The sequence below is a fragment of the Oenanthe melanoleuca genome, chromosome 1, assembly GCF_029582105.1.
Source record: "Oenanthe melanoleuca isolate GR-GAL-2019-014 chromosome 1, OMel1.0, whole genome shotgun sequence".
In the NCBI taxonomy this organism is placed as follows: domain Eukaryota; kingdom Metazoa; phylum Chordata; class Aves; order Passeriformes; family Muscicapidae; genus Oenanthe; species Oenanthe melanoleuca.
In genome coordinates, this window is record NC_079333.1 from 76,997,484 (window position 1) to 77,069,572 (window position 72,089).

General features: G+C 40.1%; 2 protein-coding genes across 2 annotated transcripts; both read right to left on the minus strand.

Annotated features, from left to right (window-relative positions):
• Positions 1-2,079: 2,079 nt before the first annotated feature.
• EFNB2 (ephrin B2) lies at positions 2,080-45,934 on the minus strand. Its single transcript, XM_056497385.1, has 5 exons — positions 44,750-45,934; positions 23,396-23,679; positions 7,536-7,628; positions 6,667-6,780; positions 2,080-5,071 (listed from the first exon to the last, which is right to left on the minus strand). Exons 1-5 carry the CDS (start codon positions 44,875-44,877, stop codon positions 4,689-4,691), a joined length of 1,002 nt encoding a protein of 333 aa, XP_056353360.1. The 5' UTR covers positions 44,878-45,934; the 3' UTR covers positions 2,080-4,688.
• A 5,836-nt stretch (positions 45,935-51,770) lies between these two features.
• ARGLU1 (arginine and glutamate rich 1) lies at positions 51,771-62,296 on the minus strand. Its single transcript, XM_056486201.1, has 4 exons — positions 61,617-62,296; positions 57,517-57,742; positions 55,094-55,177; positions 51,771-53,801 (listed from the first exon to the last, which is right to left on the minus strand). The coding sequence occupies exons 1-4, from the start codon at positions 61,970-61,972 to the stop codon at positions 53,637-53,639; spliced, it is 831 nt and encodes a 276-aa protein (XP_056342176.1). The 5' UTR covers positions 61,973-62,296; the 3' UTR covers positions 51,771-53,636.
• Positions 62,297-72,089: the final 9,793 nt, after the last annotated feature.

Below are 72,089 nucleotides of genomic sequence, written 5' to 3' on the forward strand. Positions count from 1 at the left end.
GATGCTCACGTTTCACTCTTATGCCTTCTGCTGGACCAAATGTCCCAAAGTCATCTGTACCAGAGTCAGGAGGTGAAACTAAGTACCACTGTGTGACTTTCCCTTTAAGGTCAACTTGCAGGATATTCTGTAAACTGGATCTCTAAAATGAGCTCCAGCTGCAAGAAGTCATACTAGTTCAACCATGTCCCAGTCCAGGGGTTTCTGTACATCCCATTTCAGAGTACTTGTGCCATTGTGACACACTAAGTGTCTTGCTATAGTAGTTTTTCTCTGATTATTCAGAAAATAATCAATAATTTGACAAATGGTAATTGCATGACCCATACTAAGAACAGCTAACTGCCTTTCTTCAGTGACATTTCTGTGGCTAATTTGCATCTGTTGCTGAAGTGACACACACATATTTGCCCTCTGTAGACCTTCTCACCTGTTACTCCAAGGATCATCATACCACTTATGTGCAGCTAACAAACAGAAAGGTGCTTCACTTTCAGGGTGCTTGGTGATTTCTCAGAAAATGAAGGTATTGTTTATTAAATGAATTTGTTACCCTTGTGAAAAATTAGGGCAGCAGAACCACAGATCTTGTATTAAGGCTTGTGCTACCTGCACCTTGGGGCTCCCTTCTCCCCTAGGCTGCAGGAAGAGAGCCATGAAGAAATGTCTTTGCAGCACTTCCAGTCCTTCATCATCCTCCCAATGTCTCCCATCTCCCGTCCCTTCTTGCTCAGCCCTGTCACCTCAGGCTCACCACATCCCTTTCTGTGCCCAGAAGGCTTCAGGAATTTTTTCCCTCTGATTCTCTCCAAAGAGTACATCCACTGCATTAATGTCTTGGAATTACTTATGTGGTTATACTCTCAACTCCAAGATCATCCAGGAAACCTGGCTGCTGCATCTGAGTGAAGTTCACTAACTTCCAAGGGCATAAGATGTCCAGGTGTTTTCTGAAATCTGCTGATTTATGGAAGAGAGAATTTGAAAGAAGTAGGTTAACAGAAGTCAGTGTACCCTAAGGAGATTTCCCATAAACCACTAGCAATCAGTTTGGAGAGGGAGGAGAGGAGGAAGGGAGAGACAGGAGGGAGGGAGGCAGGCAGGCAAGCTTGGTGACTTTCTTATTTATTTTCATCTTTTAAAAAAGAAAAAAAATTGCAAAACTAAAGAAGAAAATAATTAGAAGGCAAGGTTTCCATAGGAAAAAAATATTTTATTTTTTTAAGAACAAATTCAGTTTGAAACAGACGTGGAATGTGATTTTCATAATTTTCATTTTCTGGGAACTAATTGCAATGTGGAACTAAAGCAGATTTCAAACTTATGACCGGCTAGTTTTAATACAGAATGAAACAAACAAACAAACAAAACAAAAAATAAAATTATAAAAAAAAAAGAAAAAGAAAGAAGAAATTATTTATAACTCAAGCATAATACTGTGTTACTTACAAACTGGACAAAGAAATTCTTAAATAAATATTCATGGTACACAATTTCAGCACAAATATGCGGCAATTTGGCAACCTTTTATATAATTTTTTCCTCAATACAGTGCAAAGGGGAATGACACTGCCTTTAAACAAGCTGTAGCTAAATACATTGCAAAATTCAAATTTTATACAAAACATCTTGCTCAGACTTTATAAAAAACCAACATTGCTCTATATACACAATCTGGTTAAGAAAAGCCTTTTTTATCTTGTTTTCATGTGGGTTTTTTAATTATTTAAAAATGTGAATAAGGCTACTGTAACACCCCAAATCCATATACAGTAAATCTGAACCTATTTACAGCATCTTCACTTAGACATGATGGTGCAAATTCCAATTTGGGTGACTAGGGATGATCATACAAGCAAGGCATTTACAGTAACTTTTCAAAGCTGGACCAACGTCAAAGAAAGGAACAGTTGGTAGATTGTCATAATTCTGCACCAGACACAAAACAGACGCACAGTACATTTTTTTTTTTTCAATTGGTTGCAGGTTGCTCTTGAGCAATTCGTCTGATTTTTCTTTCACAGTTTAGTATGTAACTAGAATGTAGCCAACTGATGAAGCATAGATATGATTTAATAAAAATAAGGATCAGTAAACCCATCTTTTCCCTTCCTCCCCCTCCCCCAAAATAAAATCTTAATGACTTACAAGAGAACCTTGTATGGATGGATTCATAGAAAAGAAGGGTTGTTGAAAAGAATTACATATGTACTGTAGTTAGTCACCATGGTAACCTTCCACAGAACCATGGGTTGGAATTTTTTTTGTTTTTTGTTTCTCTCTTTTGGACCAACATCCCAACATTATCTTCAGGTTCAGAAAACAAAGAGTGATAATTTCTATGACAGATCTTTTTCTTTTCTTTATTTTTTTTTCCTTTTTTGTTTTTTTTTTTTTTTTTTTTTTTCCTTGCAGGTGCTCACCGGAGGTCTGAGAACCCTAAAATGCTGTTGCTACATTTTCTTTCCAAATCAGAAAGCAAAGTGTTACCATAGTAACATGACTATGTTAGAAATGTCTATTTGCATAGCACATATAAAAGTAGAGTTTTTTTTTTTTTTTATTTCCTCCCTAGGGTGGGAGCTTTAGGGGAATAGCCATGCTAAAGAGAAAACTTTAACCTGAAACCCCTCTCTACGAACCTCAACAAAATCTACAGAACACATCAGCCTGTAAGGCAAGGGAAAACACAACACAGAAAATAAATGCCGGCACATCTTGTTGCTGCTAAATATGTGATGCAGTAACACTGAATTCCTGATATTTTTGGACCTTATATTTTCTACTTTTCTCTTACAAGATGCTTTGGAATTTTTTTTTTTAACTACGCTCCCACTGGTGGTGTTGGGATAGCTGATTTTTGTTTTCCAGAAGTATTTTATTTAAAAAAAAATAATGTGTGCATATGCATACATATATATACATACATATGCATATATAGACTTATATGTGTGTGTATATACACAGACACACACACACATATGTGGAAAATGATGACAAGTTAAGACTATGCAATTGCCGCAAATGAATTTCACATCTTCTGGTATAGATTCTGTGCAATCTCAAAATATATATTAGTAAAAAAATCCAAACCAAAAGTAAGAAAGAACGAACAAAAGAAAAACTCTCACTTTATATCCCTTGTGTTCTATACACCTATTATAAATAAGACATATTTTCCTTCTCCATCTCAGTGTCATAATTTATTTTACTCTTATGGACTGCCAGAGGTTTGCCATATGTGCTTTAACTTTGCAACAGAGCACCAATGAACTGCTGTGTCAGCCAGTACCTACACTCACTGTGCAGGGACAGCACTACAATAAGCCAAAGTGCCAAAAGGGTCAGTCACAAAGACATTCCGCCTTACTTTTAGAGATGATCAAGGTTCTGTGGTTTGTTGTTTTGGTTTTTTTTCCCCCACAACTTTATCAGTGATAGAATTATAGCTCACTTGACCCACTGGCTTATAATCATCTTGGTCACTTGGCCCTCAGCTGTTTTCTTAAATGCTTTCCCTGTGTTTAGTATAATGTGATAGTATAGCAGCTGAGTCTGCTTAAAAGGCATCCAAAGCAGACTACGTTTTTGCTACAGCTTCAAAGCTGTGTATTTTATTGCCAGTACCACAACAGCCCTGCCCTAATACATCCTCAGCGGCCTGCTATTGTCTTGTCTTCTCCAGGCTTGTTCACTTACTAACAATACCCCTTTGTTCTACTGTATTGAAGGTACTTTTTTATTCTGCACACTGGTACTTGATAACCATGAATTCCTTCAAATGCAGCCTTAATCCACTGCGCATGTTATTGTGTTTCCTATTTGCCTCTTAAAACTTAGCATACCAAAGTGCTGTGCTACCTAAATGCATTTTTTTTTCTTCCCAGCTTCTATTTTTGAGGCAGCAGTGTTCAACTGCAACTTCAATCAGCCCTTCCCTCTACCACCCAGTCCTGCTCTTGACTTTGTTGACAACCTAACTTTTTGGCTGGAAGGCTCCTTACTATCAAACACAATTTTTATAAATGCATTACCCATTCGAGTGAGGCTGCTGTAGCAGATGGATGGAGTGCGGATCTCCAAACATTAATGTTCCATTAGTGATTCAGGAGGTGGAGTGAAAGGAAATCTTATGTGAAGGATGGCAGAGCCCCGGATAACAGAAACAAATGGAACAGTGACGGACTAAAAGCAAGAGAACTTTAACAAGTCTTACTTAGACACCAAGGTCTGTGTGACAAATCCAGTACGCACTGAGAGAGACACACAAAAGTCAGAAGATTGCATTTCAAGCTTGATATATCCTAGAGCACCTTCCCAGGATGCCTAGAGCTATTAACATCCACGGATTGCTCCATCTTCCCTTGGCTTTTGTACATGCCTGAATGCCCACGGCACATGGCTTTGAGGATGATGAATGTAACAAGAGTACAGCAATCAGAATGGGCATCTTCTACATAAAAGTCTTCCAGCTTTTAGTGAATACTTATTCACCGAGATAGGAATTCTACAGACTAGGTAAGCTGTCCAGCTCGCGTCGGTTCCTGGAGAAAGAGCTGTTGCCTTCTCCCCCCTGTGCTTAAGTCAATGCTAGCACACAAGGCGTCATCACAAACCCCAACAGAAAGCATTTGACCAGTGAGTTTCCTCTACGACTCAACTGTACCACAGAGCTGGTTGTGTGTTTCTCAGACCTTGTAATAAATGTTTGCTGGACTCTGAGGAGGCATCTCTTGAACTATGTACACCGGATGTCCATAGTCGCCGCTGACCTTTTCATAGTGGGGGCAAAAGACACTGTCTGCAGTCCTTAGAGGAATGATAATGTCACTGGGCTCAGAACCATTGTTGTTGCCACTGCGTTTTGGGGTGGCTAATGTACTAAGTGACAGAGTTGTCGTGTGTTGCGGGGAATGCTTCCTGTGTCTTCTCCGGTACTTCAACAAAAGAACCACCAAAGTGATGATGATGACGATGAAAATGATGCACCCTGATGCAATCCCTGCAAATAAGGCCACCTCTGAACCCAGTATACTGGAATGCCCAGCCTTACTGCCATCTGTGCTAGATCCTGGAAAGAACGGAAATACAATAGACAAAAGTTATTGCCATCCTGTGACCCATTTACGTTGCTTAAAAATGTGTAGAGTAAGCAAGACTGGAAGAATTAACTGACAGCTAAACTTTGACAAACCAATTACCCTGTTAGATAGCTAAATGCAAACAGCCGAAGTCAGCAATCAATATAAAGCAAGACTTTGTGCCTGTTGGTCTCACTTTTGTGTTGCTCCCAAACCACCCTGTTTCATACATCATCATCCATCAGCGGTGAGAACTGTCACTGACAAGACAGCCTTTGATGCACACAGCATCTTTTAACAGATGCAGGCCAGCCCCAGGCACAAGAGAGGGTGGGATAGGAGACTGGAAGGGAAAATAACACAGGGAAACGACAATTCTCAGAACAACTGGTACTGTTCAGTGCCACACTGTTCCCTCTGCTGTTTTATCTTTCGCATATTGGTTTAAGCTAAACCATCCTTAGTGCCTCTTTACATGGACTCCTCTTGTTTGGAAATGAAACCAAGGAGCTTGAGGCAGCATGGGAGACAGGCAGAATGGCTATGGCATGTCTGTTAGCATTAACTTACATTCACTTAAAAGAAAACAATACCACGCATTTGGTAGTCAGGAAAAGATCACATGGTGAACAGCCTGTTGAATATTTACTGCTAATCAAATCACCATATTATTTGTCACAAAAATTACATGAATGTTCATTGACACTTTTTCATTTCTAAGTTTGAACCAATTTCCCTCTCTTGATGCTGACTCACAATGGAAAGCTGCTCCATGCACATAAGTGTTAACTCTTCCTACCAAAGCCTCTGCAGGGATCAGCTCAAGCCACTCCCTCTATCATAGATTCATTAGCCCACTAAGTAAAGACAGAGCTGGCAAGGAAAACTTGTGGCCTTTTTTGGGAAACCCAGAATCACCTGTCAGCAAAGATTTTGCTTTGCAGCATTACTAATTACTGAATTTTCTTCTGGACAGCTTGAGTCTTAAGAGTTAGATTTTCTCTTGTTCAACCTGAGTGAAATGAACCCTGAAGATACTTGTTTCAAATCATCTATTTATTTTGTTTAAATAATTACTTTATAAAAAAATAAAAACAAAACCCCAAAACTTTACACTTAGTAGAAGACCAGGCACACATGTCTGCACTTTATATGGTCAGCTAAAAGAGCAGGACATTAATTATAGATGCCTTGAAATAAACTTTATAAATGGCTGTCGAGAACCACTTGATAATGTATTATGCGGGAAAAGAAAGAGACTTGTTCATCTGCCAGAGTACTAAATGTAAGGCAGCACTGGACCAATGTAAAGCTGCTTAGCAAATGTCCTATCCAAAAATTTTCCTGTAAATGAGAGACACTGTCACAAGACGTAATTAACTTCCACAGCAGTGTGGAAGAGGGGAGAGCAGCTGCTGCCAAAACTTGCAGCTCCCACACACTATCCACCAGAGCAATCAGAACTGGCTTTTGCTTCATCTCACGATGAAAACATTTGCTTTTCTGGCATGTTAACGGTAAAATAAAACACATTTGGGGACAAAGGAGGGGAAGACATTCCAGGGCAAAGTCCCACCACACCTACCTGAGTGGTCCTTCACAAAGGGGCTGGTGGTGGAACTCTTCCCGTTGGTGCCAGCCTCCTGCTCGGGGCGCTTGGTGGGGTCCGTGTGCCGGGGCTGCCCTGCCGAGTTGGGATCTGGGGGAGACAAAGACGACTCATGCAGCTTTGGCACTTGGCGCTATGGAGCCTCACAAGCTGGCTCCAGGTACCTCGTGAGACACAAATGGTTTAACAGAAGAACCTTTATGCAAAGGACTGGGAGATATAAGAAAGTAATTTTCCTTTTAAAGCAAAATGGTTATATTAGTTATTTCAGGTTTAAATTGTGAGGCCATCTGCAGAAACTATAGGGTCTCCTGTAATTGGCAAGAAAAGCTTTGCAGATGACATTTCAGTTTAACTGAGGAAGTTGATTGACTACTAAACCAACTGGTACTTAGAAGAATAATTCTTTCTTCCTGCACAATAGGTTATCTATATGTGAAAAGAGACAATGAACAAAAACCTCTCTGTAATCAGAATTCATAACAAGCAAACTATAGAAATATTAGCTCCCCTCTTTTCATGTATTTTAAATAATTCTGAGCAGCAGAGTTGTGGCTTTTGTTTTTAAAATAAAAATAAAAATGACTGAAACACACTACTCCCAGGTGACCTTTCCTTCTAGGGACCTCTCCAATGAAGAGATCTTATTACACTAACCCTCCTTCTGTAGAAATCTGTCAGTAGCTGAGGAAGAGAAAATAGGCTTTGCTTTCAGACTATATGGGAGGAATGACCACACTAGACTCGACTGGCTCTCTGCTCTACACTGCTAAAAGAAGCCTAAAAACTAAAAAGGACATTGAGACCGATCAAAGTGATTTCATGAAACAGCAGATGGTCTTTACCTTGTCCAACTTTCATGAGGATCTTCATGGTTTTTGTCTGGCACACCCCTCCCTCCTGGTTATCCAGGCCCTCCAAAGACCCATTTGATGTTGCTGATTAAAAATAAAAGAAAAATAAATAAAAATAAAAATAAATAAAAATCAGGAAATCAACAGGCAAAGTGATGTGAACATGAGTGTCTGAAAGCAAGGATCTTTCAATCTACCAGGACCTGTTCTTGTTGCTCAGGCTGACCTATGGAAAGTTGTGAAATGTTGAAAGCCAAAGGAATGAATACACTGGTAAGCTGCACAATATACACAAATGGAGGAATGTGTTATCAAGGTTTCAAATTTACCCAGCAGCCTTTTATTTTCCTATGCACAATTGACTGACTGACTGACTTGGACAAAAACACACCATCTTGCTAAAAAGGTGATGGAGTCAGCTGAAAAGGAAGCTCTGGCAGGCTCAGAGGAGAAAAGCACTGAAAAATCACCCTTTTTTTCCCCTCCCAACATTATCTTTATAATCACCATGTTACACCTGCTTCCTCTATTACAAATCTCCTGCTGGAAGAAGTGAACGCATACAAAAGACTCAGGTGAAAGCTAAGATTCCGAACTGATTGGAAAACCATTTAATATTTTAAAGTACAATCTCACTTTTCTCAGCATTGAGCCTCTGCGGGGGTGGGTGGCAAAGGGGAACACGCTCTATTCCCAGGGAAACCTTTCAGCTCACACAAACACCAGGGTGCTTTCCCCTGTGCTGCTATTGTTCCTGCTTATCTGGGTGCCAGCTGGAGCTCGCTGTGCGAGCCGGGCACCACTCCCCTGGAGAATCCACAGCCCTGAATCACGCTGACGGCCCAGCCAGCTGCTGCTTGTGAAACAGCTGCTGGAAAGTGGTCTGGGAGCTCCTCAGCAGCAGGTACTGCAGCCACTGCACTGCGCTGGCCACCATGAGCAGGGCACAGCTGCTCGCACAATGGTGGGCTCTGCTCTCACTATGCAGGGGATGCACCGCGGGCTTTCCTGCCCTGGTCGTCTGAGGATGGAAATGCCACTGTCTTTCCTTGGGGCTGTTTATCTGAGGCCCAAAATGAACTTATGAGAGGGTGCACAGGCCCCAGCACTGGGCTACCAGCATGGAGAATGGGATGTCGGGGAGCTCACTGCTGGCCGTGGCGGCGCTGAGCTGCTGAAGCAGCACATGCCTCCCCCTGCCCCTCTCCTTTCAGCCTGTGGGCTTTACACTCCTCAGGTCTTTGTTTTTAATTCTCGCTCCTTCTCTTTCACCTTCCTCGGGGATTTTCTTTCAAATGCAGTCTATGTATATTTCCTTTTCCCTTCACAATGTCCTCCTACCCCCATGGAAGTATTTTTCTTGCTCTAATCTTCTCTCTAGCCGTAAAGATATAAACCCCATACTGCTGAACCCTGCTTCCTAGCCTTTGATCTGCGTCTTGTTTTTGTTCCACTTCTGACTCTTTTGTGACCAACTCGAATTACAGCTACCATACAAACTTCCCAAACTGTGCTTTCTTTTCCTAAAATTCCCTTCTCCTCATAAGTGGTCCCTCCCAGTTCCTCCTCTTGTTCCCTCCCCCCTGTAAAAAACATGACAATAGCTGTATGGCAAAAAGACTTTTCAAAACACAAAAGAGCACGTTGAGTAATTTAAGATAAAAGCTGATCTGAAATGTGTCACTGCATTGCCAGGCTTGGAAAATAATGGAGACATATAGTTTTGTTTTCTTTTGGTTTTTTTTTTCCAGAGGGGAAAAAAAAAATCAATACCAAGAACCCATCCTGGACATAAATCAAATGTGTCTTTGCTGAAAGTGTTTTTTATGATCTATTTGCCAATGTACCAGCACAAGGACACAGAGAAAAAATGCAGTAAATAGAAATACCAAAGCTGAGCACCAATTGAACGTAGAAATAATAAACACTGACTTTGTCTTGTGGTTTTGTTATTTGATTCTTTTTTTAATCAAGCCAAAAGGAATCACATCTCCTTAAACACCTTCTACTTGATTTTAATTGAACCGAATGCTGCTTCTTCTGAACATCAATGCCTTTTTATTCTTTAAAGGCCTATCCACTTAACCCACAGAGCAGGAGACCTCAACAGGATGCAGACGACGCAGTCTGACCTCAGTACAGAATAAGAAAGTAAGATGGCAAAAAAAGAATGCAGAATTACTTCAAATACAGTCTCCAAACGGGAAGACCCAGATGTACAATGAGTCTGGTGTGTGCCTACGCCAGCGCAATCTGCCTCGCTTGCTTCTAAAAGAATGCTTTCATAGCTTTGATGTCAGATGAATGAATTTGCAGAAGTATTCACTTTTTCCACAGTTCTTCAAGGGATTTTAGGAAAGCCTACGCTGTAGCTCAGAGTACAGACTGCTACGTCCTGAGGAATAGGGAATTTTCAAAGAGAAGCATTTCAGTGACAAAGCAAAGTTTCCTTCTCAGCTTTTCCTGTAATTAAACTGACAATTACCCAAGGCCACTGGAGGAAATTATTTTTTGAAATTCATTAAGACTATCGAAATACAACCTTGCATATCCCTAGTGTACCAGGAAGAAAGTGGGTAGCTTTAAACACATCGTTTTAAGCTTTGAAAAGCTGCACTGAGAAAAAGAAGTAATCTAGGACAGCAGAGAAAACAGTTTCATACTGCTAATGCCCCTTGACAGTGCAGTGTGCAGAAGTCAAACAAGGCAGCGAGTACAAAATATTCCTCAAACACTTGCTGAGGCCCTTCTATATTGATCTCCAAATGAAAATCACACCCACTGTCATTTTAGCTCCTCCACTGCACTCACACCTCTGTGGGAAAGTGACCCAGCACTTGCAGCTCTGCTCACACTGAAAGGATATTTTAAAAAACACAAAGGCATCCCAATAGGAGTTTGGATTTAAACACAAATGTAACACAAACTTCTGGTATCCAAAATGGAAATGTTATCCTCCAGTGTATTTATACCTTTCCATACAATTTATTCTTATATACATATACATATACAAAGAACAGGTTCTTTTACATTTAGGTCAAAATATGGATATATTTTAAAGACAATTACTTAGATGAGCTACCATACAAAGACCTCTGCTAAGAAGACTAAATTCTTAAATATTAACATTAATAAACATAACTAATGATTAATATGAAGTTTCTCATTAATATTTGTGTGTTCTCAGGAACTATACACTTTGTATTAATATAGCAATACACAGGAACCTAGAACTAAGTAAAATGTTGCTAAACAGGTAGAAAAATATTTTAAAATCTTTTGATTTTCTGAGACCTGTCCCGCTCTACTAGTGTAAATTGCAAAACTAATAATTACAGTCAAACCACATTAAATTATTCAACAGTTTGTCCACACCTAAAAATAAGCACATATAATTGTGCTGAAATATTTTAAGACTTTCTAACAAAACTGTATTAATTTTTAGGCCATTTTTACAGTAGTTTATCAGACACTGTCTGTCTGCATTCCTTGAATACAACAGCAGCTGCCATTTTATAAGGAATGCAAGTTTAGCTTTTCAACATTCAGAAAACACTTATCTGTTATGAAATTATGGTTAAGAGTCTTGCTGATCCATACTTACTTTAGAGGAGCTAGTATACATTTGCAGGTTCATAACACACCACTTCAACATATCCTCCTCCATACACAAGGGAGAAATTAAATTATTCAGTCCAAAGAACTCCATTCTGATCTGCCTCCCCCCTCTTTGAAACATATGAATTGTATTAAAAAAACCAAAACCCCCAACAAAACAAACAAACAAAAAAGGCTGGTACTCATGTAAATCAATGTATAATGTTTTACATTTATTTGCTTTTAAAACTCCACAAGTGCTGTTTATTGTACAAAGTGCATTAGTCATAAACGCAGAGGCAGGCAGTCAGTGAGCATAGCAGAGTCAGCTGACAAGAATAGTTCCTGGCTATGATTCTTATACAGTCCCCATGGAGAGGAAGTAATATTACATTTTAATATGTCTTCATTTGATTGTTATTACTCTGCCTCCCAGGAGGCTACGCCACTGCATGGATCATGGCTGTTTTCAGCCTACCAGGTTGGTAACATTGCTCTAATCAGATGGAGAATTAAGCTGCTGGATTTGTGCCTGTATATAGCTTTTCATTCACAAAGAGATTAGAAATGAAGGCACAGTCACAAAAATTCAACTTCCTTCACTCCTAAAAACACACGTTACAAAATGAAAAAAATGCCATCACTATTACTGAGAACACCAGCAGACAAAATCTCAGCTAATTTAATTCTGCTACACTTATTATCCACAGTTTCATGTTTTAGGATTATGAAAAACATTACCTATTTGCAAATTAAATGACATATGCTTTGAACCAACACAACTTTAAAGCACATCTATTTCTAGAGCTTGAGCATGAAATGGACTTCATAGCTGATGAGAGAAATTATGATCATCTTATTTAATTTTCCTGTGAAAACTAAATTGACCTTAAACCACAGACTGTAGGAATGAGTAGTGTCAACTGATAGGCAAGGGCAAAACTGATTTTGTCCCTCCTTAGTGTGCTGGACAATAAAATTCATTTGGCAATATATTAAAAACACATCATTGATGAGGTCATGAAGAATTAATTGCTGCTGAAGTGGATCAGTTAATAGCAAATTGTGAATTACACTTTTTTAGGGGCAGATCAGTACTACCCAACAGTAGTGATTTTCACATCTTTTATTCATTAAATACTGTTTGAATACTGCATAAGAAAATTAATTTCTCAAAACTGGAATAAAATAAAATCAAATAACACTTCCCATTTCCACTTTCCCCCTGCTGTGCTTAGAAAAAGAATGAAAAAACAGCAGCAAAAATCCACACAAGCTTTAGATCCAACAGTAGTAAGAAGTTACTCTTAAAGCAAAGCTGCACTTGATCTCACATGCACTGTCAGGATTACTATGCACATGTAAAGTTTTTGAGAGTTTTTTTATTTTTTTAAGTAATAGAAGGCTATTTTGGCCAGGCATCATTGTTTGTGCTCTGACTGCTTTCATCTGCTTTTGGTCCTTTCAGTGATTCTCTTAGTAAAGCACTGAATAAATAATTCTTCTTTTCCATCAACTTAGAGAATTTATGGGAGAGGTTTAAGAACACCAGAAATCACACACTGAAAAACCATAAATCAGTGTGAACAGGGAGATTGCTTCTAAACTAGCCATGGAAGAAAGAGCAAGATAGCTGAGATAATAGAAAGTGTGTTTTAATTAAATGAAATTAATCTGCCCCCCAATAACAATGCCAGATCTGCATGGAGACCTGAAACAACAACAAAAAAATTTTTCACCAAAGAACAGGTACTTTGGCACACATTACTCTGGGTGAGCTGAGCAATGTTTAGAGATAAGAGAAATACGCTAATTTCAAATACTAGCAACTCATGTTTTCCCTTTTCTTGCAGTGACAAAAAATAAGATTGATACTGAAACCTTCACTTAAAAAAAAAAAAAATTGAATTGTCTTCTGAAATTTAACCATCAGCAGTCCCAAACCTGGACTCTAAGTACCAAAATGTAAATGCATTATGAAGTTGAATGGAGTGCTATTATGTGTTGACTGTGTTTTTAATCAACAGGCAATAAAATCAAAACTTTCTACTGATCTTTTAGAGACAAAGAAATTATCCTACCAAAAAAAAAAAAAAAAAAAAAAACCACCAAAAAAAAAACCCAACAAAACAAACAAACAAAAAAAACCAACAAAACACTGCTGAATTCGCTCAATATAATTTAGGACACCAAGATTATAATAAAAAATGTAAAAAAGCAGCTTACCAATAATTTTGCTTTTTCCTAATGTCTGTTTTTTTATTTGCCCTACTTGCAAAGTCAAGTTGGCAGCAGAATTTTGAAGAGTTTCTCAGACTAAAAACGATTAAAAACATTCTCATTCTGCCTTATTGCACACATTGTTTCAAATTAAAATAGATTTTTTTCCCTAAACTAAGGCACATGGAATGTTTATAAATACTCCCAATGACAGTCTTTTTCCCCTCTATCCACATATAAGGCAGAACTTCAATAAGAAGGAAAGGACATTTTCTACTCTTCTTTTTCACTTTGCATTCTTGATCAAGTCCTATACTTCATGCCTCAGGATTTATATATAAACAGGATCCACAAATTATATTCTTTACAGCAAGTAAGCAGCAATGTCCTCTACCACTCAAGCTAAAACCAGAACAAAATAAAGTAAAATAAAGAACAGGCCTCTTTTTGCCATGAAGAAGCAAAGGCTCTGCAGTGCAACTTTCTAATTCACTTTTCTAACCACTGCTCTAAAATGTATCTTGTGCAACAGTGAACAGCATGACTTGTGGTACTTAGATGGGACTGATGATAAAGGGATATTTATATAATTCCCCATAAAAGTCTCCACTTGTATTCATATGTTAAGAGAGGGGCAGATTCTATTACTATTTCAATGGTTTTTTGAGGGTGCAATGTGGAGGATGCAATCAAGACACAGCCAATCAATTTTGTACTGTAATATACTTTGATATATACCAGCTGTGTGATTCCAGGGACATCTCTGGAAATCCACAGACTCCTTTTCCCCCATCTCTTGTCATCCAGCAGCACAAAATAGGGAAAGAGTTGTAAAGTTTCCTACATTCAGAATTATTTTATTAATTCCACAGAGGCATGGCACCAGGTAAGAAAAATAAACACGGTAAAAAAACAAAAACAAAAACAAAAGAGCCATTTATGTCAACAAAGTCTTTCCATAAAGGGAAAAAGAGACAATGAGAGAGCTGGAAAATATAAAAAACCCTGTGAATTCTGACTGGTTATTGCTGTCTATCATTTTAAAAACACCACTTTCTCACTAAGGAATACCATAGCTGAAGTGTACTGAACAGTAAACTATTTGCTGAATTATTATCCATTACTGAAGGTCACAGGTTCCACCCACCCACAACAAAATCCTACTTGCTTCACTGCTGTTAAGTGCAGTGTCCCTGTACAAAATTCCCTGGGAGTGATTTAGGGATTATATAAAAACAAAGCAGAAAAGCATCTCAATACTGTAACACTATGAACGACGAGTCTTTCATTACAGTTAAGCATTTCTAGAAGAATTTCAGTTCTATATTTCACATACTCTGAGAAATGTTGTCAGATAATGATCCACTGCACACATGGCTGCTTCTAGTTTACATAAACAAATTATATATTTGTGAGTGCTGAAGTAGCTGTGGCAGATGTAAGCCCACTAATTATGATGTATTTAGCGTATACCCAAAAGTATGCATCTAAAACAGATTACTAGTTAGCTGACTTCACCATTCACAAGCAGGTATTTTACACAAATTTATCCTCTCCCAGCACACTACTGACAAAAACCCCTCATGAATGGGGAGAAGAGTCTCCCTCCACCACAGCAAGCTTTGCTTAACAGTTCAGCTGAACAGAACTAATAGAATTAGTTAGCATTCAAGTTACACTGATTGTTGCTAATGACAAGAGGGCTTGCTGGAAACAAAAGCAGAAGCCTTACCATTAAATGAGGACCCACTTTCTGTATCATACAAATTCAGCTTCAGTCTACAAGGATGTTCACCTGCCTTGAAAATCTCTGTTTTTTGTCTGCAGCACTTGGATAAGAAAGGGTTATAGTGAAAGTTCATATTAAATAAAAAACAAACCTCTTGCTCATTCTAGTGTCACTAATTGCATGCAATGATATTAATGACCCAGTAATTGCTATACGAGTAGCACTGAAGTGGAAAACATCATTTTGAGGCAGAGTTCATCTCTAGGTAGTAGGACTTCACCAGTGACTGAGTTAATGCCTAGTGACAGTTTAGAATATAACACTATAGATGAGAAAATGTGCCAGTCTCATGGTTATAACAGCTTAGATGGACATGATGTTATTTGCTTTGACCACACAGAGTCTAGGAGTAACCCCAATAAAGTGCCACAGTCAGACTTTGCCCTGTAGATGAACCTCATTCCTTTCAGGGGAGATGCTCTGTACTATAACAATCTAGAGCAATTTTCCACATGTTTGCTTCAATAAAAGAATACCTTCATCTCCTGCTTTTACATGTAGCACAACAAAAGTGTGCTTTATTGCAAAACACAAAAAGCTATTTACATCATCTAACTATCCTTCAGCAACACAGAGTTTGGCACCTTAGCACTGAGATCAATTATGATACTATTGGATGACTGTACACTTGGCAAAGACGATCAGAAGTTAAGAACTGTTTTGACTGCAGTATGCTTATGTTTGTGTTTAGAGCTGTAAAATACCCACAGAGTAAACCTTAATGAGGGAACATTGCAGAAATAAAGCAATCTGAATTTCCACGGTTCTAGAGGACCTCCTGTTCAAACACTTGCCATTAAGAAATTAAGAGGTTTAGCTTCTTTAGAAATTATCACGTAGGCACATCTTGGTTGATTTTAAGAAACTCCAGTGGGATATGTTAATTTTAATTCCACCAGTGTTTGGAATTTTGAAAAGTCACAACTAGACAGGTGCACTGATACTTTAATACTTATATTCATAGAGTTTCAAAAAATTCACTGGGGTTTTAACAGCATAACATTATTTAGCTGGGTTTTTTTTTTTTCCTGTTGCAATGAAAACTATTTTGCTAATGTCTTCATTCTGCTACTGAACCTGCTGTAGCAGCCTCTGGATGGCATCAGATCAAAGCTGATGGAAACAACTTTCAGCACAGGCTGGGGCCAAACACGTGGAGACCAACTCTGCAGAAAAGCCCTGAGGGTCCTGGTGGACACCAAGCTGACCAGGAGGCATCTGTCAGAGCAGTGGCAGCTGGTTTGGGGAGGTGATCCTTCCACACCACTCTGAACCAGGGCAGCCACACCTGCAGAGCTGGGTGCACTCTCAGGCTCCTCAACACAAGACAGATGGGGACTTACAGGAGCAAGTGCAGTAAATGCTCATGGAGATGATGAAGGAACTGGAGCACTGCATAGGAGGAAGGGCTGTATCCCTGGGGATACTCAAAACTCAGCTGGACACAGTTCTGTGCAACTGGCTGCAGGTGGGAGTGCTTGAGCAAAGGTCTGAGCAGGGGACCAGATGAGCTCCAGAGGTGCCAGCCAAACCAATCCATTCTGGGATTCTGCAATCAGCTGGGCTGTTCTGGTCTAATGTGTTTATGTCCTAACACAAAATAACTGAAAAGCAAATAATTTTAAGTTTTCCTGGCAGGATTTGGATTTAGAACTCTGTTTTTCTCTCACAGCAGCCCAGTGAGCACATAAGGACTATTCTGCTGCTGTGGTTTAGTGATATTTGCTGTCTTCATCTACCAAACAGAAAATAGATAAATCACACTAACAAAGATCCAAACACGCTTTTAAAAACCAGCCTTATCAGCTTAATATGGACTCTTCTCCAAGAACAGCTAAGACTACCTTAAGCCTAATCCTGCTTTTACTTCCAGAAATATTTGCATGATTTCCTTGGGACTGAAAAAAAGGAACTGGAAGACTGCCATTAGGGCTTAGTTTTATAGTCTGATTTATCAGAAATAAACCCTGAAATATTCTTCATCCAAGGTTTCCAGGATTGACCAAAGTCAGGAAAGAAAATCCAACTGACATTTAACCCTGGTTTTCAACCATTTCAGCCTTTTGTTTTAGTTAATGCTGTTCTCAGACAAAAGTATATTTCCCTCCATTCCAGCTACGTAAAGACTTTAATGAGGCAAACAATTTTAAGTCTTTAAAATTAGTTTCATTAAAGTCTTTATAAATCTCATTTTTTTAAAATACTGAAGTATGTAGCACATATGATACAAGCAACTGTATAAAGACAAATCATTCCACCTGATGAGCTAAATGATCATCACTGAACTTATGTACAAAACAGAAGTTAAATGTGCTTCAGTGTGATAGTGCACTCTCAGTTTAGACAGATACTTTCTTCATACTTTCCTCATAGCATGGCATATCTTTCCAATACACACCCCCTTGATTTAAACAGTTACTCATATCCTGAATAAAAAGGATAAAATATACACTCAGAGCATTTTTCTGCATGTAGTCCTTTTAAGGATGTTTATGCAAATCTAAGAACATACAACTTTTGGAGAAGATCAAGGTTTAAGTTTGTTTTTTGTTTTTTGGTTTTTTTTTTAAAGCACTATGAATACTAGATACAGAAATACTTCTAAGGGAGAATACTGTATCTTTCTTTGTGAATGTATTCTATTTCCTGTACTCATAAACTGCTTCTGAGGAACTATGAAAGCAAGATATGAAAATACTGACTAAAACTATTAAATAGCTTCCTATGAAATTTTAAAACTGTCCAATTCATGAGTATTTCCTGAATTATTTTTTTCTTCCAGTCTGAACAATTATTCTTCATTTTCATCTGATTCTGTATCTCTTTGGAATACTTGTGAGGGTGTGGGGGAAGATAACTGTATTTTTTTCACAACATGCCATCAATTAACAAACTGAGCATTCCTATCTTTCATTTCCTTCCCTTAGGAATAGAGACATAATAACAGATTTCCTGCTGAACTATCTCTGTCTACTTTAAAGGAGATAAACGATTGGTATTGCCTAGGTAATGGCACCGAATATGAACAAAGTCTATCAATATAAAATAGCCTTATTCTCTTACAAGACCTGTGTGGTCTGGGACAAAACCCCAAAGGACCATGACTCCATTAATCCTGCAGGCCTTAGACTCTGTTAGAAATCTGAAGCTGCACAGACAGTGATTTTTCTCTCTAATAATATTATTTGTATAAGCTGTATTTATATTTCATTCAACAAGAGCTAAGTGGTATTGCTGATACATCCCTTAAAAGACTCTTCAGCAAAGTCAAAGACTGACCTCTGGATATCATTTTACACTAAGGAGGAATTATTTATCTAATTTTCTGAGGAAGGAGGAGGAGAAAGGGAAGGAAAAAAGCGATCTTTGTACAAATGGAATCAGAGTGACTATTACCGCACTGGCTTTCATTAACACCTTCACCACCACCACCACAAAAAGAAACCCAAACCAGTAGATTTCTGGACCACAGAGTCTTTAACAGAAACCACGAAAAATGCCTTTGTTGCAAAAGTAAAGGAATTGAATTTCTGATACAGTATTTATTTCCATTTTGGCTAGTCTGGCATTAACAAAGGAAAACCTGTTTACTGTTTCCTTTTGGGCAGCTTTCTCTAGGTGATTCGGAGGTTACAGGGGGCTGCAGGCTGAAATCTGCCTCAGAACACTTTCAGAATGCCCAGCCAGCCAGACTAGCCAGCGCTTAAACTGGTCAGAATACTAAAATAACATTTTAATGTAAATCTATTTGGCCATGCAAAGAGATTTATTCTTCCCAGCTGGGCCATATTTCAGGGCACAATCTATATTGTCCTTTAATATGTTCTTCCTCAGACAGTTATTGCCCTTTAATTGTAACAGAATGACAAAGTGAAAACATAAAAAGCCTTGTGATTTTTTTCAAACACAGCTAATGCTAAAGTTTCAGAATGACTGTTTTGATTTTAAAACCCACAATACTATTAAAGCAGTTATCCAAAATATAGTGCTACTAGCCAGTATAAACCTTTAAATCAGTCAGGGATCAAATATATATAAATATATGTTTTTTAATTTAAGCCAGAAGCCAATTATGTAAGTGGGTCACTTGAAAAAAGTTGACAAAAAATATTTAAGGAAAGCTGCATATTCAATTTTGCCAACGTCAAAGCCAATAAGCATCATTAGCTCAGCAAGTCTGGCTAATGAGGTCCAGGCAGAGCAAGCCTTATAGAGGAATCTTTCAGAGAACCATTCTGTAGCCCCTTCCCAAGTCACTCTATTACAAATTTGGAACAGGTGAAGATTTCATTGCAGGTGACTTACTTTTCAATGTTGATGATGTCAGCTCATAAACTTCACTTATGCAAAGGAAGAGATGGCGTGAAATATGTGCTTGCTTGGCCAAACTACCTAAGGAGCTTGACTGTGGCTTGGAGGAGGAGGCACTGCTCCCTTCCCTCTGGCACAGCTTCCCACAGGCTTCCCCCAGAGCTCCCTCAGCACTAACCCAGTGTATCACCAGACTCCCCAGGCCCTCTGACTAAAGGCCAAGTTCACTGGGAAGGGCTCAGGATGACTCCTGTACACCAGGAGTAAACATCTTTAGTAGATGAAATGCACTTGAACTATGCAAATGCATCTCTCTCACAAACAAGGAGAATCTGCATCCCAGAGGGGTACTGAAACAGTGACACCATGACCCAAGTACTTGCAGATCAAGTGCTGAGTATCTCCTCAGTATTGAGAATACACTCACTGCTTGCTCTGAGCAACTCTCACAACAGCAGAAAATTATACTCTATTCCCTAACCATGCAAAGACATAAAGACTTTTTAATGCAAACATCAGAGTTACAAATCTTCACACCCTTCTGCCCAAATCTCCCCTTCACATAGATATTTATGTTGCTGGGCATGATGTATCTTCCTTCATGCATTCGATTAAGGATTTCCTTAGAGACTTATGATATGTTAGCTAAATGGTCACATATTTTAGGATAATCAAACATTAATACCTCTGAATCTCAAGTACATTTGACCTTCTCCAGTTCTGCTGAAAAGAAATCAGGTAACTGTAGGAAAATGAATCTATTAATTTCCCAGGAATGAAAAATTGATGATAGCAAAGAAGAGAAAAGCAAGGACACTCTGTTACATCATTTATTCACTTACACAATACCATTCAGTATCGTCTTTCCAATTACTGCTGTTCACAGAATTAACTCTTTGGATAATGATAGTCATACTGAGGAATATCTTGCCAAGAAATGGCTTACTTTTTTATTATTTATTTATTAAACTACCACTAAATGTGAAAACAGATATGAGAAACTTACCCACACTTTTTAAAAAATCGGGAATTGTGAAATGAGAACATTTTATACATTTAGGCTTAGGGAAGCACTGAATAGAAAAGATCTCCTTCTGCTATACCTATCATGAATACATCTGGATGATATAAAAATTATGGCTTGAAAAATTCCTGTGCAGTCACATGTCTAAAGGGCTCAGGAAGCTGCTTCATCCTGTGTTGCAATTCCTCATCCCAAAATGACTAACCCCTTAATATGAGTAGAGATTTTACTGTTAAATACAGCTCTATGAACCACATACTATTACCTTAGAAAAACAAACTCTGTTTTCAAATAATAGCAAGATGATAAAGGTACATGACAATGCACAAGACATTTAAAGGGCTGACAACAGCCTGCCAGCATAAACAGCGTGAGATTAAGGCTGCAGGCACAGCCACAGCAAGCACTGCAAAGATGCTGAGCTCAGTGAGCTCCTGTGTTAGGTTTGTTTGATGCCACTTAGTTGAGGGAATGCAGGATCCTAAAATACTTCAAAATCAAAAGCTGGCACATAAATTGCATCATTGCCTTCATTTCACAGCCTTTCTACCCCTCGAAGGAACCCAACAGAATAAGCAAGGGAAAATGGAAGGAAAGAAAGGAAGGAAAGGAAGGAAAGGAAGGAAAGGAAGGAAGGAAAAGAAAAGAATTACAGGTCTGTGAATAGGAATGTATGCAAACAATTTAAAGCCTGATTTGCACACATGACTAAGATGCATTTTATTACTTATAAAAACGAGAGCAAATGTCCCGACTAGCAGAACTTGCACTGACAAGGCTGTGTCATGAGCTTTTGAATACAAACTGGCAACACCTTATCTAGCTCCAGTACTCTCTAAAATTTTGTCCTAGCTGAGCACTGGCCTAGTTTTCTATGCCTCTTAGTGTTTCTGCGACCAGCATCACGGAGTTTATTGTTTTCTCCTTGAATGACAGGAAAGTCAGTGTTTTAGCTTCAGGATGGCTGGGTTTTCAAGGGTGGGGTGCTTTTTTGTCCAGCCTATTAAAATGTATGGGTACTCTTGCTGAAGCTCAGCCAGTATGCCAGCAACAGAGTGATATGTTGGCCATTTGTTTATGCCACAATGAGTAGGGAAAATAATACCCTGAGGCACTCTAGTATTACTGCTAGGCCAGTGTGATTTTTGAGGCATTAGACTGAAGGCTGAGTAAGTTCTTTCAACCAAGTTATGCTGTAATCTTCCAGGAAATGCAATGTCTATTATGCCTTATTGCTATAATGAAATAATTATACAAAACTAATGAAAATGAGACGTACTTAATAATTCTCTGGGTAAATCCATGACATAGATATGACAGAACTGACAGTGTATCAGAAAGCTCCATTTGTGCCCATAATTTTCAGGTAATAATTGTAACACTGCCATTTGTTCCACTACAGTTGGTCCTCTGTGAATGTTTTTAAAAGAAGTACTAAATAATGAGCACATTTTCTCATTTAAGCCAAATATTTGAGCTTGGTCATTTTTATGCTACACATTTTCACAGAAGTTACAGATAACTATCTTTCAGCACGTAATTTTGTCGCTTTCACCCTGGTAAATATCTCACTGGATTTCAGTGGGAAGTTTGTCAAAGTTAATATTGTTTAAATGGGATCACATTTTAATACACTCCCTAGCTAAACAGAGTGTCTATATTAAGCAATCTTTAAAACCAAAAAATGTGGTTTGTATCTCCTGTAACTCTTAATTTAGTAATTTCTAAAATCAGTAATTAATATAAATAATGCAGCAAATTCTTACTTAAGCTTCTGTGACCTACAACCTGTTTCATACATTACCATGTACCATTATGGATATAACTGGGAAGTGAGCATTAATTTATATTCAATGAATATCCATTTCCATTTTAAAAGTACTTGATCAGAGCACTTTTAAAACTGCCAATATTTTTAAATCAGAAATTAAGAAACAATTACACTGGCAGACAATAAATGAAACAGTTATCAATCCTCCAGTTTTCAAGAAGGTGGCAGAAATGTGTTTGGGGATTAATCTTTAAGCATGACCTGCTGTGACAGGACATGGGTTAATGGTCTTAAACTAGCAGAGCATAGATTTAGACCAGGTATAGTGAATAAATGTTTGACAATGAGTGTTGCGAAACACTGGAACACGATGCCTAGAGGGGTGATAGATGCTCCATATCTGGGAACAGAGCTCTGAGCAACCTGATCCAGTCAAAGATGTCCCAGCTGAATTTGGCTAGGACTAGATGTGCTTTAAAGGTCCCTTCCAACCCAAATTATTCCATGATTCTGTGAAATAAGACACACAAGTATCTAACTTCCTTGTAACTGCAGAAAAGCCAGGTATTTGCAGAATCTGTTCCATCACCTAATAACTGTGGATACTTGCACAAGACTTCAAAAGCACCCATAGGGTTAAATGAGATCCACAGGGCATAATATTACAATGACAAAACCTAAACTAATGTAAATTGTTGTTACACTGCTGAGGTCTCAGCTTATGCTAACTCCTGATTCACATCATTAACTTTACACATCATAAGTAATTTGAATCACTGAACACAGTGGCTACCTCCAGACTTGCTTTCAGCCATAAATCCCTGATCAGAACTCACACAAAGTTTGTACTGCTGCACAGAGGCCTGTGCCATGCACATTTGTTTTGCAAGCCAGGCCCATGAAAAAGGACTTTTTGTAGTCAAGACAACTGAATGTGGTTTACACAGACCAAGGAAAAAAGAGACAGAGGCCCTTTGGAAATCAGGAACAATATTGAAAATATGCCAACAAGAAATCGTTTTCAGGTAAAAATATACAAACCCATTCATATTCCTCTTGGTTTGCTTATAATGTACAGGACAGCATGCAAAATAATGAACAATATTTGAAAGAATGAATAACTGAAAGTTTCAACTTACATATGACGTAATAATCTTTGTTCTTCTGAAATTCCAGGCCCCAGAGATTAGGACTGAACTCTTGAAACTTGATGGTAAACTTAACATCTTGATCTGGCTTGGCACAGTTAAGTAGAGGTGTATTGTCCTTTTTAATAGCACAGCTATCTGCTTGGTCTTTATCAACCATGTAGACTTTATAATATTCATATTGGCCAATAGTTTTAGAGTCCACCTTTGGGCATATAATATCCAGTTTGTCTCCTATCTGTGGATATAGTACCAATCCTTGTCCAGGAAGGAATCTAAAAGGAAGGAAAAAAAAAGGAGGGGGAAGGGGGGAAGAGAAGAAGAGGTAAAATTTGAGACACTTTATAAAATATCATGCAGAAAAGTAGCAAGTGCAGTGAACAGACAGAAATAAACACAGTTTCCAAAACCAAAATGACAGACTGAGCAAACCAAATCTTAATAGTTTGGGCTTGATTCAGTATCAACAAGATGTTTATTTAGATCTTGGAAATTACAGATGGATTGAGTCTTTTAGTCCTTATCCCAGTTTTGGGCCCTCTTGCAGATTTTACATCTCTCTTGGCAGGCACTACTGTTTCTTGCACTGTATTTAACCATGTAGAGCAGCTAATACAATACCTGGAGAGCTATGATTCAGTTTTTCTGTTTTGCTAATATTTCTACTATTCTTGAACATATTTTGCTAATTTTGGACATGGGAGAATGACAAAAATAATCTTTCAATCCCATTGAACTGCAATGTGGGACAGGAAAAAGCTTAAACTTTTAGCAATATATTAACATGCTGATTGATATTACTAGTGTAGCACAAAGGAATATCAATCACTCAACCAGGACCATGCTTACAGATCTGGGATGGACAGAGATCTACCTGATCCATGGACCACACATGCTTCTGGGAAAAACACTTATATCCAAGACAATGGGACCATTCCACTACAATGATTTCTCTTCACAAATTCCACCATTACTGTCGTTATTTTAGCTCTTTTTTGATTTTTTTCTTGTGCTAGTAAAGACAAGTGTGCTTTTTTCTTAGTACAGGAAGAACAAACTGGCAGTGAGCTTTAGTATTTGCAGTTAGACATAGTATTTTGTCTTTCCTACTCAAATTAATTAACAGGCAAACATGACCACTTCTTCATGGAAGAAAAAAATAATTACTTATAGTATTGATTCATCCACAAAATGAGGAGTTGTGTTCTCACAAGGACAAAAGCCACAGCAGGTTTGTTTGTTTCTCTCTCCATTAAGACATATTTGTTTCAATTAAGGCCAAGAAGTGCATGTTTTAGAACAACAGCTAGAAACACAACCAATGTACTCGAATGCACAGACCTAAAAGACTGACTTTCTTTCCTTTTTCCTGCCTGCCAGCATTTGCCAAAGATCTTCCTTAATGGAGAATCGGCCTGAAAAACCAAGTGAAACAATTCTTGCCTAATGAACACCCTTCTCCAAGTGCTAATATTTAAACAACACACGTAGTAAATCTAGCTTATTCACAGGCAGCCTTCCTGGAAACTTTAAATTAGAGTATCAAGGCCCACGCAGAACAAAGCTGTAGGCGTCGGTGACCTCCAACCTCTGGCTTGGTGAAAGGAGCCACCAGCATGAAGCACTGGTGGGGGAGAACCCACTAAATTAAAGGATGATGCAACGCCCCAAATTTCAAATCCATCATTTACAACTGCTTGGTCCACACAATTCGAGTTTATGATCTGTGCTAATTGAGCAGGATTATTTTCACTCACAAAGCCAGTGTAAGAATTATATTTGTTATGAAGCAGCACGTAGCAGGACAAAGACATGTAATTACAGATTTAGGAAACTAGAACAATGAAATGTTATGGCAAGAAAAGCGACTGTTGATGTATAAATCACTGTGCTCTTTTGTGCTGTGCAGTGTAATTTCCAGACTGCAGAATCTGGGCTTGGCCACGGCTTTTCAAACTGAGATTGAAGTGGAGACGGGGCAAAGCTGCACCTCCTCCTCCAGTTTTCAGACATGCCAAAGGAATGTGGTGACTACCACAGCTCCTGAAAGCTGAAATGGTCTAACAAATGGAAAGGTGGGAATGCATCCTCGGAGTTACCAGCCTGGAGAAAGACAACCACATGGGTATGCAGACATGGCACCCAGGGATGTGGTTTAGTGCTGAACACAGCAGCGCTGGGTTCACACCTGGACTCGATCTTACAGGTCTGTTCCAACCTACATGATTCTATGATCCTGTGACTGAGGGAGAGGCAGTTCTGCAAGGGTACAAAGAGAAGGTGGGGAGGAGGATCCCAGCCAGCAAATATTCCCAAGGGAGCAGCATGTATTCTGATTTTGGCTCCCCCCAGGGACCAGCTCTGACCAGGCAAAAGCAAAGAGATGGTTTCAAAGCCAACCTGCGTCACCCGTGACTGACTTTACTACCTTGTCTGACCACAGCCCCACTTCAACTTTGCACTGCTGTCTCAGGAAGATGACAATCACTCATACTGCCCCATCTGCATGCCAGGAAAAAGGCTGGTCACTGTATGATCCCACTGCTGCAAATACTTCTTCTTGCCAGCAATTCTTCTTCACGTAACATGACTGTGTAATAGGAAACACTGGAGATTTCAAAGAACGGAATCTTTGCTTGTACATTAATCAATGTAGATTGCCATACGTAACAAATATGAAATTCTTAAGGTTAGATAAATCTACCTGTCCATCTTTGTCAATAATATAACCTAAAAGATGCCCTGAGAAACAAAAGACACTGATTCTAAAATTATACTTTGTGTATATAAATGAAACAGCCACAGTATATGTTCTCATGCAAACTCTGAGCATGAACAGGATGGGCTGAGACACGGTATGCCAGGCAATCCTCAGAAACAGCTGCAGGAGAGAAGGCACACTTGTGAGCCTTAGTTTCAGCCAGGAATTGTCCCATAAAAGGTAGAGGACAGAACTGTCCCCAACAGACAGTTAAAACTACATTTTACAAGAGCTTTAAACCAACGCACTTGTTAGACTTTATGGCAGGGAATATTCTTGCTATGACTCTGAAGTCCGTACGGTTTTAGAACTAAACTCAGTAAATCTCCTTCCACTTGAGTGTCTGAACTTGTAGGATCTAACGCTGATGGGATTAGGGAAGAAAAAAGGCTTAAAATGCAAGGATTAATCTGAGAACTTGATTGTATTGAAATTTTTTCCACACTGTGCAGTTTTGATCATGACCTTTGCTAGGAGAGATATTTTTCCAATTTACTTCCCTTATTTTCTTACAACAACAAAGCCCAAATATGGATGGAGATAATAAAAAAGTTTCACCTCACGCATTTCAGTTCAACCACAAAACTTACAGTGGCTGATTAGTTGTAGGCATGATTATTATCCCTGCATTTGTGTAATACTTTTGCTACTGTACTTTTTATATAAAGACTTTAAATAAATCATTTGCTGGTTACTAAGCATTTTCTGAAGCTATTTATGAAATGTCAGGAGGATTAAGACTACTGTTTTATGATCCTATTTTTGAAAACCTTCTATTTGAAAAAAATGAAAGGACAATGTACATGCAGTCTTGGTGGAGGTTAAAAAACCTTCAGGATTAATCCTGAGTCTTCATTTCTGCAAGTGTTGATGTTGCCTAAGTATTCCAAAGCAGCATCAAGACTGATGAAATATTTGCAGAACGGTGTCTACAAAAATAAAGTGGCTTTAAAAGTCTGATCAAAATGTGCTTTCACCTAATTAGAAAGCTTTTTTTTTTTCTTCATACAAAGATGTAATAAAGATGAAGCAAGGTGTTTCCAGAATCCTGTGACTGATCCTGTGGAGGCTGTTACTCCCATGATGGTAGCGACAACACTGGAACCATCACTTGCTAAAAAAAGCCTTCTAACTTTCTGCATTTCAGCTCTAAGTATGATTTACTGCTAAACTTAAATACCAACACAAGCCCCTACACTCCGACAGAAACTTAAGAGAAAAGCTTAGCAAGCTTCTCAACTCATTTCTGTCAGCAGTCAGATACAGAGAGACTCCTGGAGCATCTGAAAAATCCTGCTCACAATAAATAATCCTGGTGCCTGCTGTGAGAAAGCACAGAAAAGTATATTAAGTACCATATAAGCTGTATGATGAAATTCATGCACTTTCTGTCTGGCACTTTTCAATACAGATGGCATTTTTACTGTCAGCCCAAAACTGGTGTATTGTGGGCGACATTTGACATCTGTGCAAAAGCCCATGGATGTGAATCCCTCCCACATGTCCAACTAGTCATGCAGCTCATCAAATAACAACAACTTGCAGAGTTCCCAAACCTTTTTTAAAATAATTACTGTACTTGACCAAAAAGTCACATGACAAACAGAAATTAGGAACAGAGTGGTTCACTCCCCACTCACACCAACGCTTCAGTGATTTTATCTACCACATGCATTTTAACTCTCAGCAGTGCCTGGCACTAACACGATCTTACTTATCAAAGTCCTCAATAAGTTAAATTTGACTGCTAAATATTTCTTAAGAATCTACTTATTGATTAGAGAAACTCAGCACATTCAACCCTATTAAATTCCAAAGGAATTTTGCTTAATGATAACCACTCAAACCTGCCTAACCTCATAATAGCAAATTCTCAAAAAAAATAAAGAACTTAACCTGCCCACACTCTCATTCACTGATAATATTCTATCATTTCTTAGTATGCAAAAATTTCTGAAATTTTAAAATTAACAACAGAAGAAATTCTTACAGAAAAAAGTTCTTAAGAGATTTTTTTAATCAGTATTGAGTGATGTAACTAAGTGTTTTGTTAGGGTTTTCCCAACCTGCAAAGCTATACACATACACAGATGTACACATACTATGAATTTATATGCACACTGAGCTTTAACTATATTCTAGTAATTATAAAATAAATATGATTTTAGAAAGCGTGTTAGTACTTGATGCAAGGCTTGTATATTTAACTGGAGAGGCAGTGCCAAATTTCTGTGCTTTAATAACTTACCCAAACTAATTGGTGTAGGCAGTTAGCTTTAAATTAATGTCACAAAAATAATCCTAAAAATGTGAACAATCAAGACACTTCTTAAAATGCAGCCTGAAACCTACTGCTGGGGAATCCTGCCCACTTAACTTTATGAAGTTTTAACTACAAGCCTGACTATAAAGTTATTCATTGAAAAGTTTTATTAAGGAAATATCATGAATACTAATAACACAGTATGTCAGTCCGTTACTTGTAAAACTGCAGACCGAAACAGAATACAGAATTACCTTTCATGTACAAGTCCTTACTGTCCAAAAAGAATGGTTATTAAATGGTATATGTATTAATCATCTGACTTTTGAGAAAATAACAACATTCATATTTCAAATATCTCTTTGTCCAGAGGAGAAATATTTAAGCAAGGAAAAAGTCCTACCAGCTTGAAGCTAAGCAAACAGAAGTTTCAGGAAAAGGCTAGTGATTCAGTGAAGTAGCAGAAAATTAGTTTCCTGATTCCCAAAAACTGCAGTACATAAAATCCAAAAACACAGACCAGAGTTATCTGCAATAGCTCTATACAAAACTTTCAGTTAGTTTTTCTCACATTCAATACCATGTGTAAAAATATGTATATGTGCATATAAGACACCCAGCTGTAAATGCTTTTTGTGCAGAAGAGTGATTTTATAATACTCATATCACTCCAGTTTAAATAGATTAAGTGAACATGAATTCAATAAAAACAGGATCAGCAACTGCTGTGGACAGACAGAAAAACAAGCCTCATTAAAAAAAAAATAATGTGGAGTCTGCCTCAAAACTGGTACATAATTTTATAAAGAAAAAAAGGCACTATGCTTACATAAAATCTCTGCAAGAAAAAATACCATAGTGTGACACAGCAAGATGACAGACTGGCTTTATACACAGACTAGCAAATGAAACCTTGAGAGAAAAAAAAAATATAGCATTTCAGATTATTAGAATTCTTTTAAGTGAGTTTTGGAAGCTACTTTTCTTTACCAGTGCAGTCTTATTAAATCATTTTAATACTGCAGGAAAGTTTTACACAACATGCTAAACAGGGTTGTTTTTGAATTTAAATAAAATTTAAGAAGTTTAATCTGCTAACCTTTATTTATATGTAACATTTTTCCACACAGTTAATGAAACAATTTATGTACAGAATGGTTACCAGCATTAATGGGCCTTGCAGGCTAGAAACTAAATGGAATTCAAATAAATAAATAAACAAATATATTCACGCTCATCCCTTAAGATCTTTAATGGCAAATACCACATTATACAAAGCCAAATTATAAAATATTGTAACACAAGTTGGTAAAGCTGCAAGTCCTGTATTTCTCACTTCTACTGAAAGGGAAAAACTTAGGTTCAGTCTCCCCTGAAATAAACCTAAGTTTATTTCAGTAAGCTTATAAGTGCTTTGAAGCAGTCCTTGAAACCATAGCGGATCTCCATCCTGGAATATGGGGTACCTCATTCTCCTCATCCTTCCTCACCTCTAAAGCAGCCCATCATCTTCTTTCAGGCTACCTGGGGCAAATACTTGCAGTGCACTGAAAAACCATTTGATGTGCTGCAAGCAGCCAAGCAAATGGGCACCATTCTTGGTGCCTTTTCCTGGACCTACTCTTCCTGACATCGGTTTCAATATTTCCATTGACTTCAGGAGGGCAAAACGATGCAGAATGCTTGCAACTCAAATCTTAATAACCTACACGAGAATGATTCTGTAGCATTGTTACCTCTTCTCAAAAATTTTAGTGGACAGAGAATTAGGAAAATGTATGGCATTTTAGCCATTTCATTTATCCATTCATTGTGCTACCTTTAGCAAAATACTAGAAGAAAGCATTTAAAATACAACAAGGGATTTCTAATACATGTAAATCAAGGATGGGCTTAGAGTGCAGTGCATATGCTTCTCCCCAAAGGAAATATTCTTTTGCATGGACCTGCTGGATTTGACAGTCAAATTGTACCGTCACATCACAGTTCTAAAGGCACAGAGCTTCTACTGTACAGAGACACCATTCATCTCCAAACACATCAGAAAATGCCCTAGCTGGTCTCCTAGAAAGATCTGTCATGAGCTTCCTTCAACAAATAATTCTTATGACTAGTGATGTTGCAGAAATGCAGACATTTTTTCATTCCACTCAGCTTAGAATCCTCACAAGCCTAAAGGTGCCTTCCACTTGAGAGAACACAAACCCCACAGCCAAGACGTGATATTTGGCAAAACCATACACCTTTTACCCTTCATATACACAGAAGGTCACCTGCAACCCAGTAGCAAGCACAACTTATTGGAAATAGTCAAAGAGAAGATCTGTTTCCTTAAAAGCTGTGAGGTCTGAGGTTACAGATGTGAACTTGTTCTTCTTAAAAAGTAAATAAGCCAAAGCAAATGCTGCAGACTCCCCTTCAAGCTAGCCCTGTCCTGGGGTCCAGCAGAGGTAGATCACCTTGCAGCCCCTCTCCAGGGAGTCACATCATCTCAGGCTGGGATCATGGCACAAACACAGGGCACCAAGAGCCCCCTTTCCCAGCCCACCATGTGGAGCCAAGGCAGCATCCTGCCTGCAGCCACCTGGTGCAGCTGCCAGAAGGGGTTTGCTGTTAGGCAGTGTACCTGCTTCAGTGGGATGCCATCTCTGCCCATGAGAGGTGGTTCAGTTTTGCTGGGAAGTTGCCCTTCTCCTTGCTGCTTTGGCTCTCACTCATAGAAAAAAGCAAAAAACCCACTTGCGTAACTAAAACCTTCAAACTAGCTTGTGTTTTACCCCTCCACCCCCATTAAATCCAGAGTGCAAAAATGAATGCTTGTTTTTCCCCATGTAAAAGTCAGTCATGTTTTTCCCTGCCTTAAAAAACTTCTGCAAGCACACACTTACCTGTCTTTTCCTGTGCAATGGGTTTTTCACACAAGAATGTGAAACCTGGCTTAGAACACTTAACACAAGGGCAAGGCCAGAACTGTTGAAAAGATACACAATCCAATCTTTTACTAAATCTAAAGATTTAAAATATATATAGGTTTTACATTCCGTTTTCATACATGACCTCCACATATGGCACTATTAATAGCAATTAACTTTTTGTATTATATGCAGAAAGCCATTACTGCTCTGCTTAAAGTACTTTAAAGCACTAGAGAATTCTGATCCATTTACTAAATCAATTCCTGTTACCACAAAAGAACCATTAATGTGCTTCACAACAGTCTTTTAAGTAAGGAGGAAAAAAAAAAAAAAAGAAAAAAAAGGGATGAGTATGACCAATGTTCTATTTTAAAGTGTATTATATTAACATTTCATCAGCATTTACAGAAATATGAACCTCACAACAGTGCTGGACTTAGCTCCAGCAAATGGAATTATTGCTCACTTGCTCTCATGCACAAGCACGGAAACACACAGGCACATTCTCTTTTTTTATTTAATTTCATTTCAGCAGAAATGTGCTTTCTGTGTAGAGTTTAAAAACTGCAAGTGGCTGCAGTGGAAAGTAGCAGCCAGTCTAAATGGCTTACTCTGAGAAATTTCTGAAAGAAAAAACACTCAGTAGGTGCATTGTAATTAGTTGCTCTTTCTAGTTACCTCTTGACAAATGATGCATGTGGGTCTGGATGAGAGCCCAACTCTTGACCCATGCCACCACTACACACTTGAGTACTTCAAGCAGAAACCCCTAGCCTCAGCTTTCTTTTCATTTTGCTTTTTCCAGAAACGTGGTGCTAAGTAATGCACAACATGAGAATCAGAGATGATTAGCAAAGTTGGAATTCTTTCAGAAGTGCTTCATATAGTTACATCCTAAATATATCTGAGGAAAGTTTCCTGCCTTTGATTCCTTCCAAATATGTAGCATGTTTCAGGGCTCCATTCAAGGATGAAGTACATGGAAATACATAGGACAAACATTACTTCCACAACACTTAATTATACACTTCGGCAACTTTTGTAAGCCTTTCAAACAGAAGATATTCTTGTGATCATTACTGAAATATGGGTGATTATAAGCCTATTGAGAAATGCAACTTTTGCCACAAAAGGTACCCATAAAAATAAACATTTTTTTGGATAGCACTTTACTGCCCCCTTTTGCACTTTAACATTAGAACAGGTTTCAGTGTGAGCATACATCTGAGGAACAGTGTGAAGGTATGGGGTAAAATGACAGGACATCGTGTTTAGTCACTAATACACTATCAGGCACCGCTTTAGGGACATCTTCCACTTGCCCACACTGCAAACAAATGAAACATCTAGCTTTCATTGTCCTTAATCTTCCAAGGAAGAGATCAGTAATGGATGGTTTAAATTGCTGTCTTCCACTGCAATCTGAATGTTTACGAGCAACTGGAAAAGAGGGGGATATTGCTCATTAACACTAGTTGTCTCTAGCATAATTTTCTAAAGCAAAGATCATCTGCAACTTGAATTCGGTTTATTCATCAGGATGACAAAGGGCTTTCCAGTCTGAGGCCATGCATATGTTAGCAATGCCCTAACTAAAAGGATGGGCGTATCCTTCAGAACAAAACTTCACAAACTGGCAGGCAAGAATATTTTCATGGAAGGTGAAGACAAGAAGCCTAGACATTCAAATACCCTGCAAGCCTACAGGCAATAAACCCGTTCTGCAACTCCCTTTCTGCAACTCTGCACTGCAATTACAGTCAGCACAGAATCGATGTATGTCTGTGTGTGTCCACATAGATATGCAAAAGGTAATAAATCTATAGTCTAGTGGCCAGTTATTTACAAAATACTAATTCATTATGACAGAGCCAGAGGGGGACCCATCCTGTACCAACCCTCGGCTTCCATTTGACAAAGTCCATGTGCTGCTGTGTACACTTACACTTAAACTTAATCCATTTCCCTCTGTCATCCTGCAATTACAATGCAAGTCACAATAATATTAAATTTCAGTGCCTACAGCATTGCACAATTGAACCATTACTGTAATGAAAACTGACTCCCTTTGATATTAACACTGGTGTTTTCTCTCATTTGCTAGCCATGAAATACAGGAAGAGACCAATGTTGTTTTAATTAAAGAATTGTTGTTCAAAATATGCTACTGGGAATATTAAAGTAGTTCTTTGCTCTCACGGCAAAGATAATCAGGTATTTATATGGTTTGAATTTTGGGAAAAAATAAAAAAAAGAAAGTAAAATTAAAAAAATCTGTGTCATGAATTCAGCATAACACAAAACCATTGCTCTCAATGTGCTCAGAGATGCAGGGTGTGCCAAACCCAAGAGATGGCACTTTATTGAAAAGACGCAGAGCAGTAGTTAGCACGGAACACAAAGTCAAACCAAACCATGTGTGCTTCTTACACAAGTCACTAAAGCCTTTGCTTTTAGAAAGCTAACAGAGAGCAGCTGGCATTTGCCAAACAACTATTTTTTGAAAAGTGCAAACCAGATTGTTCTATTGCTGTGCTATTCTGTGCTCTTTTCTATAATCCCTGTTAGAAAAACAAACATCTTATGTCAGCCACAATATAAGGATGCCAACCAAAGTTTGCAGTCTTCCTTCTCTTAACTACAGTTTGCTCACACCTGTACAGTCTTGTTTCAGGACATGCTCCAAGCAAAGTCTATAAAAGAGGGCGGGGACTGTCTTGCTAGCTGATGAGACATTAATAATCGGTGATTGTATCTCCAATTCAAAGACAAAATTTCATCTACTTTGCAGTTGTTAGAAAATGTATTATCGCATACCATTTGCCTGAATAAGTAAACACTGGAAGTAGAACAAATTGTTAACTCACAACTTTCAGAAAAAGTATGCCAAAACAGTAACAGAATTGTGTAACAAACAAACCTATTTTGGCAAATCATTTTTATGTCAAGGAGAAAATGACCTTGAGCAAAAAATCCAAATGGGAGACCTATAATCAGTCTGCACTTGCTTCTTACATTAAATCCAAGATTCAACCACTTGCAAGCACAAAGATCATATGCTCTTACAGGAAGTACCAACTTTTCCAAGGTTCAACTGACATGCAGAAGCAGAATAAAACCAGGTGGCCACAGCCACCTTCAAGGCAGTAGTAACATCTGACCTATGAAGAAATAGATTTTGACCCACTACAAAGTCTGAACCTCTGTTATGAAACTAAACTGGCACCAGAGTAGTTTAAAAAACTTCTGTAAACATCCAAAATATGTATTTGACACAACTGACATCCCTGCCCCAGATGGAAGTGTCCACTGAAGGGGTTCAGCAGAAAGCTGGGGATAACAGGAGATCCAGCCACTCAGCTTTAACCCATGAGTGCCCTGCACTCATGAGACAGACACTTGCTTCAGCCACCACTGCAGGGAGGCTCAGTCAGTGCACCCTTCACAGACCAGACCCCCTCTTGCAGGGGAAAACCTGGGCTCTTGGGTCACCCTCAGAGACAGAAATGTGGTGCTGGCATTACAGCAAACAGTGAGCTAAAAAAAGCACACAAAATTCACTTGAAGCAGAGCTACCTGTGCAGCCAGACTCCAGAGGCACAGCTGATAGACCTACTTGAGCTCCCAGCTGGCACAAGGGACACGCTGACTACTGGCAAGCTATGTATCTCTTTCCAAATGCAGACAGGGATGTAGCTTCTGACATCACTTTCTGCTTAAAAAAAAAAAAAAAATAAAACAGCGAGGCTTTGGGGAGATTTGTATTTGTCCAACCCCGAAAAACCTCTTCACACTGGCCTTGGTTCAAGACAGCTCATGCTTAATTCGTCCTGCTTCAGCAAAAATATTCAGCATTCAGCACATGCTCGACATGAGCTTTTCTGAATAAGGACAGTGTCCCAAGTCAGGCTGTAGGAACACAGTGCAGTCCTGCTAGCCTTGGTGTCACACACTGATCCACAGAACGGAAGCCTAGATACGCTATAAATCTAAGATGTGGCTTTTGGCTTTCTTCAAAAAGTGCCCGAGAACTGTCTGATACAAAGAATGATTACCACTAAAAACCACCTTTTAAATATTTTTTTTCAGGCAGTGAAGTAATCTGTCCGCCAGTGTGACTCTCCCTGTTCAGCTAATCTGTATAGCCCAGAAATACCCTGGAAAAACAAATCCCACAAAAACCCGAAGGTAAAGTGTTGTGCAGTGATTAAGCTAGACTGCTTCTGAACTAAACTGAAATTAATTAAACATGAAGAAAGCAACTGAAGTGTGGACAGAGAATGCTGTGGGACTGCAAATCCTCAAAAGGAGTCAAGATGTTCCCAACTCCAAATTTACACTTTCATCCAGTCAGGTATAGAAACCAACTGCTGCTCAGGCAGTAGGTGAGCAGATGGCAAGCACCAAGCAAAAATGAAACTGTGAAACGATGCACCACTGACGAGGAGTCAGAAGAAGCGCAGCTATGTGTGCCTCCACCAGTGCTTGCTGCATAGGTTCCTTAAACAAACTGCTTCAAACTTGAAGAACATCAAAAGCCAGATGGGTCTTCCTGAATGAATCCGCAGGCAAGGAGCCAGGATTCCCGTTCGCTGCAGAAATAGGCCTGGACTTGATTTGAGTCTTCTTAGCTCTGACAGGCTGGAGTCTGGCAGAACTCCCAAGCCAAAATAAAACAGCATTCAAGTGAGACTGGGTTTTAACTAACAATAATAATAATTGATAATAAAATTTCACATCACTCTTACTAGCTTTAAAAAGCATTTCTCTTTACAGTGCAGTGTTCACCTTCCCCATGCTGTTCTCTGGTTAGGGTATATAAATAAATGCCCTGTACAAACAAAAGCTAAGAAAGCAGTGAGAAGCAACTTGCAGCATCACAAATTTTTCAGCCTAATATAATTTCACCATCTAACCTATCTTGCTGTGTAAAACAAGCCAAATAATTTCTTGTTTTCCGTTGATATATGTAAAATTTGACTTTCCTTTAAAGCATACAAAGCTCTGATCCTACCAAATAAAGTTTTGAAAATCCTATTTTATGTCTCACCCATGAGACATTTTAAAAGAACACTACAGGTAGGAAACCTGTCTTATAGTTATGTATATGTCATACATCAGGAATGATTCACCTAGCAACACAATCCTCTAACAACCTTTATCTTTTTTGGCTTGGAACTTACGTTTAAAACCAGAAGAAAGCATAGATTATTACATCAAAGTTTAAATCAGCTGCATTATAATTATCATGCTGATACCTCAATAAACACTGGGTGTTGGCTGGCCAGGATTGCCAAAAAAGATAGAGGTCCTGCCCTTATTTGCTGTCTTTGACAATGAATATAATCACATCAAAGGAAAGTTCTCTGCACCACAGCTAACAGAAAAAAATAATCTGTATATTTTCTTTCCTAGAGTAAAATGATAGATTTATTTTTTCTTAACAAGAAAGTTTAAATTTTGCCTATAATGAAAAATAATTACAAATGTCAAGCCCTTTCAGGTTTGCAGGACTTGCAGAACTCACTGAAATCACTGAAGGTATTTTCCTGAAGTTGAACAGGAGCTAGATAGACTAAGATTAAATCTGAGTTTACAAGGACAAAAAATGATAATGACAAAAAAACTCAATTCCAGATAATTCAAAATGACACAGAAGACACTTCAAGTTTAGAAAATTTCTGTGCATGTTTAATCTTTTTGGGTCTTAAGATCAATCTGGGGGTGGAGGAGCAATGCAAAACTGTTTTTTGTTCTGCCATTTTGTTTTCATACTTGGCTTCAGGAAACATACTGAGCTCAAGGTACACGTTTTCTCAAAGCCTGCCCACTCTTCAGTGCTGGGGGCTTTTTCCCCTGTTTAGGGAACAGGAGTGGAAATAGCAAAATCTCTCTTTTAAATACACCTTCGACTTTCTATCAGTGGAAACTCCTTAAGGTGAAGGGAACCTGGAGGGGAAAGACTGGATGCAGGGAGAGCTGGGGACCACTGTCCAGGATACTCTCTGCAGATGACTCCCCAGCCCTCCCTGTCAAACCTGTCCAGCCTTATCTGGGACATTTCTGAAATGTGACATGACAAGGCAGGTTCGAAAGCTAAACGCTGGATAATGGTGGGCAAACAAAGGACATCGGTTTTTGCATTATTTCTTTAATTACTTTAACCCTTGTTCGAACAGAAAGCATAAGGCCAGAGTAATTCAGCTTCCCCCTTTGTCATTTGCCTGCCATAAATATGCACCAGTCTGCATTTGAAAAGCTGAAGGAGGCTGCAAGCTTGCTGGACATTTATCATGCTCTGTTCCCTGTTAACAAGCAAATACTTTAGTTGAATGGCCCATTAGCAATCATTGTCAAATGCAGAATGCAAGGTGCTTGAATGTGACCGGCCTGTAAATTAGATGAGATTGCCCCTGTGCTTTGGAGAATTTCAGCAAATGAATTGGATCTTTTGCCATAGATTTGTAAAGGTTAAGTTTCAAGACAGGAAACTCATCTGAGCACTTCAGGTCCTGTATATTCTGCCAATCCATCCGGTTCCCTGTATGCATTTGTTTATTTTTCATTTGTAAAATCAAATCGCATCAGCAGCTCGACAGTTTGGGGTCTGGAGTTCCCTTCTCAGCCAGAACTGTGAAGATTCCCAGCATACTATGGGACAGGGTAAGAATGATAAATCCAAGCAAGTAATTAACATCTTCATATAAAAAACATCGGAATAAAAAAAAAAAAAAAAAAAAAAAAAAGCCAAAAACCAATCCACTTTAAAAGTGTCCAAGCCACTGCCAAACAAACAGCATGAATTCCATTTTGCCGAGCTCATCCCAGGCTCATTCCCAGTAAAGAAAGACACAACTGTTATTGTAGGCTTCGGTGTTTTTTCCTCTTGTGTCTAGACTGCGCTTAACAAATGCAGTGCTTTCTTCTCCCCCCTTCGCAGACAAATGAACAGGCAATAAAGTAGATATTTCTCATTTGAATCGTACCCCTGATTTGCAATGTAATGCTGACTTTAAGCTGTGGGCGTTCAGGGCTGTCAGATGGGTAGAAAAGCAAGTATTAACTATTTAAAGGTTCTTTAAGAGAAAAAGCAAAAAAAAACCCACATCTAAGTAGCTGCACTAGGAGAGTATTTTACTACCTTTACAGCTGCAGATCACTTAAAATAAAAGATGAAACAATAGCTATATTGTCTGGCGGCTAAACCGAAGGGGCTGACAGCAAACTCATCCCAGTGATTGTAAGTTGGCCAGGGAGGAGGGGAATGGGGGGAGGCAGATGCTTATCTCGTTCATTTCTAGATTTCAGCCAGCCTTTCGGAAATAAACACCACCTAGAGACCGAGCCAGAGACATCTGGTTATCTGCAGCTTGACTGGTAAATAGGAATGGATGCTGGCTTGTTTGTGGTTGCTCTGTTTTGGGGGGTTTGTTTTCTTTCTTTTGTATTTCTGCAGAATGGGAAACACAAGAGATGCTGAAGTATCACCTGGCCCAGGCACAGACAATGCAGCATGTTTATCTTTGCTGCTCCCATGGAGTGTGAGATGGAGACCACAAACTAAAACACAGCTGAAATCAAAAGCTCTCTGTTTTCCTTCCAGATAACCCCAACACTACCTCTCCCCTCTGTTCTCTGTGCCTTGCCAGCATGCTCCTGCCCAAAACCCAAATAGATTAAGGCAGCAAATCCCAAGTGCAGCCAATTCTTCAGAAAAGCTGCTGCTAGGGCAGGAGTTAAAAAGGAGAATCTTCCACACCTCACAACTGCAGCCATCTCGAGTTTTAATCGGCCTTCATCTCGGCAAAAAGCAGTAAATGAAATCTATCTTTACCATATTATCCACCACCAATGAGCAAGAACTGAGCAGCTTTTCTTCAGGCTCCAACCACCCCAAGCCACAAGTAGGCCTTTCATAGCTCCTAATCCCGGCCCCCAAGTTTTGTGCGGTTCTCACATAATACCTTACAGCCCCGAGCAAGGCCCTTAGTTTATAACACCCCTTTCAGAGACGTGTCATTTCTAACATCAAGCTAATCTATATGTTGCCATGGCATCACCCTTTATCTGCCTTTACATCTTATGAACTGCATGGATTTACCACATTATTTTTATCTGAAAGACAGAAAATGGTGGTTTTATTGCCATACAATCAGATTACTGCTGCTAGTTTCTCTATGCCTTTTTACCATACTTCAATCAAAAGGGATCAGTTTCTTTATACTCTGCCCTTGATTTACATTACATCTGTAAAGACCTAGTCTGGGTTGTAATCCCCTTATTAACTATGACCAGGGTTGATTTGCCTAAAAATAAAAGCAAATTGTGTCAGACCTTTTCACTTTGTTTTTGATTCGGAACTACAAAATGGATTACTAAAGAAATCTTCAGAGTTCACACGGCTGGTATAGTACTGAATTTAAAATGAGAATTAAACAAGTTAAACATGGGAGCTGTGTCAACGGTTTACATTTTCCATCATGGGAGAAAGGCTGAACTGCATTTGTCTTTGTGTTCTCTGGCTTTAAGGAGACAATGAAGCCACAGGAGTTTTTTCCAAGCTCTTCTAACACTGTCCATTTGCCATCCTCCCTTCCTCTGATTTTTCATGCAACTCCCCCACAAACTCTTCTCCCTCGCTGCTGCCTTTGTCACCCCCCCAAAAAAAATCTTCCCCACCCTCAAGACAACAGTGTGTTAGTTAAAAGTCTACATACTGTGGCACTCAGTATTTTAATCAAAATATTTCAAGCAGTTTAACATTCCTATGTAAGTTTCCACAACGCCTCACAAAGAATGAGCTCATAAGCAAATCCATGTAGATGTATGATAAATGACCAGAAAAACAGGTTTCTTTATGTCAGCAGCCAAGGCAGACAGACATTAGGCACACATGAATAACATTTTAATCACTATTTTTTTCTCAGAAGAACACTTTCTACTCATTTGCAACAAGCAATTTCAAGTACTGCAGGTTTGCACGATGCATGAAGACCAGACCATAAAGAAAAAAAGGTCCCCAAAGGAGGCCTGTCTTTGCCAGCATGTTGGAGCAGTCACCTCAGCTCCTGATTCCCCATGCCAGGAACCTTGGCCGAATTTGAGAGGATCCAGAGTATCACACCTCAAGCAATGTGATCTCCTTACAATAAAACAGGGAAGAGGAAAAAAAAAGGGATGAAAAAAAAAAAAAGGAGAGGAACACATTCTCATGTGTGGGAAGAGGGAGATCTTAAGTGATTTTAGCATGACTTTTAGTCACTGCCTTTCTAATGGCAATTACTTCATTAAACAAAGTGAAATAACGTAGCACAGCTTACAGATAACATGCTTTAAGATAATTACTATAAATAATATAGCAATTATACTCTACATATAAAAGGTTGGGGAAAATAACCAGCTCAAGAAATCGGCCTTCAGTTTATTCTGAATTCATTTTGCTAATTCACTTGTGCTTCAGAGACCTGGCTACAAATGTTAGTACTATCAAATGGACTGACTGGAAGCCACCACTTGCTCCATCCATTAGCACGCCAAGTGTCAACGGCTATGTTTTGGGCACAATTTAGGAGCATGTGTTTAAACCATTTTAACCTTCCACTCCTGTTTCTTCAGCTTGAAGCTGTAATTGCTTAGGTTAGAAAGTGTAGTCCCACAGCACAGGACTCCCAAATAAATTCTTGTCTAGCTGAGAGCCTCCCAAACATGTTGTGAGATATCGTTTTAGCAAGCTCTTTGTGCTCTGGCTGGCTTGCCTGTCCTGTGAAACAAGGGCTGTCCATTACCTACAGTTTATCATCCTGACAAAATGTGAGGAATGTGGATGTGAAAGCACTAACAATTCCACCCCTGGTGCTTTCTCCTTTTTTTCCCTCTGTATTAAAACCGACAAGATTAACCCAAATGCAAACTGCAGAGCATAGTTCAAGGGGCTATTCAATCGGTAGTGAATGTGCATTTGTTTACCTACAAAAATAAGAATTTCAGATACAATGAGAAGCAGACTAGTCTATATGCTACTGAATAGAACATTTAACAGGGTCATCAATTGTAGTTTATTTTATCAGTTTCTGACATGTTAGCATTCATTCAGAGGCAGGCTGTGAAATATCCCATATATAACTGGCTATCAGAGGGAGAGAAAAACAGCTATATAATCTAACTTAATCAGTGTCAAAGGCACCACTTATGAGGATAACCTTCCACATGTCACCGAGGAGAACCGCCTTGCTCGCTGGCCTACAACACACAGGGAAAGAGTGACAGTGCTTGGACATAAGAGATGCTTTTTTGAATAAGATTCCTCTACTGCTTCACTAAAGACACCCCATAACATTACGTGTGGTCCTGTGTGTCAAAGGCAGCGCTGAGCCCTTGTGAGGTGAAACTGAGGTAATCCAAGCTATCTGCATACATTGCTTGTCTTGGCAGAAACAACACAGGCACAAAGTCTCCCGCTAAAAAGTGTCAACTGGAGTTAAATCCAGAGTAATTTTTCCTCTGTGCTTTCAAGATCAGGTGATCTAAAGTTCTTCAGATGATTAGTCTATAAAGTCTGCCAAGACCATCTACAACAATGTTTAACCTCCCAAGCAATAAAGTCGCAGGTATAATTATTTTATGGAGGTCACTTCAATCTCATTATTTGGTCAGGGCAATAAAGTAGATCTCAAGGAAGTAAGGGGGCAACAGGGAGGGGAGCTCTGTGTTCAAATAACTACTGCATGCTCTCCATCCCAGCCACCTGCTAGAAATTATAACCTCTAGACTTCAGTGCAAAACTAATTCAGTTTATACATTCACCTCAACCTAAAATTTATTATTTCATACTTTATATTAACCTAACAACTTCTCCCATTTTAATTGCCTACCTGGTTCAGCAGATTTATGTCTTGAGACTTTCAATAGAGTTAAATGAACAGCTTCCCTGAATAAATTAACCAGCACCAAAGATAGTTATTATTTCAAACCTAGAAAGGAGCTTTATTATTATACCATGCCAAGATCTATTCAACAGCTTTACCTCCCAAGCTAACAATCAGCATGAATCCAGAGTGAGGACAACCTTATCTAAGGAGAAATTATTCAGGATCCTTCAGGCAAACAACTGGGAGAAGAATTAGTAAGAAATTCTGCTCGGAGAAATAGGGCTGCAGTATCAGGAATGCATTTGCAAGCCTCCTCAAACTCTGGGCCTCCAAGAGGCCTATAAATCACTAGCCCCAGCAATTGAAAAGACTAATTTTAATAGTGTACTTCTTCACTGTGGTGATTAAGCCCCAATGAATCACTCAAGAAAATTCAATTACATCAGCAACACAACCTATTTTTAAGCGTGCATTTAAGTTGAAAAAGTAATTAGATATTATCATTAGATCTACCATTAACAACATTCAAACCTTTTTTGTAATCAAACAGTTTAGAATTAACTAAATGGAAACACAAATCGTGTTTGACAAAAGAAGCATATCCCCAGGCTCCCCGAGATGGGCTGAATTCAGCTGCTCGGATGCTCTCGTTTCACTGATGGCTAATAAAAGCCATCAAGGTAAGTTAAAAAAAGCCAAAGCAGGTTGGGGCTGGCAGAGGAGAGCCCCGAGCAGCCGGCTCTTCTGCTTTGGAAGAGTGACCTCTGTAGGCATAAACCCAGCGAGGGCTGGGATGCAGAAGCATTTCCCCTCCTCCTAGGCCGAGCCAAGGCTGTTTTCCACCAGCACAGCAGGCCCACTCCTGCAATGCAAGCCCGGCTCTCAGCCCTCGCCTTTCGAGAGCCTCGACAGCCTTATAAAGCCCGCTTTATAACCCGCCAGGCCGCTGCACCCTCTGATGTGACGCCGTGCCGCCTTACGCCAGGGAAAGGCTTCAGCTCTGCAGCATCATTGAAGCGCTGAGCCAGCCACCGGAGGGAAGTTTAACAGCCTTCCCACCTGGTGCATATACAAAATAAACATTTGTCAATCAATACTACAAATAAAGACTCTGAATCGAGCAGTCCACCGTGCTCCTTCCAGTTTCATCCTTTTTTTTTTTTTTTTCTTAAAGTTATTTTTCTTTATGAAAGATCAGGAAACTTCTCGGTGAAGAGAAACAGAGCAAATGTTAAAAAAAATACAGGCAGCAATCTATAGTGATGTTTTCTTTTATGAAAGCAACAGTAGATGGTGACTGTAAGGCAAGGTTAACTTGGTAAACTTGAAATGCTACTCCTAATTCAAACTTTGAGATCTTCACCAAACTCCTAGAGATCCTGCCACCTGTGCAGGATTAATCCCTGATCCAGGAAATACTCCATTCATACTTGTCTCATCACCACCTAACATTTCCTCTACAAACTCCCCCGGGAAAACAAGACATGTACTTACTAGAATTAATGGGAAACGCTAAATTCAATTAACACATTGCATATGATTTAATTTTAAATATATATAACTGAAGATGGAGCATGCATATTGAAAAAATATTTTAACCCATTTCTGCTTTAAAATTCCCTTAACTCATTAGAATTTACTTCTTCCTATCGTGATTTTTTGTTCTCCAAACTAGTAATTTTAATCACAAAAGTTCAGAGGCTCTCACAAATGAACAAAGCCAACTTCCATTTTGTATGTCAAAAATTCAAGGAGACAAAAGGGAAGTAAGTGTAAGAAGCTTTATATCACTGCCTCAGACTTTTCTTTAAAAGCACAGAAGCACTTTTCAAAAAGTTCCTCCTTCTTACAGCAATGATTTTGTAAGTTTAAGTAAAGAGGCTGCTGTTTTGGTAATTTTGTTCTTTTTTTTTTTTAAAAAACGCATCTCTTTTAAGAGTGAGCTTTAAAAGTGAGGTCCTGGGAACGCCTGTACATTTTTGATTGTGTTTGTTAATGAAGAATGACACTACATGGTTGTATGATGGGTAATGCTTAGTTCATTACTCACTGACATGTGCCTTGATACCATCAACTCCACAACCAAATTTAGCCCTGTTATAAGCAGATGTAACTTCGCTGGAGTCAATGGGATGAGTTTGCATCTGCAGACGGAGAAGTTGGAGAGTATCACCCTTTCCTGGCAACTCAGCGCAGCACGGCTCCTCCGCCGCTCCAGCGCGGGCGAGCCCGGACCTTGCCCGCAGGTTTTATCCCGCTGCCGCCGCACACTGCCCAGCCCGCTCCGGCCCGGCCTCCCCTCCCTGCTCCCTCCCGAGACCCTCCCGCCCGGGGCAAGGGGCGGCGGGGCAGCTCCGTCCCGCGGAACACCGCCCGGGAAGGGCCGGCTCCCGCTGCCAGCCGCGGCCGGAGCCGCTGACCGCCGGTGCGCTCCGCCCCGTGCCCGTGTCCCCCGGCGGCCGCGGCCCGTCCCTCCCGCGCTCGGAGAGCAGCGCCGGTCCCCGGGGAGACGGCGGCGGGAGCGGGATGGAAACTTACTTGGGGTTAGAGGAATTCCAATATATGGGGTCTAAAACGATGGACCGCGCCAGTGCAGTTCTGCATAAAACCATCACGGCTCCCCAGCAGTACTTCCAGGCGGAGGCATCTCGCCTCCGCGCTGCCATGGTCGCAGGCGGCACCGAGTCCCTCCCCGGAGCCTCGCCAACTCCGCCGTGCGCCTTCCCACGCACCTGAGCAGCAACAGCAGGGTGGGTGCCCGGTATCCCAACAGCCGGGATGATTGATAGGGGAAAAAAAGAATAGTAAAAAAAAAAAAATAATAAAAAAAAAATCACACAGTAAGAGTCGACGATGCACTTGGCAAGAGCTGCAGGCAGATCTACTGAGTCATGTATGCCACTCGCATGTAGGAATATCTCCTCTGAGGTCAGATCCAAGCTACCTCCGAAGTAACAGCAATAGCAAAAAGAAATGCAAGCGCCTCAGTCCTTCCTCTTAGCGGGGGTCTCCCGCTTGCCTTGGAAGATGCCACTCAAACTGCCAACTCCCATTTGGATCCAGAGCGCCATACGCGTTCACAGTGTCTAAGGCCCGCGTGAAAAGGAGTAAAACAAAAAATAAATTAAAAAAAGGTAAAATAAAGGGTGGCGGGAGAAATAAAAGGGTCGGGGGGAAAAGGACACAGCTTCGGCGGGCGGCTCCTCCTGTATGTCTCTCACTGCTCCCCGCAGTTTGCAATCCGCACGGGCACCAGCCCGGGCTGTTTCGGGCAGCTCGGAAGCAACCGCGAGTCAATAAATCCACTCCGAGTCAGCTCCCCCAGTCCCGGGGAGGCGCATCCGCAGGGCTCCGGCTTCCCGAGGGGCACTGCTGTCCTTGTCGCCAGCGAAGACCACGGAGCGGAGCAAGGAAAGATACAGGGGCGGACAATAATGATAACAAAAATAAAAAATAAAATAAATCAAAACGGGGGGGGGGGGGGGGGCGGGAGGTCGCAGCGTCAAATCGTCCCTCTCCCGTTGTGCGGTCTGCAGTACGCGCCGCGGCGGCCGAAGGAGAAGGAGGAACGCCGGGCGCGGGACTTGCGCCGACGCGCAACCCACGGCGGAGGAGAAGGAACGGAGCGGGGGAAGTGAAGCGGCGCCAGCCACCGCTGTTCCCACCGCGGCGCTCCCAAGCCCCGCTGCCGCCGCTGCGAGTCCCCGGCGCAGGAGCGCGGCCGGCGGCAGCGCGCTGCCGTAGCCATATAAGCGCGGCCCCGCTGCCCCGCCGCCGCCGCTCATAGGGCCGCCGGCGGGCCGCCGCGCTGGTTGGGCGCCGCGCCTGTCACTTACCGCCGGGCGGCGGGCGGGGCCGCGCCGAGCCCGGCCGAGCGGGCCGGCAGGTAACACCCCCGGCCCCGCCGCTGCCCGCCGTGCGCGGAGGGTCCGCTCGCTCTGGCTGACACCGCGCCTTGCGGGAGGCGCGGCGGGCCCTGATGGAGCGAAATCGGGGGGGGGGAAATGAAATTAAATAAGCATTAAAAACCAGCCTGTGCTAAAAGTGTTTCCCGAGTACACCGCTGAAAAGAGCGGGGAGCAGCGGCAGGGCCGGAGGCGCGGCCCCCCCGGTAGCAGGCAGCAGCGTGCCCGCCGCTGGGAGCGCGGCTGCAGGCGCTGCGCGGAGCGGGCGCCTCCGCGGGAAAGGGCCGGGCCGCGCTCCCACCGCCGCGCAGCTCCGCGCACAACTTTCTGCGCCTTCCCTGCCGGGGAGGAGGCCTGGGGGTGCTTCCGCGCTAGGTTCCCACTTGTCTTTCCCACGGGTTCTGTGAGTTTGAGAAGTTTATCTGGTTGCGCGACAACTAGCCACGGGCCGTCACTGAATAAAGAAGAGTCGGACATGCGGAGCCCCTCGGAGGGATGCAGTACGGCGGGCAATGCGGGGCTCCGGGGCTGGCTGTGGATTCCCTCGCCTTTCTCTGGCGATTGCTCAGAAACTCTTTCTTCCCCTCTTGATTTTCATGCAGAGGGTTGTTCGGACACAGTTCGCTTTCAGACGCCGCGTATCCCAACGGCACGGCACCTGGCCTTTTTACTTCATTCTATCACTAATTTCTGGTCAGAGGGAGCTACCTGCGGGCAGCCCCGGAGATGCTTTCCCCGCGGTTTGGCAGATCCCCAGCAGCGGCGGAGGGCGCCGGGGGGTCGCGGCGCTGCCGGCGCTGCCGCGCTCGGAGCCCGCCCGGCGCGGCGCGGCTGCCGCGGCCCTTGCACGGGGCCACAGCTCCCACTAGCGGCCAGCGGCTGCGCTCCGCGGCGAGCGCTCCCCTCGGCCCCGCCGCCGCTCCCCGCGCCCTGCCCGCAAACAGCGCCCGAAGAGCCAAACGGGGCGGCGGTACCGCTGTCCCGGGAGCTGGTACCGGGCTGGGGAGGCTGCACAGGCGAGGGGTTCGCGACAAGAGCTGGACCGAGGTGCGGTGCAAATGGAATAGTCGCTCCTGTGAAATTAAGGGGCTTACCGAATTTCTTCCAGTAGGGATTTCTTGCCAAACTTGTATCTGCAGAAAGGATTAAAAGTTAAATCCCAGGAAATTAACGTGCTCTTTTCTGCCATTTCCCTACCTTTTAGTCGAGGTATGCAAAGAACATCCTACCAAAAACCCTAATAAAGAGCCAATTTCGCATAATTTTATTTCTGAAGAAATATGCGTATTCGCTTAAAAATCGGCTTCGTGGTGGTACTCATCCGGCTTTAAGACGAACGCCAAGAAGCTCTTATAGGGAAAACAACTGGCACTGTAATTTATTTCCCGGATCAATTTTGGAAGCCGGTGTTCTCTTTCGACCCGGTTTCAGCTGAACGGGTGTTTGAGCCTGGCAGAGCCTGCTCCTCCCGCTCGCAACAGAGAGGAAAGAAATTGGAAGCGCGCTCGAAGCCCCATAGATTTTGAGTTAATTCTGTTCGGTAGTTCTCTAATGAAATCTACCACTCAAGAAAACAAGGAAATCAGTTTGCTTTTCACACAAAACATCGAATACGTTTTAAGTAAACTGCTTAATTAAATTTAATTTGCAGTGAGGAAGGAATTGCAGATCCGGCGACGCAATTTGGTGGAAAAGGATCTGATTCCCAGGACGGAAACTTAGCACTCAAGTGGGAGCTTAGGTATCTATGCACACCGAGGGGCATCAAAGGAGAGCTTCACCGGTGAAGGGAGGAAAGTACTTAATTATTAAACTTTTAAACAAATGTTGGTGTGTAGCCGGTCGTGAGGCAATGTAAACACAGAGCCTGATAAATGCTTCCAGCAACAGAGACGTGTAAAATAGGTCTACCTCAATTTTGTGATGTTGCTGCTTCTGTTTGTTTAGAAGCAAAAGGTTACGAGCGGTGTTTTGTAAAAGCGGTGAGTAAACTGTGACCTCTAACTCTTCGTATCCTTGCTTTAAGTAAACCAAAGGAAATGAAGAGCCCTGGTATTGTCTGAAAATATCCTCCTGTAGCTAAATATATCACACGGCTCCTATTGTCCAGTGCCTAATCATTTTTACGCAAATACAGCTGTTTTACTGTCCAGCATCCTACTGATGCACTCTGTATGTGTATAAAAATCCATGTTAATAAAACCATTTTCAGTAAAACCCAAGACAAAACTGGGCGCCTGTTTCCGAGATAACCTAATCAACAAAGATTAAGATATCAAAGAAACGCGGGCTCGGTGGCTACTCCGCTCGGGTCAGCCTTTTCGGCCGAGGAGCCGGTCCCTGCGGTTGGGTCGGGCCGCAGGGCCCTAGCAGAGTTCCTTGCGGTTCCGAGCAGGGCCGGGCCGGGCCAGGAGGCGGGGGCCGGGGCCGGGCGGGGCCGGCGGCGCTCGGAGGGGCTGCGGCGGCGCGGAGCCCCCGGGCAGCCGCGCTGCCTCCGCGATCCTCCCGGCCCCTGCGCCTCTGCATCGCCCTCCAACCTTTCCGCCTCGGACACGGGAGAAACGTGAGAGTAAAGGATGGGCACGGGGGTTTCAAAGCAAAAAAGCCGACGAATGTTCGGAAGTTGAAATCGGCTTCGGCCGCCGCTTCTCAGGGGCTATTTCAGGAGGAGGTCCCGGCAGACATTTCGAGTTTCGCAAGGAGCGCGGTTTCCTGACAGAGGAGCACACAGGGAACAGGCTGCTGGGGGAAATCCTGCGGCGGCCTTGGGAGCGGCGCCGCGGATCCCCAGCCCCGGGCAGCCCGGCTCGGCGGACGGGGAGGGACGCGCAGATGGACGGATGGCGCTGCCAGCCAGCAGGTGAGACCTGCCTATCCCTCCCCTTCACTAAAAACTGGGACTGTGCTGTTCGTACTGCTTAAATCTTTATTTCGTGTACCTCACGCTGGTTAAAAAAAAAAAAATCCTGTTTATCGCTGAATAACCTCTTTCACCTTTCCAACAGTGATGTAGGCAATAATTGTATAGATAGAATTATTGTACTTGGTATATAACGTTTTGCATACGAAGATACAAGTATTGTACTTTTGGCTCTGGTACTACAAAGTCTATAACGAAGGGCAGCTAATCTGAATGGGATCAGGATTGGGCCCACAATCCATGATTCTCTTTTAAACATTAGCCTAAACATATGGGAAAAGCTCACCATCATTCATCATTAGATGAAAATGTACCAGTTTTTAAAGTCGAAAAGATGCAACTCAATGGATACAATTACTGATAAATTCAATAAAGAGAAATGATCTCGACTGATGCTTTTTGACTTAAATGGCTTGTTTATCATTTGTACAAAAGGCAGAGTGTGCCAGATACCTGAAAAGTTCTTAATACATCATTCACACTGCAACAGTGCATTTTCAGCACTTGTGGTAGAGTAAGAACATATCTAGATGTCAATTTGCCTTTTCCAAGTCTGTTTTATAACTGTAGCTTTGGTCAACCACAGCATCTTAGAAAATGAGCTTGGCTTCTCCCAGGTACAGCCACAGAATTCAAGCTGCCTTGTAATAAAAATCAGAGAAGACATTCATACATCCAAACCACGCATTTTAACTGTTTGACTTGACCTATGCTGAATCTCTGTACCACTCTGGAAACAAAAATATTTACATTATTCTATGGTCTGTGATATGAGGGGTAGGAAAAATGACCTGGGATCAAGCTTCTGCTACACAACTGGCCTTTTATTGTCAAGGGGGATCTATGTCCTTTCGACCACAGCTGACGCTGAGCTAGCAAAACCCGATTCTAAGTGTCAGTCCATGGAAGATGATTGTAAGCAAGAGGTTGTTTAGTACAAAAATGTCAATAGAAACTCAGCACTCTTCAGTGGGCTAACAAAAGGGTGGGATGGGAAGAGGGTAACCCTGAAATGCACATGTGGCAGTACCAGCATGAGAATGAACAGCGCTGCATGAAAGTCATGGTTCAGCTCCTGCTAGACCAGCCCGTCAGTCCGAAACCATACCAACCTGGGCACCTCAACCATATCCTCCTGCCTTGGAATGAGCCTTAGGCACACAGGCAGCTCCACAGTTCTCATCTGAAATAAATCCCCTCTGTAATGCAACCTGGAAGGTGTTTATTGACTTGAATTTCACCTGCACTTGCACCAAGTTGAGACCTTGCAATGACAGAGCCAAGACCCAAAATGCTCTGAAAATATTTAATGGAATAGTGCATGCAGTTAAAAGTGAATAACCAACATCTCCGTATTTTGTGTACATGCAAAAAATGGCAGAAACTCAATCCTGGGAGCATGTTAATAGCATCGCAAAGAGGGGGATATCAGCTTGAGGTCAGGAAGGACAATAGATAGGGCAAGGTGCACGAGGTAGCACATAGCTTAAGAGAAAAGGAGAAATCAAAGGTAAATCCTTTTTCAAGACAAGACAGGAATGGATGAACTATTGATACTTTAGTGAGATTATACGTACGCATGCAGTTGCTTGGCAGTTTAGACATCTCACTAACAGTTAAGCTGCAAGGATGCCATCCCTCCAATACATTTCTTAGGAGTCAGCTTTCCACTTGGGCTTGGAAAAACAATAACAAATGAACATGTGAAGTTCAAAGGGCAGTTTAGCAAATCACCAAAGTAAGAGCACATGTTTAGCATGCTGTTCTAAGGCCTTCCACACTCCTACCATTGCCAGACAGATGCACTGTTTCATATGAAAATATTTATCCAGGACATTTATGAACAAGTTTGGGAAAACTAAGACCTCTTCTGTTACTATATAAGGGAAATGAATACTGCTCAAGATAGGTGGCAACAAAAATGCCTACCTGGCTCCCTGGGGTGGTCAATGACATACAAAACCCCATAACAACCCAAAACTTGAAGTTCAAGCTTCTAACTGTAATGAAATAAAAATTAAACACTGAACACAATCACCAAGAGTATTTTCTCTATGCAGACATGCAGGGAGGTCATGGTTTAAACACTACACATCAGTCTATGTTCCTGCATACTTTGCGTTAAATGGGTATGAAGTCCTATGGGAATACAAGAACATCCAAAGTTCTTACCATCAAATGTCAACCTGTCCCCTTTTTAAACTATATGCATCTTTATTTTTCTAGAAATCAACAGTGTCTGAAGTTCTAGGGTAATTTTAAAAAGAAAACCCTACAGCAATGCAACCGTAACATTCACCCACACCAGTCTACAAAGATCTAAGACATAGAGAAGAATGCCTTAGGACAGCAGATTCCACCAACTACTGAACTCCTACCCCAACAGAGGAAATCAAACCAAACCAAAGCAAAGACCTAGCTGCTTTTCTTTTTTTTTTTTTTTTTTTTTTTTTTTTTTTTTTTTTTTTTGAGGGCAGGGGAGAGACAGGTAGTGAAATGTGTAATGGCAGAAGGGGCAATCTCATTAGGAATGGTATTTTGTCCACAAGATAGTCCTAGAGGTGGGACTGAAAATAACCTGGTAATATCTAAGCCTACACAGTATTAAATGCAGAGAACAAATGTTGCTATTTAGCAGCAAATTATGTGATGCAGAACAAAATGCTTGATACCATAGCTGCATGTATGATTACTTAGCTTCTTGCTTTTAGAAGAGGAAACAAAACTGCATAGGTCTGTTTTGAGTATTGACTTTTAATAGCTTGTTTCTCATAAGGGAACAGGGCATGTTTTTCGTTTTAGAAATACAGGTATCAGTTGATCTTTAAATACAGCCTGCTCCTGCCAACAGGTCATGTACATGATTTATTTGGCTTCAGCTTTTGTTTTTATGCATTAATCAACGTTCAACCTTCTTCTGTCATACAATATATAGACAAATTTAAGTACAGTAATAGTGTAGGTATTTTACCATCTTCACATTTTCTTGACATACTGGACAAAGTGATACACATCAGTCTGCCCCCAAGCCCCCATTTCATACAAAGCTTGTTGAATACTGCTTTCAGTGGCACATTCAACTTGCTCCCACATTTCATTTGCTAAATCTACAGAAAAAGACCCTTTGGGACTATCAAAAATTATTTCCAACTTTGCCCAGTGACATTCAAATGTTCAGGCAACAACTGGTAACTTTCATTTTATGGTTACTACAGATGTTGCAAGCTGACAGGAAAAAGAAAGTTTAGAACTGGACAAGCAATAGTAATGTAGGTTTTGGTAGAGGAATTACGTACAAACAGGGGGACTTAATAGATATAGTTTTCAATCTGTAGTTTCATTTTTCAAAATAAAACCTGTATATATAAATGGATAATATTCAAGATCTGTATAACAGTTGCTTTCTGGCTAAAATAATATATTTAGACAGAAACTCACTTTCTGTTTTTCAGTTCAAATATACTAGCCAGTCCAGTCCTTTGGGAGAAAAAACTTCCATTTTTAAATCCTTTAGGATCCATCAGATTAATTATATGGTAATGACCTTAACTTATACATTATATTATATTATGAGGTGAACTGAAGGGGTTTAGCTATTGGAAGTATTGGTCTGGGTGCAGTAAGCCAAACAGCCATTTAAACATGATACTATAGCTGAAATAAGTCTCTGTCAGAAAAAAAAACCAACATTCATAAAAACAGCAGCAGCCATCAATAACATTCACAACTGCAGGGATTTTTTTACTGTGTGTGATTTTGCATTGTAAGGAGAAGCCACAATAGTTTAAAGCAAAATTTAAAAAAATATCACTATAGTCTTGAATTTAATAATGTGAATTGTCACTCTTATAGCTGTTTATAGAAGTGTACTAAAAAAATTTACTTAAACATACGAATTTAAGACTTTCACTTTATTCAGCAAATTGGTTTATTTACACAACGGGGAACGCTGGTTGAATGCTGTCAATGTAATAAAAACAAATCTAACAGAGACAATACTGAACTCTCTCTATGTATTCATAGCAGAAATGACAAACTATTTCCTTACCTGTATCAGGAACATCAAGCGCAACAACGGGACAGTATCATAGGACACTGATTTAACAATAAACCACAGAGGTCCAGTAATACTATGGCAATTTACTCATGTATTTACTGACTTTAAAATAAAAATATTAAAAGTCAGCAATACCCAGTAAAAAGTTCTGTCAATTATCAGAGTCAAACTCTGATGAGTAGGTCAGTAAAACCTTATCAGATCATCCACAGTTCATAAAGTGACATGAGTTGCTTCCAACCACCAATACAGAAACAAAATTGATGAAAACAGATTATCCTCTAAAAGGCAATGATGATCTGATAAGGGTTTAACTTAATGGAAGTTAAAAAAAATAAGAATTGCAGAGCACAGCCCCTATTAGAACAAGCTAACTTTCCAACTTTCAAAAAAGACAAAAAAAATCTGAGAGAAAGAAAAAAAAAACAAAAAACACTTCAACATGAAGCTACCATACAAAGTTTTTGTTTGTTTGTTTTCTTTTTTTTTTGTTGTTGTTTTTTGTTTGTTTCTTTTTTTCTTTTAGGAGTTCAGAGTTGAAATTTAATCCTGGCTTTTTAGAGAGAAGGACAGTTTTGGCCTAGACTTTCCTTTGCCCAGGATAATTTTTTGCTCTTCCTTTTGCTGACGCTGTCTCTCTTGTTCTAGTTTCATCCTCTCCTCATGAATCTTTCTTTGTTCTTCAACAATTTTCAATTGTTCTTCAGCCTGTATAGGAAAATGGTAGAATTTAGGCCAGCATATATAGTAGTCATAAAAGCAATTTACAAGTCCATATTAACTTCCAAACAGGTTGAATCCTGCACAAGTATGTAAGCAGTTCCGCCTGAGCTAGGTGCCATAGTTGGTTTCAGTGAATAATATATATATATATATATATATATTTATAAAATGGTCATTTGAATTGAGTTTAGAAGAAACACCGAGAACTTTCTACAGCTAATGTATCGAAATCTGGAGTGCTTACCTGCAATATTTTTCAGCATTGCTTTGCAAGCAACACATTACATTTTGATTACATTACAACACAGACATTAGATACATACAGAAATTGTCCCAACACTTGTCACGTGTAAGCTGAAGTAACATACACACATAATGAAGTCACATACCTTCAGGCTGAGGTCTCCCTGCTCCAAAACCCATCTAAAAATCCCTCCTAATCCAAAACCATCTTCACTTGATTTGCAATTAGTCAATCCTTACATTGACCTATGATTCTTACAGCTCTCCCAGCTGTCCTTTTAAGGTGCTTATTTAGTTCATTACTTCAGTCAATATTGTAAATTTTCCATTTGTCCTGTTTCCACCATAAGACGTAGAGAAAACAGTAAAACAAAGACATCTACAGCATATGTAGTTCAAGCAAAAAGATTTAAGAAGCCTCATTTTTATATGAAAGAGGTGCAATTACTTGGGCAGTTGAAACTGACAAGAGTTCAATCAGGATTTTAGAAGCAACTTAGTTTGTCTTATCATCAATTGATTAGAATCAGCTAAATCATATGGAATGTTTTCATGTGGCAAGCACCTGATTTAAAAAGGCTTGGGGACCAATGTAAGTTAGACTTTCCTAGCTTACACGTCTTAAGCTGATGCTGAAAGTCTCTTTCAGCACTTCTACATCAACATTATACTAGAATCAAATCTAGTTTGTACTTGTCCCGCTCAACAAAACAGAATTAGTCACACAAAGCTGAACATGTTTGCAAACTTACTTCAACCCTCTACACGAAATATAGTTAAAATGCACTTTTTAAATTCTGAAGGCAGCCATCTCCCCTCTAAATTAACTGCATCCAAACTATTTTATCAGCCTAGTGTTACTGCTAAGGATCTGGCCTTCTGTGCTCAGGTAAAAGAGAGCAATGTTACTGACAGAACCAGCATTACGCAAGTTAAACTCTAGAAAAGGTCGATTAGTTTATTTCAATTGTGTTGCAAATCTGGCAGAGACACCTGCGTTTCCCTACAGAACAGTTAACTACACCTTCACGTACCAGTTTAGCTTGTGCTTCTGCAATTTTTCGATTATTCTCTTCTAGTATTCGCTCTAGTTCCTCACGCTTTGCACGCTCTTCTTCCTAAATGGGAGGACAGGGCAAGATGTTAGTAAAGTAAAATATTCATTTATGCATGTTCTCTAATCTTTCTCAGAATTCTTTTGTGAACTGACTTAAAGTGGCAGCTTTACAGCCACCTATTTCGCCTCACAACGGTAAACTGTGCAGCCACTAAAACTGGTTTCTAGCACTCAATTTATATCATCCCGCCCAGTCCAAACAGCAACCAACTAAACCCTCCCTAATCATAGAATCCTGACAATTTATTACTAGAATTTTAATATCACACAAATCAACAAGGACAACTACAAAAACTGGATAGTATTTACCAAATTAAAAAGTAATATAGAAAATATAAATAAAGTGAATAGTTTGTCTCACCAATTAAGTATACCTACGTATTCTTTACCTATACTCCTTTAATCAGCATTAAAAGTTGAATATTTACTGTCTTGTCCAGTGTCCTGCAGAGTGTGCTCCTCGGCTGCCATACGCGCCAGCTTCCTCTTTAAAATGATTTGTACTGTTAGCTTGGCAATACCTGCATCAGCAGCTCAACCATTTATAAAGAAACAACATACAAGGAAGGCTGAGCTGAGGAATGCAGATGTTTATGGTAAGAAGGAACAAAAATATGTAAATCATTCCTAAGGCAAACAATTAATAAGAAAAATACATTTACTGTTAGTGAAAAATACAAATGGTAATCCATACTTCATGGAGCTATGGGCTTCTTTCATGGGGAGAATGGACTTAACATTCAGTATTTTGACAATTTTAAGACAGCTGAAACTGTCTGCAGTATGAACTTGGAATTCAGGAGTCCAGAGAAGGCAGATCAGGAAATAAAGCCTTGTAATTGTTGTTTTCTTGGTGAATTTTATGGAACTCTGTTATGCAACTCAAATATGAAGACTGCGTGAAAAATTTTGAATTGTTTCAGTTCACATGATATATATCCAAATTATTTTTATATTTGGAGGATTTAAAGTTAGCCAGAGGTTTATGTCTGTGTAAGAAAAAAAAGTTAATATGAACAAAGCAAGCATATGAAAACTTCTTACTATGACTAGTAACCAGCTACTAGCTAGCACACTTCACTCCAGGCATGGAGGTTCATTCTGCATTACAAAGAACTGGTGGGACTTCTCCACATGACAACGATACCAAAAATACTTTTTTTTTAAAAAAACAAGTCATCCATCTGATCAAATAAAAACCTCTAAATATGAAGAATTTGCTGACTATGAGCATGTACATTCAACTTAAACTGTTTGATATTAAAGTCTGAATTTGCAAAAAATGTATAATTTATTTATTCTTTTTAATATTTATCGCAACTCAGCATTCGTTTCCATGTAATTTGATACTATGCGACTGAGAAGTCACATCTAGTATGAAGGGGAAAGCTCCATTGCTACTGTCTCTCCTTTCATAAGCCAATCAAAATACTAATTTAAAATAAACTGTGTAGGACGTAGAGAGTGAAAAAAACATTTGCCGCTTAGGACTATTTAGCACAAATTTCCTCTACAGTTTGAAGTTTGTCTTGAAATTTCTGGATCCTGGAATGATTGGTGCAGGCAGGCATCAAAGCCTTTAGTAGCAAATTACTGTCTCACAGAAAGACATTTTCAGCTTCTGCTCCAGCTGCTGATTAAAAAACGAAACAAAGCAACAAAAAAAGGCCCCAAAAACCCAAGTCACACGTTCAGCTTGACTTCAGACAAGGGCAACCTGCTCTTTTATAACTTCTAGGGAGAAAAAAAGGAGTTGTTAGTAGTTATTAAAAATGGATATAATGATTTGGACAGAGATCCTTCGTGAAGACGTGGATGGGCTTATGCTCGAAGTCCCACAATTAGTCCAATGTATGCTCAAGGAAAATGTTCATTTTAAATGAAGAATAAGAAACCTATTTGTTAAAGACAGGTACTGCAGCGCACTGCTGGACCCTGCTTTTTGCCTGGCTGAAGGCAAAAGCCTCTTACAGTCTAGGTAAACAAAATGAAACAAATGAAGGATACATAATTACGTATTTTTTAATACCCTTCCCCAAAATGAAAGGACTGCTGTTAAATCCTGCAGCCATGGCAAAAGTTTCAAACAATTCTGAAATATGTAGGTCAGTTCCATTAAGAATCAAGTATCCTTGTTCAGGTTTTAGGAGAGTAACTGTTTAAATATCAGTGAGCTTCTCTGAATAGGCTAGAAATTAAGTTTCGCAGCAATGCAAGTTTATATGAGAAGGGAATTAGATTTGCTGTATTCCATCTCTTTCTGAACCCAACAGGAGGCACAAACCGACACTGAAAGTTTTGCCATGGACTGTCTCTACTTTCCAAACGACCGAGCGTTACCTCTCTGGCTTTTTGTGCTGCAAGTTCAGCTTGTCGCTGTCGCTCGAGTTCTTCGAGCAACTGTTTTTCCATGATGCGCTTAGCCTCCTCCACCCTGCGGAGAACCTCTCGCTCAATCTCATCCTTTCTTTTCTCCAGCTCTTCTTCTACGCGTTTAGCTACAAGTTCTTCCACCCTTCGAGCAGTTTCTTCCTCTATGAGTTTCTCTTCAATTTCTTGTTGACGACTGCAAAATGCAAACATGAGGATCGCATCTTTAATCAATACTGTTGGCACTGAAACAAACTCCTTCAACGTGAAACATCAGCTAGGCTACTGAAGAACTTTTACACGTAGATTATGTATTTAAAGAACATACTTTGCCCTACATTTAAAGAAAGCGAATATTCAGGCAATCAGTACTCCTATCACAGAGAATCCATCTTTCTATATACCAACAGATTAAATTGAAGACAACTTATACTACTTCTTGATCACAATTGGGGGGGGGGTGGTGGAGAAGAAAAAAAACCCAACCCAAACCAAACAACTACAACACCATGCCCCCCTACTCCAAAAAATCCAAAGCCCACCCAACTTTGAGCATCATTCACCCTTCAGGAGTTTATATAGTCTCAATTTTAAACCATATACAGCTACAATATCCTGTAAAATCTTGCCTTAAAGCCACCACCTTAGAAGCACCAAACTATCTCCAGTACCTTAAAATAGAAGACAGAAGCAATAAAATTTGTGATTTCAATATTTTACGTGGAATTTCAGGTAAACCTAGTTATCCAATAATTTACCTTACCAAATTTCAATAACTTCAGCTCTAAATTTTTTTTACTGCAGGACTCTGTTTCTACCATAATAATCCAAAATAAATTATATCAATACCAAGCACTAAATAAATCCTTGTGAATAGCAGCTTTCTATTTTGGAAATATTTTCAAATGTATTATCTCCATTTTTGTTTAGCAGCAGTATTATCACTTAGCTTGAGCACTGTTTTAACTTTTCATTAAAAAGGATGCAAAAATACTAGATAAATTTGCCAGTTAATTACGAAAAAAAATCCAGATAGTAATCACAACACGGCAGTTAGATATCCAAGGATGAACAACAGTGTAGTGTTATTTATCTGGAATTATTATGGAATTTGGGGATAAGACCCTTGGTTTTAAACTTGATATTGAACTTTTGTTTTAAATTTTCCATGAAGTACAGAACAATCTTACTAAACTTTTCCTCTGGCCTGTCAGCAACACAAATCCAGGATTTAGAAGAACAACTGCTTTTCTAATATCTTAATATTCTGTCATTTCCAGAATGTTTGCATCTTCTTATCTCATTTGGAAAATCTTTCCTAATCTATCTGATTTGGAAAACAACTAATAAAAGAAAAAAAAAAAGTTACATAATTTACCAGGTTTTAGATGACCCATGGTAATACATGCTAATAGGAGATGTGAAGTATGTATTACTTATCTAGATAACCATGGGAAATAAAAAGGTGAAAGGTTCCCAGTTTCCCCTGGTCATGTGACATCTTTTCCAAAGTGTACTGAACTAAGTGGATCTCCTTCACTAGAAAATTTTGGAATCCTCAACGCAATCATTCAGCCATAGAAGACTAATTTTACTCTTACAATCCTCAAGAGACAAAAAATTTAGCTTGGGGGCACATTAGACCAGAAATCATTTATCCAAAATGGACACAAAATATCTAGAGGTGATTGTTTTTCAGAGAAAGAACTGCAAAGCAACATAAGGCAAACGAAAAACTTATACAAGTCCCAGAAAAATGCATCAACCCCACTCTCAGTATATCTCTGCCAAGCTACAACCCTTTGTGGACTAATGTTTAAACATCCTTTACATACTAAATATGATTTTATTTTAAAAGGTTTCCCTTCTCTCTTATTCAGCAGCACGTATTCTCACCATCCTGAATCAATACTGCTTAAGAGGCTAGAGTTCTAGAGAATTAAGTTCATATGCTCATGTTTTATTAAACTATCATAGCTTTATGTTTAACATCAGGAAGGTCTAGGAAAAAAGTTAGCTAATTGAATAAAGACAGTGCATAGTTACAAAAATACCATGACCCACGTGTCTGAAACAGATTTTCAAATATCCTCAGCAACTGAAGATGAACTCAAATCAAGCACTGTGCCTGCACACCTTTCATTCCTTTCACTCCAACAAACTCCATTAAAATTTAATTAAACCAATCAAATGTATTTTTAGACTTATAGGCAATATTACAATGACTTAGACCTTATTAAGAAAATAAAATTATAAACATAGATATAAATATCAGTGATTTATTCTGTAGTATACCAACTGGTTGCTTGGGGTTTTTTTTAATTTTTTTTAAAAACACTTGAATGAACTTACAGTATTTTACCATTTTATTTTCCTAGTCTACTGAGTTATGATTCCAGAGCAACAGATAAGTCACTAATGTAAAAAACTATTTTTCATATGATCCATTTGCTTCTTAAAGACTAATTGTATGATGTCTGCAGAAAAGAAACCATTTACATTTTACCACATTTCTGAGGGGAAAGAAGTCATAGTGCAAGGCAAGGAAATGAACACTATGGGAAAGGGCTGAAGTATTGAGATTTCAACAAGACATGAGAAGAAGAAAGTCAGTTCCAATCTATGGACTGCCCACTGATTTATTCGGTCAGAAAGGAAATACTTCTTACCTTATCTAACATGAATCTATACCAACATACGTAACACAATTTACAGATGACTTACTATAATACCATATTTTCTACTCTGTTTTATTGCTTTTTCTTTTTAAAATTTACAGTGCATTGTGGAAATATCAAAATTACATACCAAATCTCTTCCAATATTGATTCTCCCTCACATGTCTACTATTCTGTAGCAAGTATTGTTGAAATACCATATTCCTTCTATACAGACTTCATAAGCTTTTTAAAATTTAAAAGCTAACTTACACAGAAAATTTACTTACACTTGAACTAAACCAGCTCCTAAGTACTAGAATAAACTATTAATTCTATTCTCAAATTTTTAAGCACATTCCAGTTCTTCACTGTAGATATGCACAGAATATTTTTCTTAATTTAGGTACTGAACAAAATTCTAAACCACAAAACTAGGATCAGTCTGTCAAAATATGTCAATTTTCACGTTTGTTTTACTGTGGAAGTTTTTGACTGTCCAAACTCTGAACTTAGCAAAGGTGATTATCTTCAAATGGAAATGAAAGTGACAGCTTGGGCTCACCAAGCCTGATAATGACAACTAGTATTTCCTGAGAATGATATGGCTTAAGTAAAGCTCCATCTGAGAATTAACAGCACCCCTTGGCTTCATATATACAAACAAGTGCTTTTTCTGGGTTAGGCGGTCCAATGAGCAAGGGCAGTATTAAAAGAATCACCTAATTACAAACCCTTCTCTCTGCTGTATAAAGGTCCGTTTCATAACTTTAGATGCTGCTAAACATATTAATGCACTCCATCGTTTATTAAAATAGTATTTATATCTGCAGACTTAATAAATAACCATAGTTCTCATATCATAAACTGAAAAAAGAGCAATGTTTCAAATGAAACAAGTCGCCGGATCTCACTGTCCCATCTGGCAAGAAAGTAATCCCCCACTGTTAATATAGCATAGTGTTTTTTGAAACCTTTACTCGAGCAACTCCAGATGCCCCAGCTCGACGCGTAACAACCTCCACGCCACGGAGGGGAGGGGCGGGCGTGTGGCAGCGCAGCACAAAGCCTCAGGGGCGCCGAGGCCTCCGCAGCACAGGCAAGTTTAGGAGCGGCGCAGGAGGGAGAGCCCAGCGACGGCGCATGGGAAGCGGGCAGAGCCGGCCGAGGGGAGGAGGCGTGCGGGGGGCTCGCACTCGAGTGGGCGGCTCCTATCGCACCTGAGGGAGCCGGGCTTTGAGAGCGGGGCGGATGGCGGGAAAACAGGCACCGGCCAGGCCTCAGCCAGGGCCCGAACGCCTGCAGCCGGCCCCAGCCACAGGAAGAAGGCGCGGAGAGAGAGGCACCGAGCACTTCCCTTCCTCCCCCATCCCTCACCACCCCCCTCGTCCCCAGCGCAGGCCCGGGGCTCACATTTTCCGCTGGCGCTCGAACTCTGCTTTTTTCTCCTCCTCCTCCCGCTTCTGTTTCTCGTCCAGGCTGCTGCGCTTGCTCACCGTGCGGCCGAAGATGTCGATGCGGTCGGGGGGGGAGGAGGCGCGGTCGCGGTCCCGGTCCCGGTCGCGCCGGGAGGAGGGGGCCGTGTTGGAGCGCGAGCGGGAGCGCGACTCCCGGCGCCGGTTCCGCTTGCTCTCCCGGGACTTGGAGCGCTTCCTTGCCCGCTCCTTTTCTCGGGAGCGGGACCGCGATCGGCTCCGGTTCTTCTTGTTGTGCTTGGAGCTCTTGGTGTGCTTGGAGCGGGACGAGCTCCGGCTGCGGGACCGACCCATCCTAGCAGAGGAGAGGAGAGGCCGCGCCGGCGACTGCTCGACCACCCCCGCCCCCTTTACTAGCGGCGCCCCGTAGAGGTGCGAGGAGGCTCTGCGCGCATCAGCACCGCCCGGGCGGGCCCTTCGTCTTCTCCCTTTCCACCGCTTTGCGCTGCGGGGAGAAGGAACAGGCCCCGGGAGCGGGAGCGAGTCCGGACGCAGCCAAGATGGCGGCCCTGGCTGAGCAGTGACTCTCCTCTCCCGCCCCACAATGCACCGCGCCGCGCTCGAGCCGTTCGCTCCCCTCCCCGCCGCCTCCGGCGCCGCGCCGGAGGAGCACGAGAGCACTCGGCAATGTTCGGCAGCCAATGGCGAGCGCCGCGCCGAGCGGGCCCCTCGGCGGCCGCGGAGGGGAGCGGGTCGGCCGAGGGATCGCCTGAGAGAGAATCTGTTTAATTGAAAGTGCTCTCAAACATTGATTATTTTCTTTTTATTTTGTTTTAATATGGGGAACATAGGGAATTATCACTGCAAATTACTGAAATTGCGAAAAACACTCAGAGCCCCCATTAAATTGTGAAAATGAGTTTTTGAATCCTCTGTTGCACCACTGTGAGGACTGAGAGTCGTAAATGCTCATTGGTGGGAAGGAGCGACAAAAGTCAGAGAGGTCGCAAAACAACCAGAAAGTTTTATCAGTGAATTACACACTTGGCAAAGAAATTAATGTGTTAGTCCTGACCTACTGTATAGGCACATGACAGTGGGTTTGGTTACAGCGGCAGAGTGAAAGAGAAGAGTGGAATTAAGATGAAAAAGAGGTGATGGGTCCTGTTTCCAGCATGGGCCCAGCTGGGGGATGTCAGTCCAGCTGTGGGGTCGAGGAGATGCCCAGGGGTCTGTTTTGTGACAGTGTGTCTCCAGTGTGGCACAGGGAAGCGTGTCTTGGTCATATTTAAATGTATTTACCTAAAGACGTTATTGTCCGTTGTTATCTACAGGTGTGTAGGCATAGGAGAGTACTATGAACTCGGTGGTATGCAGGTCAGGCAGAGAGTTTGAACTCAGAGGTTCTGCGGGCATCTGCGTAGGATGTTTTTATCCCAGTTCTGCCATGTAATCTTTAGCCGTTTCTGCTATGACAAAATTTGGAACTGGTGTTATTCTTTATTTCGGTAACTGGTGCAATCTATAGATAGTTAACCTCTTTGAGCTGCAATTTTAGCTCCTTGATATCTTTCACAGCTTGTGTGCTTTTAATTTTTTTTTTGCCTTTTTTTTTTTTTAAATAGGTTTGCACTTTTTTTTTTTTTATATAGGTTTGCAAGACATTCCTTTAGCCATTGAACAAAATCCAATCTCACTAAAAGGTTTTTTCTTTGAATTCATTTGATGACTTGCCTTCTTTTTCTCAGAGGAAGACTTTCTTATTATGAAGTTCAGTCTCTGTAGTACCAAAAATAAATAAAATTCTGACAGGTCGCTGTGCAAGTAACAGCAGAGTAATGGACACAGTGAAACCTGCACGGTAGGAATTCCAGTGCCACAGGCCCTGGGCACTATTGTTTGTCCCTAGCCCTGGGGAAGCTCATGCAACAGGTAACTAAGGAAGTTGATAATCACACCTTTTAGCTCCTGACCGGGTAGGTGAGTTTCCAGCTGGCACTTTTCCTGCAGCAACTTGTCTACAAGTGTGTACTGGAGCTTTTAAATTCACACAGTGCATCAGATTCCGGATAAAAAATGGTTCATATATTTTTTTAATACTACGTAGCATAGTGGGTGTACCAAACTTGACCTGAAATGCTGCAGGGAAGAAGGAGCAGACTGGATTATTTTACAGTCACTTATAACTATAAATGAGTTTTTAAAATATTTATCATAAGATGATAAATTACTCCTTGGTAAATCACTATAACCTGGACCTATATTTCTTGTTGTTTTATTCCTATTTAGTAATATGGACTCATCAGAGCTATAAAATATAATATGCAATATTTTGTGAGAACAATTAATTATTATATCCTCTGTAGACTTAATGAATTATGTAGACTAATGCAATAATTTTCCCTAATCCATTATTGTATTGTTCCATCTCAATTTTTTGAAGTTTCCATATTAATAAGAACATAAGATTTTTAATACCTATAATAGTTTAAGGTCATTAGTCTATTTACCTTGTTATTTATGAGGACTAAATTCTAGTACTTCGGGAAAAAGCTCCTTGTCCTCTTAAAAATGCATTAGTAGATCAAAAATTAATAGAAGAACATTTCTATCTGATTTCTTTTTATTTTAAAATTTTGTAGTTGTTTGATTACTAGTTTGTTTTTGTGTTTGTTTTTAATTCTATCACCTTATGTATTTCCTAGCTTAATAGTAGTAAAATATTAATATTTAGGGTTTTTTTTCCACTCGTGTATAATTACAATTGATATGGAATTAACAGTACCAAAAAGAACTTTTTAGTAAATATTTAATTTAAAAACTTTGTTTAATTACATAATTTAATTTCTTGTTTTCAGTTAATTAAAACAGAAGATGCTAATTTCCTTTGTCAGTTTCCGTTCAAAATCTTCAATATTTGATTAAAGTAATGCAAATTTTTTTTTATTAAATAATATTAAAATTTTTGAGTTTTTAATCCCATGTAAGTACGTGTTTTATTCCCAGTTTGCAAGACATACTGAATTTCCATGCACTCTTGCGTTTTTGCATTTTTTTTCCATTTTAATGTATTTCAGTATATTAAAATGCATAATTTGCTTCTTAAGACGGTTGCCTTGGAGTTGGAAAATACCTTATTTGACAGCCAAATGGTGGCATAATTAAAGCACCTCACCCTTCTTTACCTTGGCTACTGTCATCACATGAAATCTCTCAACCCATAGACATTTGAGGGTAGCTCCATGGAGATACTGTGTTCTTATAATTTTCAGATTGTACCTGCTTTCACTTGTACCAGCACTTCTGTCAGTAGCTGGGTCAAGAGGGATCTTGGGAGATTAAAAGTGGATTATTTTGGGCTGTGCTAGTGGGGCACAGCTGGATGTGAGATTTTGGCAATAGGTCTAAAATAGAGGAACTCTGGAGGGCAAGCAGGGGAAGAAAGCAAGAGCATAATAGGATAAGGTGTTTGGTATGTAATTTGCTGTCATCTGGTATAGTCTGCCTCACAATAGTAAGAGGGCAGAAGTAGCACAGAAGAGCTAAGGGGAAAAAAAGGTGGTTTAAACGTGTACTGGTTCTTTAAAAGTAGCTGTTTCAGCCAGAGTTTATTACAAGGTCAGAAACTATGAATACAGGTGGGAGAGTTTCATTTTTATTTTTTATTCTGAGTCAGCACTGGGATTCATGTCAGGTAGATCACAGAAGCTGTACAGGAGTAGAAGTTGTATCACTTAGTCACTTTTTAATGATTTTTCTACCTGATGCTGGAGTTGCTTGTGCTTATGCATTTTCTGTCAAGTGCTTTGTTTCTCTTTGAGTAGCTCTGTGAAGTTCTGAGCTGCTAAGCTGCAGGGGTAGGGAGATGAAGCACCCGGGAGACTGGCAGAACAGCTGTGAGGAAGGCATGGCAGGGGCATGGAACTGTTGCCAGAAAGAGAAATACTCCTTTCTAAAAGTTGAGAGAATAAGTCACTAAAGCTCTGCTTCAAAGGACTGTTAAATAGGGGAAAGCACTTTAGTTGAAAGAATGTAGAGGAAGTGCTGTAAAGTGAGAAATTAAATAAATAGAAGGAGTTTTCATATTGTACCATAAAAGAAAGTTGAGAAGATTGTATACATAAGTATGGTCATTAGATAAAATAACTATTTTCCTGTTTTCCATATGTTCAGATGATAATCATGTCCATGGAAATGAACAATACTGTACAGAATGCTGTTGAAAGTGTTTTGTAATTTGAATATGCAAAAAGGAACAGCTTGAGTAATCAGGACTAGTGTGTGTATTTATGAGATTCAAATTATTTTAAAACAATATCTAGTTTCTTTCCCATGTGGATTTAGTTTTAGAAAATAAATAAAACTGCCAAATTATGATCAATGTGGGAATTTAAAAATTACATTATTATCAATGTCAGAGGACATTTTATTATTTTTGTTTTATGTAAGTGTACTAACCACTTTTTGTAACATTTGGACTACTTTTTTTCTGTCTACGTGGAAGAAGGGACGGGAATGTACATTTATGTGCTTTGTTTGCAGTGCCTAGTCTATTTAGGTCCTTTACAAAAGCTCTTGAATTCTATTAGAAGTAGTAAATATAAGTTCTGATCACAATTTGAGACACTGATCTGCAGCCATAGCAATTAATAGTAATGCACCTTTCTCTTGATATTTCCTTTCAATATCGTTGATACCATGTGGTGTATGCACATTTATGACCACATGTAATTTTTATATTATTTATATATTTATATATATATTATTTATATATGGACCTTGACTTGATCCATCAAAGTTTGGCAATAAAAAAAGTTCAACCAACCTTCCTGAGCAGCTGTATAATCAAGAGCTACTTTAACTCTGCAGGCATGCTCATTTATCGGAAGGATTTCATAGCAATTCTAGTGATGGCATGTGTGACTAGGGGTTTAAACCAATCAGCAATGAGTTGAGGTGTCATCTAAGCCTCATGAGGGACTGATCCAATGTGAATACTGAGACAATGCCTTTAAAAAAACCCCAAAAACCGTGAGCAAAACAAACCAGAGTGGCAAGGAGCACTGTTATTCAAAACCAGGTTGCTGATGATTCAGTGGTTAACATAGTGGTTAGACTAGTTGGACAAGCAGGAAAATGGGATTCAGGTGTGTCCTCATTCATATCATTGCCTCTTCCTTCCCATGACCGTATGTTAATCACTAGGCCAATGTCTAGGAGGGAGGAAGGTGAGAAGGGAGCTAGGGGCAAAGTTCCCCTCTGTGTCCTCACAGATTTCACAAAATAGAAAATGAATGTTCAGAGGCAGGAGGCAACATGTTGTAACCTAATGTCAGTGATACTCTGGAAGTGGGGGAGCAAGTTGCTCTGGATTTAAGTCTGTTCAGCAGACTAGTTTTGAATTTTGTTACATAATCATGAGAAAAGAGACAGGGCTAACTCTGAGAGCTGGATCACAAAACTTGGCAGGTGCTGTAACTGCTTGGGTGTTGTATAACATTTCCCCTCCCACAGCAGCTGCGTTTCAAAAGGACTGAGCCGTGTTCTGTTCTTCAAAGGCGACTGTAGGCACTGCCCTCGGGAGAGGACTCCCGGTTTTTGGCTCCTGAATAGATGAAGATGCCACCTTTGTGGTGCTGACTCAGACACCCTGGCTTTAACAGGGTGACAGCCACGCCTCCTTGTACACTGCTTCCTCTTGGCTTGGTGACTCCTAGTTAGCATGTGTGTTTGATGAGTTCCTAAATTATGTTTAATTCTGAAAAAAAGTATTTAGATTAAATACTGGCTGTGGAAATTTTATATCCAGAATGTTTTGCATATTTTATCTCTAACCATGATTTTTCGTCGGGTTTTTTCCTGCTTATTTCTTTAAACACACTAATATCTCTACTACTACTACTTTTTTTTTGTATGAAAATGATGGGAGTGATTACTTTTTTTTTTTTAAAGTAGTCAAGAAGCAACTTGTTTATGACAAAAATAGGGTTGCAGGTATGAGAAAAGCAGCCTACCTACACTTCAAAATTAAATCAATGCTGCCACAATTAATGGGAATTGACCCTGAAGCATTATTTAATGTTTAATGTTTATTGCTATTCTGTTAAAATGTTATCAAAAAAAAGGTCAGATTAAGCCTTTTTTTTTTTTTTTTTTTTTTTTTTTTCCCCCTTCTAATCAACGTGCAAATTGATGAACTTTAAAACTTGTACATATTAGAGTGGGCAGAAAATAGCAGTTATGTTTAGTTAAAAAATATAAGACATGAGTGAGCCAGTTTAACAGGAAGTCTTCTGAGTGCCAGTTTCTGCCTCCTGTATTTACAAAAGTAGTGGTTTGTTTTGCAAGTTGATTTGTTAATTAATTTCCCTGACTTGTTAGGTTAAAGGTTGAAGTAATAAAGTTTTGGGGCATGATGCAATTTTATTGTACAGTTTAGTTTTAACAGAAATTGTACTTATGAAACTGTTTGAGAAAAATCTCACTACAGTGACAAAAGCTGAGAGCCTGTACTTGTCGATGTTTTTCTTAATGATCTGAAGAGTAATAAAACACTAAGGAGGAAATATACATTTTGAAGTCTGTTCTTTTGGGAGTTTTCATTTGAGTGTCTCTTCACTCTTTTTGGAAGACTTACTGTGGCATGTGTTATTTTCCTCTAGTATTGGTCCTTATATTGTATTTCTAAATTATATTAGTAGCAGTTGTCTACAGATTACTTGATGATTTTTAAATTGCAATTATAGCAATTCTGCAGGTCAAACTGAATAGTATATTTTCATGAAGGATCTGTCTAACTTGTCCCTGCTGATGATCTGCCACACAGCTGTAACCATAAATGTGGCCTCAGCAGTACTGGAGCAGCTGGGCACTGCTTTCACAATGGGTTTGGTTCATTTGGGTCTACGATGGCACTGTGTTAGAACAAAACCTGCTTCTAAATGCATGGAGTACCCACTGCCTAGATGTACTATTCCAGAGATATACCTGGCATCAATGTCTATGTGGTTTCTGGTCACTGGCAGTGTTTTGTGTTGACGTGCAAGTTTGGTAAAGATGCTCAGATGCTAATTGTGGCTTTAAGAAGTCTCGGGATTTAATCTCAGTCGTGGGAAACAAAGTGAATGTGGAATGGAAAGCACATTTCTTCTTTATGTCTTACCTGCATTATTGCCAACTTTTTTGAATGGATGAAACATGTGCCTGTATTGTTTAAATCATTGCAATGTGTAATGTGGTGCTATATTTGCATTTGGACAGTTCTCTGTATTTTGCTTTGTGTCTAGTTTTTGGAGATGGGGAACAACACTGAAACATTTGATGACCACTTTTTAAAGGCAGGTACTGCTGATTGTGAATACAAGTGGTAGAACATGGTTGTATAAATGAAGCAGTGAGCAAATCTACAATAACATTTTAACTAGAATAAAATCTTGATTTTGATGCTGAAGCAAATCTCTCAAGTGTCAATTTGATTTTATTTGGAGTGGTCTCAAACTGGGTGAACTAGGTTATTTTTGGATAAGACTGAAGTCTGAAATAAAAACTGAAATATGATATGTTCTGTTTGAACATAAATACTTTTTTTTTACTGTGAGGATGACTCAGCACAGGTTGTTCTGGAAGCTTTTAGAGTATTCGTACCTGAGATATTCTGGGCATAGTCCTGGGCAACATGCTCTAAGTGGCCCTGCTTGAACAGGGCAGATTGGACAAGCTGACCTCCAAATGTCCCTTTCAGCCTGATCTGTTCTGTGTTTCTGTGACATCTGATGATGTGTTCTAGAGCTCTCTCTGCTATCGGGGCTGCAGTCTGCAGGACTAGTCTAGAGCTACTGGAAAGTAAAGCTCTTGCCAAAAGCAGGTCACATGGGCATTCAGTTCTCAGCAGCTACTGTTTTAGTTCACAGTCTTTTTATTGGGAAATGCTACTTACCAATGCAGTAGCATCACATAGAGCTGAGTTAGCAAGTCGTTTGGTGTTGGCTTCTTTGCTCCAGAGCACATAGGGCAAGAAGGCCAAAGCTGATACAGTTACTTTATGTATTGGATCTGTACAGATGTAGCTCCTTAAGACATTTTCTTGCAGTCTGCGAGACTGTGGTGTTTGGCTGCCAGCACCTGAGAGATAGGCACCTCCCCAATCTAAATGTGTATAAAGTCAGAATATCTAGTTAATAGACTTTCCTGCTAGTTGCTTGATGACTTAGCACATCCTAGACTCTCTTAATTTAGCTCCAAGTTGGACAATTAGGTATTCTTTATGACTTGCCAAAGGTAAGTAGGGGAAATTAGTAGGGGAAGAAAATACTGAGGTTGAATGGCACAGGAGTCATGGGAAGAGATGAAAGTATTGCACTAGATGGTGGGAGAGGATGTATGCAGCCTGGGGTTGGTATGTTCAAGGTTCATCTGCACACTCAATTCTGGAGCTCCTGCTGTGTGTATTAGGCAATGAAATAATGCACCAACATGCTCTGACTGCTCAAAACAGGACTTCCAGGGCAAAATGCCATCCATGCTTACTCACCCTGCTGGACAGCATTGTCTGCAATTTTTCTCAGACTGTTTCTACAGGTATTTAGTCTTGGTGGTGCAGAGAGACCTGGAATTCTCTAAGAAGCTGTACTTCAGGAAAAGGTGACTTTGCTGCATCTGTACAAAAGTGCTGCTGCAAAGAGAAAATGTGAGCAAAAGTCTGGAGCTTCCCTCAGGCTTGGAGCCAAGAGTAGGCTTGCAGCTGATTGTGAGACATCTGTCATCAGCAGGAGCTGCCAGTAGTGGAGCTGGGGGCTACAAATGAGAATGACAGAAGTACATGATGACCTAGTGAAAGAAAAGGATTTTCTAGGACAAAAGGTAGTAGTTCATGATAAGAAGGCAAAATCAACCACATAGAGAATGATAAGGTGTGTGGTGGGGGGTGGCAAGGTAACTAAAGCAGACAAAAACACACCAAGATATGGGCTTTGAGTGAGCAATATTGGGGACAGATGATAAAATGCATGTATTGTGAGAAAGGAAAGAGGGTGGTGGGAGAACAAGTAGAAAATTAAGAGCAAAAGAGCCGAGAAATGAGGGATGCAAAATCCCTGAAAACACTCACTGCATTAACGGAAGAATAAAACCCACAAAAAATATATATGCTATATACATATATATACAGTACTTTTCCTTATGGTCTGTTGCTAATGTCAGAATAAATGTTAAACAGTTCAAATGGAATGGTGTCTGAGATGAATTCTTTTCAGCTGCACGTCTCCTAGGCAAATGTGTGAGAACTGCTGATCTGTTCATCTTGTTCAGATCACATGAATGTGAACACAGCAGAGATTTGATTTGGTGTTCCTCTCTACAAATATAGAGAGATTAAAAAAAAAAAAAGAGAGAGCCTTGCCTGGGAAGAAGGGGAGGGATCCCATTATAAATGAGAGTCATACGATGTTTCTTCTGGAGATGTGTTGAAATTTCCCATGGGAGGAAGAAGAATAAACAAAGGTTGGTATTACTAATAAAAGAAAAATAGTTGGCAACCAGGGAAACAATAATTATTTGATCATAGTGTTCTACAAAACTAGCAACAGAAACAATGCCAGTTAGAAGCAACAGGCCAAATGCATCTTACTTGCAACCAACCCTACCTGTTGTTATACAAGGATCGTTTGCCTGTTTGCCTTACTGTTCTGAGAGCTCTGAGGGCTCTGCCAGGAAAATAAATATGTCCTGACTTTTCACCTTTGCTGCTTTACTCTTCTTATGACCACAGTGCTCCCGAGGGTTTATTGTGTTTGACTTCTCATAGCTATTGTGCAGAAAGCAAGGAGTAGCTATTGTCTCTGCTTCACAAATGGGGGACAGAGCCTGCAGGAGAGCAGTGCTTATGGCTGCACAGCTTATGGCAGGCAAGGGACTTTGCAAATCACAGGCCAGTAGCTTTCTTTGCTCACTTTCTGTCACCACTTTCTGAGGTGACAGAATCAGCAGTGGAATATTAGTAATGGGAAGGCAAGCAAAATGGTTTTTCTTGAGCAGTCAAGTTTACCTACCAGGAACTAGATGAACAAAGCTTGCTATTGAAAAAGAAAATTTAAAAAATTCTCACATCATAACTTCAGCAATTTCAATAGGGGATCTGTATAGCTTTGAAAAATAAGTTAATAATGAAATATCTCTTTGTGTTGCAGCAAGACCCTATTTAAAAGGAGTGCAATTTCACTTTAAGTTAAAACTGGCAAAGCCTGTTAAGGCCAAGTTGTAACAGCCATTGTTATTTATTAACTGATAGGTGTATGATGAGCTTGACAAAAGGAGGCAGTGCAGTGCTCTCGTTGTGTTTCCAGCCCACCTGGCAGTGTGGCCCCAGCTCTTACTCTGCCCTTCCTCAGAGGTGACCTCACTGAATGGCACCATCTAGTTTAGCTCTGTCAGGCTGCCAGCAGTTGTTCTGCATTCTCGGTGATCTTATCTCTAC

Bases quoted from the DNA above. Each gene is read 5' to 3' on its own strand.
- EFNB2 (XM_056497385.1), bottom strand. From the start codon at position 44,877: ATGGCAGCGCGGAGGCGAGATGCCTCCGCCTGGAAGTACTGCTGGGGA. The intron at 23,680-44,749 runs GTAAGTTTCCAT...CCTTCCTTTTAG, and splicing joins TGGAATTCCTCTAACCCCAA to ATTCCTTCCTGGACAAGGAT. The intron at 5,072-6,666 runs GTAGGTGTGGTG...CGTTCTTTCCAG, and splicing joins CTTTGTGAAGGACCACTCAG to GATCTAGCACAGATGGCAGT.
- ARGLU1 (XM_056486201.1), bottom strand. From the start codon at position 61,972: ATGGGTCGGTCCCGCAGCCGGAGCTCGTCCCGCTCCAAGCACACCAAG. The intron at 57,743-61,616 runs GTGAGCCCCGGG...TGCATTTTGCAG, and splicing joins TTCGAGCGCCAGCGGAAAAT to TCGTCAACAAGAAATTGAAG. The intron at 55,178-57,516 runs GTAACGCTCGGT...CCTCCCATTTAG, and splicing joins CAGCACAAAAAGCCAGAGAG to GAAGAAGAGCGTGCAAAGCG.